Source organism: Oncorhynchus mykiss, chromosome 14 (genome assembly GCF_013265735.2).
Source record: "Oncorhynchus mykiss isolate Arlee chromosome 14, USDA_OmykA_1.1, whole genome shotgun sequence".
Lineage (NCBI taxonomy): Eukaryota > Metazoa > Chordata > Actinopteri > Salmoniformes > Salmonidae > Oncorhynchus > Oncorhynchus mykiss.
This window is the reverse complement of record NC_048578.1, coordinates 12,243,785-12,315,873: the sequence shown is the minus strand read 5'-3', so window position 1 is coordinate 12,315,873 and position 72,089 is coordinate 12,243,785. Positions and strand designations below refer to the sequence as shown.

Below are 72,089 nucleotides of genomic sequence, written 5' to 3'. Positions count from 1 at the left end.
GCAAGGGTGGACAGGAGGAAAGGAGGAGAGGGAGAGAGGACAGGAGAGGAGCGAGGGAGGACAGGAGGGAGGAAGGGAGGGAGGACAGGAGAGGAGGAAGGGAGGGAGGGAGGACAGGAGGAAGGGAGGGAGGGAGGACAGGAGGGAGGACAGGAGAGGAGGGATGGAGGGAGGACAGGAGAGGAGGGATGGAGGGAGGGAGGACAGGAGAGGAGCGAGGGAGGTAGGGAGGACAGTAGAGGAGCAAGGGAGGGAGGGAGGACAGGAGGGAGGGAGGACAGGAGGAAAGGGGGAGAGCAAGGGTGGACAGGAGGAAAGGAGGAGAGGGAGAGAGGACAGGAGAGGAGCGAGGGAGGACAGGAGGGAGGAAGGGAGGGAGGGAGGAGAGGAGGAAGGGAGGGAGGGAGGACAGGAGGGAGGACAGGAGAGGAGGGATGGAGGGAGGGAGGACAGGAGAGGAGGGATGGAGGGAGGGAGAACAGGAGAGGAGCGAGGGAGGACAGGAGGGAGGAAGGGAGGGAGGGAGGACAGGAGAGGAGCGAGGGAGGGAGGACAGGAGAGGAGCAGGAGAGGAGCAAGGGAGGGAGAGGAGCAAGGGAGGGAGGGAGGGAGGACAGGAGGGAGAAAGGGAGGGAGGGAGGACAGGAGAGGAGCAAGGGAGGGAGGAGGACAGGAGAGAGGGAGGACAGGAGGGAGGACAGGAGGGAGGGAGGGAGGTGGGACAGGAGGGAGGGAGGACAGTAGGGAGGACAGGAGGGAGGGAGGGAGGTGGGACAGGAGGGAGGGAGGACAGGAGGGAGGAAGGGGGGAGGGGGACAGGAGAGGAGCAAGGGAGAGAGGGAGGACAGGAGAGGAGCAAGGGAGGGAGGGAGGAGAGGAGCAAGGCAGGGAGGTAGGGAGGACAGGAGGGAGGAAGGGAGGGAGGGAGGACAGGAGGGAGGAAGGAAGGGAGGGAGGGGGACAGGAGAGGAGCAAGGGAGAGAGGGAGGACAGTAGAGGAGCAAGGGAGGGAGGACAGGAGAGGAGCGAGGGAGGGAGGGAGGGAGGGAGGGAGGGAGGACAGGAGGAAATGAGGAGAGCAAGGGTGGACAGGAGGAAAGGAGGAGAGGGAGAGAGGACAGGAGAGGAGCGAGGGAGGACAGGAGGGAGGGAGGAAGGGAGGGAGGACAGGAGAGGAGGAAGGGAGGGAGGGAGGACAGGAGGAAGGGAGGGAGGGAGGAAAGGAGGGAGGACAGAAGGGAGGGAGGGAGGACAGGAGGGAGGAATGGAGGAAGGGAGGGAGGGAGGACAGGAGAGGAGCAAGGGAGGGAGGGAGGACAGGAGAGGAGCAAGGAAGGGAGGGAGGGAGGACAGGAGGGAGGAAGGAAGGGAGGGAGGGGGACAGGAGAGGAGCAAGGGAGAGAGGGAGGACAGTAGAGGAGCAAGGGAGGGAGGACAGGAGAGGAGCCACGGAGGGAGGGAGGACAGGAGGGAGGGAGGACAGGAGGAAATGAGGAGAGCAAGGGTGGACAGGAGGAAAGGAGGAGAGGGAGAGAGGACAGGAGAGGAGCGAGGGAGGACAGGAGGGAGGAAGGGAGGGAGGACAGGAGAGGAGGAAGGGAGGGAGGGAGGACAGGAGGAAGGGAGGGAGGGAGGACAGGAGGGAGGACAGGAGAGGGGGGATGGAGGGAGGACAGGAGAGGAGGGATGGAGGGAGGGAGGACAGGAGAGGAGCGAGGGAGGTAGGGAGGACAGTAGAGGAGCAAGGGAGGGGGGACAGGAGCGAGGGAGGGAGGGAGGGAGGACAGGAGGGAGGGAGGACAGGAGGGAGGGAGGAAGGGAGGGAGGGAGGACAGGAGAGGAGGAAGGGAGGGAGGGAGGACAGAAGAGGAGGGATGGAGGGAGGGAGAACAGGAGAGGAGCGAGGGAGGACAGGAGGGAGGAAGGGAGGGAGGGAGGACAGGAGAGGAGCGAGGGAGGGAGGAGGACAGGAGGGAGGAAGGGAGGGAGGGAGGACAGGAGGGAGGGAGGGAGGGAGGACAGAAGGGAGGGAGGGAGGACAGGAGAGGAGCAATGGAGGGAGGGAGGACAGGAGGGAGGAAGGGAGGGAGGACAGAAGGGAGGGAGGGAGGACAGAAGGGAGGGAGGGAGGACAGGAGGGAGGAAGGGAGGGAGGGAGGAAGGGAGGGAGGGAGGACAGGAGAGGAGCAAGGGAGGGAGGGAGGACAGGAGAGGAGCAAGGAAGGGAGGGAGGGAGGACAGGAGGGAGGAAGGAAGGGAGGGAGGGGGACAGGAGAGGAGCAAGGGAGAGAGGGAGGACAGTAGAGGAGCAAGGGAGGACAGGAGGGAGGAAGGGAGGGAGGACAGGAGAGGAGGAAGGGAGGGAGGGAGGACAGGAGGAAGGGAGGGAGGGAGGACAGGAGGGAGGACAGGAGAGGAGGGATGGAGGGAGGACAGGAGAGGAGGGATGGAGGGAGGGAGGACAGGAGAGGAGCGAGGGAGGTAGGGAGGACAGTAGAGGAGCAAGGGAGGGAGGGAGGACAGGAGGGAGGGAGGACAGGAGGAAAGGGGGAGAGCAAGGGTGGACAGGAGGAAAGGAGGAGAGGGAGAGAGGACAGGAGAGGAGCGAGGGAGGACAGGAGGGAGGAAGGGAGGGAGGGAGGAGAGGAGGAAGGGAGGGAGGGAGGACAGGAGGGAGGACAGGAGAGGAGGGATGGAGGGAGGGAGGACAGGAGAGGAGGGATGGAGGGAGGGAGAACAGGAGAGGAGCGAGGGAGGACAGGAGGGAGGAAGGGAGGGAGGGAGGACAGGAGAGGAGCGAGGGAGGGAGGACAGGAGAGGAGCAGGAGAGGAGCAAGGGAGGGAGAGGAGCAAGGGAGGGAGGGAGGGAGGACAGGAGGGAGAAAGGGAGGGAGGGAGGACAGGAGAGGAGCAAGGGAGGGAGGAGGACAGGAGAGAGGGAGGACAGGAGGGAGGACAGGAGGGAGGGAGGGAGGTGGGACAGGAGGGAGGGAGGACAGTAGGGAGGACAGGAGGGAGGGAGGGAGGTGGGACAGGAGGGAGGGAGGACAGGAGGGAGGAAGGGGGGAGGGGGACAGGAGAGGAGCAAGGGAGAGAGGGAGGACAGGAGAGGAGCAAGGGAGGGAGGGAGGAGAGGAGCAAGGGAGGGAGGTAGGGAGGACAGGAGGGAGGAAGGGAGGGAGGGAGGACAGGAGGGAGGAAGGAAGGGAGGGAGGGGGACAGGAGAGGAGCAAGGGAGAGAGGGAGGACAGTAGAGGAGCAAGGGAGGGAGGACAGGAGAGGAGCGAGGGAGGGAGGGAGGGAGGGAGGGAGGACAGGAGGAAATGAGGAGAGCAAGGGTGGACAGGAGGAAAGGAGGAGAGGGAGAGAGGACAGGAGAGGAGCGAGGGAGGACAGGAGGGAGGGAGGAAGGGAGGGAGGACAGGAGAGGAGGAAGGGAGGGAGGGAGGACAGGAGGAAGGGAGGGAGGGAGGAAAGGAGGGAGGACAGAAGGGAGGGAGGGAGGACAGGAGGGAGGAAGGGAGGAAGGGAGGGAGGGAGGACAGGAGAGGAGCAAGGGAGGGAGGGAGGACAGGAGAGGAGCAAGGAAGGGAGGGAGGGAGGACAGGAGGGAGGAAGGAAGGGAGGGAGGGGGACAGGAGAGGAGCAAGGGAGAGAGGGAGGACAGTAGAGGAGCAAGGGAGGGAGGACAGGAGAGGAGCCACGGAGGGAGGGAGGACAGGAGGGAGGGAGGACAGGAGGAAATGAGGAGAGCAAGGGTGGACAGGAGGAAAGGAGGAGAGGGAGAGAGGACAGGAGAGGAGCGAGGGAGGACAGGAGGGAGGAAGGGAGGGAGGACAGGAGAGGAGGAAGGGAGGGAGGGAGGACAGGAGGAAGGGAGGGAGGGAGGACAGGAGGGAGGACAGGAGAGGGGGGATGGAGGGAGGACAGGAGAGGAGGGATGGAGGGAGGGAGGACAGGAGAGGAGCGAGGGAGGTAGGGAGGACAGTAGAGGAGCAAGGGAGGGGGGACAGGAGCGAGGGAGGGAGGGAGGGAGGACAGGAGGGAGGGAGGACAGGAGGAAAGGGGGAGAGCAAGGGTGGACAGGAGGAAAGGAGGAGAGGGAGAGAGGACAGGAGAGGAGCGAGGGAGGACAGGAGGGAGGAAGGGAGGGAGGGAGGACAGGAGAGGAGGAAGGGAGGGAGGGAGGACAGGAGAGGAGGGATGGAGGGAGGGAGAACAGGAGAGGAGCGAGGGAGGACAGGAGGGAGGAAGGGAGGGAGGGAGGACAGGAGAGGAGCGAGGGAGGGAGGACAGGAGAGGAGCAGGAGAGGAGCAAGGGAGGGAGAGGAGCAAGGGAGGGAGGACAGGAGGGAGAAAGGGAGGGAGGGAGGACAGGAGAGGAGCAAGGGAGGGAGGAGGACAGGAGGGAGGGAGGACAGGAGGGAGGACAGGAGGGAGGGAGGGAGGTGGGACAGGAGGGAGGGAGGACAGTAGGGAGGACAGGAGGGAGGGAGGGAGGTGGGACAGGAGGGAGGAAGGGAGGGAGGGAGGACAGGAGGGAGGAAGGGGGAGGGGGACAGGAGAGGAGCAAGGGAGAGAGGGAGGACAGGAGAGGAGCAAGGGAGGGAGGGAGAACAGGAGAGGAGCAAGGGAGGGAGGTAGGGAGGACAGGAGGGAGGAAGGGAGGGAGGGAGGACAGGAGGGAGGAAGGAAGGGAGGGAGGGGGACAGGAGAGGAGCAAGGGAGAGAGGGAGGACAGTAGAGGAGCAAGGGAGGGAGGACAGGAGAGGAGCGAGGGAGGGAGGGAGGGAGGGAGGACAGGAGGAAATGAGGAGAGCAAGGGTGGACAGGAGGAAAGGAGGAGAGGGAGAGAGGACAGGAGAGGAGCGAGGGAGGACAGGAGGGAGGGAGGAAGGGAGGGAGGACAGGAGAGGAGGAAGGGAGGGAGGGAGGACAGGAGGAAGGGAGGGAGGGAGGAAAGGAGGGAGGACAGGAGAGGAGGGATGGAGGGAGGGAGGACAGGAGAGGAGGGATGGAGGGAGGGAGGACAGGAGAGGAGCAAGGGAGGGATGGAGGACAGGAGGGAGGAAGGGAGGGAGGGAGGACAGGAGAGGAGCGAGGGAGGGAGGACAGTAGAGGAGCAAGGGAGGGAGGACAGGAGAGGAGCGAGGGAGGGAGGGAGGGAGGACAGGAGGAAAGGAGGAGAGCAAGGGTGGACAGGAGAAAAGGAGGAGAGGGAGAGAGGACAGGAGAGGAGCGAGGGAGGACAGGAGGGAGGGAGGAAGGGAGGGAGGACAGGAGAGGAGGAAGGGAGGGAGGGAGGACAGGAGGGAGGACAGGAGGGAGGACAGGAGAGGAGGGATGGAGGGAGGGAGGACAGGAGAGGAGGGATGGAGGGAGGGAGGACAGGAGAGGAGCAAGGGAGTGAGGGAGGACAGGAGGGAGGAAGGGAGGGAGGGAGGACAGGAGAGGAGCAAGGGAGGGAGGAGGACAGGAGGGAGGGAGGGAGGGAGGACAGGAGGGAGGGAGGGAGGTGGGACAGGAGGGAGGGAGGGAGGGAGGACAGGAGGGAGGACAGGAGGGAGGACAGGAGGGAGGGAGGGAGGTGGGACAGGAGGGAGGAAGGGAGGGAGGGAGGACAGGAGGGAGGAAGGGAGGGAGGGGGACAGGAGAGGAGCAAGGGAGAGAGGGAGGACAGGAGAGGAGCAAGGGAGGGAGGGATGGATGACAGGAGGGAGGACAGGAGGAAAAGAGGAGAGGGAGGGAGGAGAGGGAGGGTGGACAGGAGGAAAGGAGGAGAGGGAGAGAGGACAGGAGAGGAGCGATGGAGGAAGGAAGGGAGGGAGGACAGGAGGGAGGGAGGGAGGACAGGAGGGAGGAAGGGAGGGAGGACAGGAGAGGAGCGAGGGAGGGAGGACAGGAGAGGAGCAGGAGAGGAGCAAGGGGGGAGAGGAGCAAGGGAGGGAGGGAGGGAGGACAGGAGGGAGAAAGGGAGGGAGGGAGGACAGGAGAGGAGAGGAGCAAGGGAGGGAGGAGGACAGGAGGGAGGAAGGGAGGGAGGGAGGGAGGACAGGAGTGGAGCAAGGGAGGGAGGAGGACAGGAGGGAGGGAGGGAGGTGGGACAGGAGGGAGGGAGGGAGGGAGGGAGGACAGGAGGGAGGACAGGAGGGAGGGAGGGAGGTGGGACAGGAGGGAGGGAGGAAGGGAGGGAGGGAGGACAGGAGGGAGGAAGGGAGGGAGGGGGACAGGAGAGGAGCAAGGGAGAGAGGGAGGACAGGAGAGGAGCAAGGGAGGGAGGGATGGATGACAGGAGGGAGGACAGGAGGAAAAGAGGAGAGGGAGGGAGGAGAGGGAGGGTGGACAGGAGGAAAGGAGGAGAGGGAGAGAGGACAGGAGAGGAGCGAGGGAGGAAGGAAAGGAGGGAGGACAGGAGGGAGGGAGGGAGGACAGGAGGGAGGAAGGGAGGGAGGACAGGAGAGGAGCGAGGGAGGGAGGACAGGAGAGGAGCAGGAGAGGAGCAAGGGGGGAGAGGAGCAAGGGAGGGAGGGAGGGAGGACAGGAGGGAGAAAGGGAGGGAGGAAGGACAGGAGAGGAGAGGAGCAAGGGAGGGAGGAGGACAGGAGGGAGGAAGGGAGGGAGGACAGGAGAGGAGCAACGGAGCAAGGGAGGGAGGACAGAAGGGAGGGAGGGAGGACAGGAGGGAAAGAGGGAGGAAGGGAGGGAGGGAGGACAGGAGAGGAGCAAGGGAGGGAGGGAGGACAGGAGAGGAGCAAGGGAGGGAGGGAGGAAGGGAGGGAGGGAGGACAGAAGAGGAGCAAGGGAGGGAGGGAGGACAGGAGGAAGGAAGGGAGGGAGGGGGACAGGAGAGGAGCAAGGGAGAGAGGGAGAACAGGAGAGGAGCAAGTGAGGGAGGGATGGATGACAGGAGGGAGGAAGGGACGGAGGATAGGAGGAAAGGAGGAGAGGGAGAGAGGACAGGAGAGGTGCGAGGGAGGACAGGAGGTAGGAAGGGAGGGAGGACAGAAGGGAGGGAGGGAGGACAGGAGGGAGGGAGGACAGGAGGGAGGGAGGGAGGACAGGAGGGAGGGAGGGAGGGAGGGAGGACAGGAGAGGAGCAAGGGAGGGAGGGAGGACAGGAGGGAGGGAGGGAGGGAGGACAGGAGGGAGGACAGGAGGGAGGGAGGTGGGACAGGAGGGAGGAAGGGAGGACAGGAGAGGAGCAACGGAGCAAGGGAGGGAGGACAGAAGGGAGGGCGGGAGGACAGGAGGGAAGGAGGGAGGAAGGGAGGGAGGGAGGACAGGAGAGGAGCAAGGGAGGGAGGGAGGACAGGAGGGAGGAAGGGAGGGAGGGGGACAGGAGAGGAGCAAGGGAGAGAGGGAGAACAGGAGAGGAGCAAGTGAGGGAGGGATGGATGACAGGAGGGAGGAAGTGACGGAGGACAGGAGGAAAGGAGGAGAGGGAGAGAGGACAGGAGAGGAGCGAGGGAGGACAGGAGGGAGGAAGGGAGGGAGGACAGAAGGGAGGGAGGGAGGACAGGAGGGAGGAAGGGAGGGAGGGAGGGAGGACAGGAGAGGAGCAAGGGAGGGAGGGAGGACAGGAGAGGAGCAAGGGAGGGAGGGAGGACAGGAGAGGAGCAAGGGAGGGAGGGATGGATGACAGGAGGGAGGAAGGGAGGACAGGAGGAAAGGAGGAGAGGGAGGGAGGAGAGGGAGGGTGGACAGGAGGAAAGGAGGAGAGGGAGAGAGGACAGGAGAGGAGGGAGGGAGGACAGGAGAGGAGGAAGGGAGGGAGGGAGGGAGGACAGGAGGGAGGAAGGGAGGGAGGACAGGAGAGGAGCGAGGGAGGGAGGGAGGGAGGACAGGAGGGAGGGAGAACAGGAGGAAAGGAGGAGAGGGAGGTTGGACAGGAGGAAAGGAGGAGAGGGAGGGAGGACAGGAGAGGAGCGAGTGAGGACTGGAGGGAGGAAGGGAGGGATTACAGGAGAGGAATGAGGGAGGGAGGACAGGAGGACAGGAGAGGAGGGAGGGAGGACAGGAGAGGAGCAAGGGAGGGAGGGAGGGAGAGGAGCAGAGAGGAATGCTTTCACTTGCTCCTAGTTGGTTGATAGGGTGATAGGGACTGTGGTGTGTGTATGTGTGCGTGTGTGTGCTGATTAGTTAATATGACATGTATCACAGCTACTGTGGTGTGTGCCAACACCGTGTTCATTACCAGCATCAGATGAGACACCACACACACCCTGTCTGTATGTCTGTCTCCGAGCCTCATTTCTACCAGCTTTCGTCTACATGGCGTTGAAGGAGATAAAAGACTAGTGGGTGATCCAACACCGGAACATGTGAACACACAGACCGCACACAGAAAACTAACACCAGCAAATAGATTGGTGTTTTCCTTTCTGTCTGTCTGTCTCTCGCACATCCGTACACCCACCCCACACCCAACACTCATACACTGCCACCAGACTCACTCACACACACACCAGACACACACACTTGGTTGTTTGAAACTTCAGCAATATTGTAGGCTGTGGCCCATGGCCCCTCTGGTTGATGTTCTGATGGCAGTTTTGGCTCCTATGTGTGTTTACTGTGAGATCAGCGGAGGTGCCATTAGGGCCTCATTTCTTCATCAGGCCAGAGCAAAGAGCTGGCTGTGTAAAGGATGTCAGACTACTAATGCCTACCTGCTGTTCTGAGGGGCCGAGACATGCACGCACACACACACACACACACACACACACACATACACATGCACTGTCAGTGCTGTCTCTATGTATAAATGGCCATTACACTGTTACGCTGGTGCCTCCTACTAAAACATGTGGCTGAGTCACCCCCTCCTTCACTCCTCCTCTCCACCTCTTTCCACTCTCCCATACTGTTTCATTATTCCCCAGCTTGTTTTAGTTGGTCCCAAATTAATGCTGTGCTGTCAAAGCCCTCATCGGCCATGCAGCAACACGCTGGGCCTGCCATCCATTTAGAGAGCTCAAATTACTGACGCCTGATGGCTCTCTCTCCCTCTGATTCTCCGCTTAGCTCTCTCTTTCTCTCCACATTTCTCTCCCTTTTTCTCCCCTTTTCTACATTTTCTCTCTCTCTTTATTCGTAAGCGAGTCTCATTCTGTCTTCCACTCTTTTTCTACCTAGCTCTCCTTCCTTCTGCGTATGCCTCCCAGTATTTCCCTATCCTTCTCCCTCATCCTCCATCACACACACACAGTCCCTCTCAGTTGTGTCTCTCTCTCTCACTCATTATTTCATTTCTCATCCTTGTTTCCCAGCTCCTCGATCTGACATTTTTGGTGCTCGTCTGTTTTCCATTGATATACCCTTTTTCCTATCTATCCTCCTCGCCGTCCCAGCCTGTCTCGGTTTTGAATTCTTTCCTTTCCAACATGATTCAGCCTCTGAGAACACCAAACAGTATCCTCCTCTTTCTGCTAAGGACAGCCAACAACACAACTGCTGTACCATATGTTGGTCCGGTCTCTGTAGTGCAGGATGTGTGGATGTTCAATCTGCCCATCTCTCTTCACCATCTCCTAAGCCCCTGCGGCCATCTTTACACCTGGCACCCGCCCCAACCCCATCTCCATCCAGCACGGGGTAATAGTGTCCTCTCTTTAACTCCAACACCTCGAAAACACAGTCATCACCCTCTGTTACAGTGAACGGAGGACTAATACACTAAACATTTCAGAGTCGTACAGATGTATGAGGTCAGTGGTTTGCTGGCCTTTATAGCTGCTGTCTCCTGTCCGATGGCATACAGGTTGTTTCGAGGGCAGCCAATCGTTTCACACATGAGCGAGCAGCATTTACATGAGGTCACCGGCTGGTGGTAGCCGCCACAGGCTGTGAGCATGGGGTGAGCCAGAGCGGGCAGGCCGTTTAGAGAAACACACATTTGACTAAACTCATCTGGCTTTCAGCGAATAGGGTTGGAGGCATGGGAAGGACTATCCACTGCATTGCTTCCGATTATGAATAGCGTTTTGAGCCGACAGTGCTTGCTCAATGCCTCAAGGCCCTTTAATTAACCTTGGAGTCGCTGACCTTTCACAGTCTGCAATATGTTACTAGAAAAGTGACTTATATGTATGTCATTCTCATTGAAAGCATTTCTAAGAAGAGGTACATCTGTTCTATGTGTTCTATGTGTTTCTATTCTCACCTGTTTTAAGTTTAGCTTTTGCTTATTTTATTTTCGGTTTTGTGCACCTGCTTCAAACAGCTGAAAACACAATCATTTTGTTGAATAAAAACACAACTTGCAACAATTAATGATTTTACTGACTTACAGTTCATATAAGGGAATCCGTCAATTGAAAAAAAAAATATTAGGACCTAATCTATGGATTTCACATGACTGGGCATGGGCGATGCCATGGGTGGCAGCCAATCATAAATGAGCTTTTCCCCACAAAAGGCTTTATTACAGATAGAAATAATTCTCAGTTTCATAAGCTGTCCGGGTGGCTGATCTCAGACGATATCGCAGGTGAAGAAGCAGGATGTGGATGTCCTGGGCTGACGTGGTTACATGTGGTCTGTGGTTGTGAGGCCGGTTGGACGTACTGCCAAATTCTCTAAAACGACATTGGAGGTGGCTTATGGTAGAGAAATTAACATTCAATTCTCTTGCAACAGCTCTGGTGGACATTCCTGCAGTCAGCATGTCAATTGCAAACTGCCTCAGAACTTGAGACATTTGTGGCATTGTGTTTTGTTACAAAACTGCACATTTTAGACTGGTCTTTTATTGTCCCCAACCCAATGTGCACCTGTGTAATGATCATACTGTTTAATCAGCTTCTTGATATGCCACACCTGGCAAACGAGAGATGCTCACTTACAGGGATGTAAACATATTTGTGCACATAATTGAAGAGAAATTAGCTTTTTGTGCATGTGGAACATTCTGGGGATCTTGTATTTCACAGCAGTTTATATGATACAATGATGGTACAATCCCTACGCTATGCATTGCTTGTTTTGTCACATAAACTGAAATTAGGCAAACTATTAGAATTTTAGCAACCAGGAAATGACAGAGCAATTTCTGCATATTGCACCTTTAATATTTGTTTTAATATTTCTCATACAATACAAGACAGAAAGAGAGAGTGACAGAGATTAACACTAACACCACCTAAAAAGAATTTCAGCCACAGTAGACAGCATTGCCAAATTCCATCACTGTGTCTTTTATTTTTTAACTGGGTGAGGAATTTCTACCCAGAGGTGCTGGGGATGACGATAAGGCCTTTCAAAATGGCTGCCTCCAGGGCTGGCACCTCAGAGAAACAGATTATCTGTCAACAGGTTACCTTCCTCAGAAAATGTGAACAAAACAAACACAAATATCATGTGAGGCATGCCCCTGGGCGGCAGAGGACAATTTCTGCGAGACAGAGACAGAGAAGGGGGAAGGTGAAAATTACCCTCTGCTTTTCTCTCTCTCTCTCCGTCTGCCTCGTGGAACCCCCAGCCAATCCATGCTTAAACTGCTCCTATTCCTCAATCACAAAATGGGTCAAATATATCAAATAAATCATAAATACATTGAATGAATCGGACTCTACCCTTTGTGTTGGTTATTTGGTCTATGAAATCAAGATAAGAAACCCATCAGGCCCTTTCTATCCTCTGTGCGCTTTGCTTGGGGAAAAAGGAGGGCGAGAGAGACGTTGTAGTTATTTCTTCATTGCCAGGGTGGAAGTCTTTGTGAGATAAATACTCAGTGCTTTAAAGAGCACACCTCCTCTCTCTGTGTATTCAGCCGGTCAAACATAGATCAGAGTCCCGTCGATATCCACCTACGCTGGCACAGCTAACACAAACCCTGTTGTTAAGTGTGTGCGTTTGTGTAAGTGTGTCGTGTGTGTTTGTTTGTTTGAAAAAGAGATACAGATACAGAAACGAGAGAGCAATACAAAGAATGCTCACTGATCTTCCATTATCTGACAAGGAGGGGAGAGTGTCATAACGTACTACAGAATTACACATATGCATCATCATTCAGCCTTCCCATATCTCTGCAACCACTGTCATAGCTGGATGAAACTGCTCCACTCAGGACCAAAGGTAAATGAATAACAGGATTTGAAGAAACATTAGAGAGAGAACAGAACCCCCAATCTGCATCGAGGTGTTGACAGACGGAGCAGATATACAGTTGAAGTCAGAAGTTTACATACACTTAGGTTGGAGACATTAAAACTCGTTTTTCAACCACTCAAAAAATGTATTGTTAAACAACCTATAGTTTTGGAAAGTTGGTTAGGACATCTACTTTGTGCATGACACAAGTAATATTTTCAACAATTGTTTACAGACAGATTATTCACTTATAATTCACTGTATCACAATTCCAGTGGGTCAGAAGTTTACATATACTAAGTTGACCGTGCCTTTAAACAGCTTGGAAAATTCCAGAAAATGATGTCATGGCTTTAGAAGCTTCTGATAGGCTAATTGACATAATTTGAGAAAATTGGTGGTGTACCTGTGGATCAATGTCAAGGCCTACCTTCAAACTCAGTGCCTCTTTGCTTGACATCATGGGAAAATCAAAAGAAATCAGCCAAGACCTCAGAAAAAATATTGTTGACCTCCACAAGTCTGGATCATCCTTGGAAGCAATTTCCAAACGCCTGAAGGTACCACGTTCATCTGTACAAACAATAGTACGCAAATATAAACACCATGGGACCACGTAGTCGTCATACCGCTCAGGAAGAAGACGCGTTCTGTCTCCTAGAGATGAACACAATTTGGTGCGAAATGTGCAAATCAATCCCAGAACAACAGCAAAGGACCTTGTGAAGATGCTGGAGGAAATCAGGTAAAAAACTATCTATATCCACAGTAAAACAAGTTCTATATCGACATAACCTGAAAGGCTGCTCAGCAAGGAAGAAGCCCCTGCTCCAAAACCGCCATAAAAAAAGCCAGACTATAGTTTGCAACTGCACATGGGGACAAAGATCGTACTTTTTGGAGAAACGTCCTCTGGTCTGATGAAACAAAAATAGAACTGCTTGGTCATAATGACCATCGTTATTTTTGGAGGATAAAGGGGGAGGCTTGCAAGCTGAAGAACACAATATCAACCGTGAAGCACAGGGGTGGCAGCATCATGTTGTTGGGGTGCTTTGCTGCAGGAGGGACTTGTGCACTTCACAAAATAGATGGTATCATGAGGTAGGACAATTATGTGGATATATTGAAGCAACATCTCAAGACATCAGTCAGGAAGTTAAAGCTTGGTCGCAAATGGGTCTTCCAAATGGACAATGACCCCAAGCACACTTCCAAAGTTGTGGCAAAATGGCTTAAGGACAATTTAGTCAATGCATTGGAGTGGCCATCACAAACCCTGACCTCAATCCTATAGAACATTTGTGGGCAGGACTGAAAAAGCGTGTGCGAGCAAGGAGGCTTACAAACCTGACTGTTACACCAGCCTTGTCAGGAGGAATAGGCCGGAATTCCCCCAACTTATTGTGGGAAGCTTGTGAAAGCCTACCCGAAACATTTGACTCAAGTTAAACAATTTAAAGGCAATGCTACCAAATACTAATTGAGTGTATGTAAACTTCTGACCCACTGGGCATGTGATGAAAGAAATAAAACTGAAATAAATCATTCTCTCTACTATTATTCTGACATTTCACATTCTTCAAATAAAGTTGTGATCCTAACTGACCCAAGACAGGGAATTTTTACTAGGATTAAATGTCAGGAATTGTGAAAAACTAAATTTAAATGCATTTGGCTAAGGTGTATGTGATCATCCGACTTCAACTGTAGGTATTTTCTAGAGCAGTAGCATTAAACTGAAACCTTCTATCTGTCCTGTTGTAAGGTATTAGCCTGGTGGCCTAGTGGTTTGTCCTTTGGGGCTGCAAGGCTATGCACACACACACATATTTGCATGCACACACACACACACACGCACACACACACACATGCACGCACACACACATTTGTTTTACTATCCAATTGATTCGCATTCAAAATACTATTTTCCGTAAACCTTAACAGCATAACCCTAACCCTAAAACTAAACAAAAACCTAACCCTAACCCTGACCCTATCCCTAAACCTAACCCCAAAACCTAACCCTAAACCTAACCCCTAAACCTAACCCTATACCTAACCACTAACCCTTAACCTAACCCCTATCATGACGTTGGCCTGGCGATAGGTTTATGACAGTCATAAATACCTTTTTCCTCTCTCTCTACCCTGCTGATGTTACATTTGCAAAACCCTTGGTTAACATAGAGATTCTGGGAACATCAGAAGGTGGGGGAAATAAACAATATTCTGGTAATCCGACCAATTGAACATATGCAGTGGTACTTAATGAAAATGATGTCAGTTTGGTTGTCATCTGAGACATTCTCATCAATGATAAGATGACATAAACTCTACAGTGGAAAGTCTACACATCAGAGTTATTGGATTCACATGGAATTGTTGTTCAATTTAAATTTTTGAATGTGAAATTATTCGTGATGGGATGAAATGTGATTTTAGCTTCTAAAATGTGAGATTTGGGTTTTCATAAGTTAGGGCTATGCTCAATCAGTGGCCCGCCCCTGTGAAGGGACATGGCCTATAAAACTTTTGAAATACGCCCTCCTCTCCCTTCCTATATAAAGCCTTGACGAAAATATAACCTCCTGTTCCGAGGATGTGAGGACGACGGTCCGATGTCAGAATGGTTCAGATAATAACTACAGAAAGAAGCCAACATCAGCGTGAGCTTTGGTTGCGAATGGTATGAACTTTGAACTCTTATTCACTCCAGAAGTGATACCTCTTAGCAGTTGAGTTAGCAACAGCAGCTGCAAAGGAACAGACAGAGTATCCCGTCTATCACACAACGATGTTACTACAATGTATCCAATTGACCACCAGAGACATTCTTCAAAGGACAAAGGACTGGGTTTGGCAACACGGCCTTCCATCTACCACCAACCTACCGAAGCGCAGCTCAGAGTAAATATTTATTGCATTTTCCTTTTCCAAATGGGCAGTAATTTAGAATGAATAAGATACTGTATTTACGATAGCACAGCTTCTCCCTGTGTCCCTCAGTCTTCCCGCTCTTTCACTCAAACCCTGCCCCTTTTCTTTTGTGTAACCAGCTGTCATATCTGTTCCGCCCGCTAGGGACGCAATTTGTAATCAAGTTATGATTAATTATGTGTAGATGTAATTCCGTGTGATTAGTTAGGTATTTAGTAAATAAATAATTAAACCCAATTTTGTATTGCTGATTCAAGTTGTTAGCCAGGGTTCGTGCAGATAACCAAGAATTTACAACTTTCAGATGAGACTGAATTAAGGTGACGATTAATATTGACTGCTATTGATGTAAAATATTACTAGGTCTTTAAGAGTTTATTCAGAAGATAACAGCTCTATAAATATTATTTAGTGGTGCCCCGACTCTCTAGATAATTACATTTACATAATTAGCTCAGTCAGGTAATATTAATTATGGAGAAATTATTTTATAGAATAGCATGTCATATCACTTAATCCGGCATAGCCAAAGACACGACACCCCTAAACTTAACTCTAACCCTAACCCTATCCCTTTACCTAACCCCTGAACCTAACCCTAATCCTAAACCTAACCCCTAAACCTAACTCTAACCCCAAACCTAACCCCTAACCTTAAACCTAACCCCAAATGTTTCTTGTTTTACTATCCTTGTAAGAACTTCTGGTCCCCACAAGGATAGTAAAACTAATCCACACACACACACACACACACACACACACACACACACACACACACACACACACACACAAACACACACGCTAACACAGACAATTCTCTCAGAGCGGATCATATGAAGGGGTCCTTTGGAGATATCAGCACAACACACAACCCAGAGCATCAAAGTGAGGACACAAGCAATTTTCCCTGAACGACTTCCTTAATTTAAACCCTGGAAATCTCTCTCTCATCCACCCCCTTCTTTCTTTCTCTCCCCTGTCTCCTTTCCTTTCTCTCTCCCCTCCCTCCCTCTATTCCTCCCGTTCTTTCTCTAAACAGTAGAGCATCCCTTGGCAGGCAGCCTCAGCTTAATGCACAGATTACAATGGAAAGAGAATTACCCCCTAGACCACAACCTCTTATCATCTGAATGCCCTTTATCTTTCTCCATTTTCTTTCTGTTGGCAAGGACACACACCAAAAAAGGTGTTATCCAGAACCTAAAACGGTTCTTTGGCAGTCTTCATAGGATAAACCTTTGAAGAACCATTTTTGGTTCCAGGCACCTGGAACCAAAAAATGGTTATATCTGGATCCAAAAATGGTTATCCTATGGGGACAGCCAAATAACCCTTATTGGAACCCTTTTAGGGTGTGCAGGGGTAATGTTAACATTGGCAGATTGTGGCTATTTTCCTCTCTAAACTGAATAATAGGCCATTTGGTAAGAGGTGCTTTGGCTTTTCCAGGCCTGGGGTCTGTGATAGATGAACTGGTCTGTGGTCTTTGGTTGGAGACTCTTGTGAAGAGAGCATGGTTGTTATCCATTAGGGCCAATATGCTTTGTAGCTTTAGTCAAAGTCCTTGCAGATCTCTCTTTTTTTTTTTTACATAAATAGAAATAGCCCTACAGAGAATAGAGATACATGAGAGGGTGGACATTTACTTATTCTTTAGATCAATCATTGATATGTACTACAATCTTATGTTGGCATATAATAAGAAACCAACAGGGCTTGAATATTTTAGGGTCTGAATATTGTGTTAGTAATCATATTTCATTTATGTACAGCATGTATCATACATTCCACAAAATGTTGTCAGGACTGAGTGTGAAATGCTGCTGTCTTACTGCTGTCCCCCTTTCAATCTCAGAGCGTTGTTTCTCAGCTGCCACACCGGTCAGGAGTGCAGAACAGCAGGCACCCAGATTCTGGCCAAGGTTTCATATTCCACGCACATATTTCCCAAACTTTCTGAAGCAGGAAATTATATTTCGCACCAGCAGATTGATTTAAGTGGGGTTGATTCTATGCATGTCCTTCAAGGTTTAAGCTAAGTATGGAGCTTTTCTCCTCTCTATCTCTCTCTCTCTCTCTCTCTCTCTCTCTCTCTCTCTCTCTCTCTCTCTCTCCCTCGTTCTGTCTCTCTCTCTCTCTCTCTCCCTCGTTCTGTCTCTCTCGCTCTGTCTCTCTCACTCTGTCTCTCTCTCTCTCTCTCTCTCTCTCTCCTTCTCTCTCTCTCTCCTTCTTTTCTGCCAAGTGGAAAGTGATGGATTTAGTGAGCACAGGCTCTCTGGATTGGAATCTAAAAGCAGCGAGAGAGAGATAAGTATTCCTCCATCAAGGGGTAAATTTGCCCCCCCCCATCCCTGAACACACAAACACATGCGCACGCATGCATGCACGCACACACACACACACACACACACACACACACACACACACACACACACACACACACACACACACACACACACACACAGTAGATTTTCTGTTCTTTTAGCATCATATAATAATAATTGGTTGTCTCAGATACATTAAAGACAAGGAGAATTCATCTGTCTCGAAGTGTTCATCCAAGTCCCATTCGGAGAAGCAAACCTCAAGTTTCCGCCTTATACCGATTGCAGCAGTTCCTTCTAGTTTTTGACACCAGATTGGGGTTCTCCTTGCCATGCGCACTCAAGTCCAAGTCCCAAGGTCTGCACAGCAGTGCTACTGTTTGTCTTTTGGTAGTCTCCATGGTAGTTCGCTGATTCATTACTATAACTTATTGGCCACCTATGATTCAATTCATCTAAGTGAATCAGTCCCTAATTAGAGGGCAGGACAGAATGAAAACCAGTAGTGCTGCGGTTGGACCTTGAGGTCCGGGGAGTTTGAGTATATGGTCCCTCTGACTGAGTATGACTTTCCCCACTCCCAGCCCTATGACCCTGTTCCTGACCAGCCAAACCACAGAGCAGGCCTCGGCCCAGTTGTCAGGTGCTGCTACAGAGTTAACAGAGAGGGTGTTGCAGAGCAGGGCCAAGGTCACACATCCCCCTTAATACACGTCCAACTAAGAACCAATTCACAAACAATCATTGGGATGGCGAGGGACTGGGGGGGACGGACATGGGACAGGGTTTGGGAAAAAAGGGGGGCTAAACTCTTATGAATCTTGTCAGTTGGGTAATGGGAACAGTGACAGAGGGTTTTCTCCAGACGAGCTACTATGGGAAGAAAAAATAAAATGCTTCCTAAACACAAGCACACCTTTCACCGCTGCCCTTGAAGTGCTAAAAACACGGAGGAGCATGTCCAGCTAAAAACACTGAGGAGCATGTCCAGCTAAAAACACTGAGGAGCATGTCCAGCTAAAAACACTGAGGAGCATGTCCAGCTAAAAACACTGAGGAGCATGTCCAGCTAAAAACACTGAGGAGCATGTCCAGCTAAAAACACTGAGGAGCATGTCCAGCTAAAAACACTGAGGAGCATGTCCAGCTAAAAACACTGAGGAGCATGTCCAGCTAAAAACACTGAGGAGCATGTCCAGCTAAAAACACTGAGGAGCATGTCCAGCTAAAACACTGAGGAGCATGTCCAGCTAAAAACACTGAGGAGCATGTCCAGCTAAAAACACGGAGGAGCATGTCCAGCTAAAAACACTGAGGAGCATGTCAAGCTAAAAACACTGAGGAGCATGTCCAGCTAAAAACACTGAGGAGCATGTCCAGCTAAAAACACTGAGGAGCATGTCCAGCTAAAAACACGGAGGAGCATATCCAGCTAAAAACACTGAGGAGCATGTCCAGCTAAAACACTGAGGAGCATGTCCAGCTAAAAACACTGAGGAGCATGTCCAGCTAAAAACACTGAGGAGCATGTCCAGCTAAAAACACTGAGGAGCATGTCCAGCTAAAAACACTGAGGAGCATGTCCAGCTAAAAACACGGAGGAGCATGTCCAGCTAAAAACACGGAGGAGCATGTCCAGCTAAAAACACTGAGGAGCATGTCCAGCTAAATGTTCACTTTCGAAGAGATCACAAAGATCGTTTCAGAGTGAAATTTAGGGAAGTTTAAGCACTCATAGTTGATTAGTGTGGAGGCTGAGAGAAATGTGGGGTGGATGAACACTTTAATCAACACTAGTTCATACACTCTGAGATGTAATATGTCCTGGACTGGGCAGTACACAGCTTTGCTGAGCGGAACGTGAAGATGATGAATTATGATCTGATTCAAGTAACATATCCCTGAGCCAATCGATCCTTTCCTTAAACCTTGTTTTGATAAGCAATAATAAATGGTTTCTACCCTTTGGACGTGATTCTGTGGCTCTGTCTGTACTTTGAAGCTGGGCCCTGGTCAGTGTATATTTGATGCAATTAGAGATGTTGATGTTGTGGTGTTGTTTATTATTTCATTCACTCTCTTCGCAGCCCCGGGCTCTCCTGGTGAGCCCTACAGTAACGCTAATTGAATATGAAGCTGTAAATTCAGTCTCACATATGCCCATCGCAGAGCTGCCAGCCCTCATTATGGTTTATATTGTGTGTGTGTGTGTGTGTGTGTGTGTGTGTGTGTGTGTGTGTGTGTGTGTGTGTGTGTGTGTGTGTGTGTGTGTGTGTGTGTGTGTGTGTGTGTGTGTGTGTGTGTGTGTGTGTGTGTGTGTGTGTGTGTGTGTGTGATAGGGGAAGGAGATGTCTATGTCAGAGAGTTAGATTGTATATTATGGACGTCTCTGTGCTTAAGTCTGAAGAGAAGGCAGGAAAGTCAGTCCTGATAATGAGAAAAATAAGACATTCTCTACCACCCTCCAATAAATATGACAGGCTAAGCTAGATACTACTGACACAAAAATAAACTCCTGCACACTCTCTCTTTGAGCTCCCCATATTTTCACAGCACTAACATTTGGTCAATACCCTTACGGTAGAATGCAGCGGTGACAGGCCTCTACTGAAGTGTTAGCGGTATTATTACCACCTCATACTTCACAGCGAAAAATGTCTTAGCATTTTTACTCTGTCTCTTTTAGCACGGTTGGAAAAGAGCAAAGCTATAAGTAAACCTCTTACATTACCCTGACCCCCCCACCCCAAAAATAAAGATGGTTCCTCCTTGTCACGTTCTGACCTTTGTTCTTTTGCTATGTCTTTGTTTTAGTATGGTCAGGGCGTGAGATGGGTGGGTTGTCTATGTTAGTTTTTCTATGATTTGCTATTTCTGTGTTTGGCCTGGTATGGTTCTCAATCAGAGGCAGCTGTCAATCGTTGTCCCTGATTGAGAACCATATTTAGGTAGCCTGTTTTCTATTGTGTTTCGTGGGTGATTACTTCCTGTCTTTGTGTATGTGACCAGACAGGACTGTTTCGTTTCGTGTCATTCTCATTTATCGTTTTGTTGTTTTGTTCGAGTATTCGTTTTCATTAAAAGGCATAATGAATACTTACCACGCTGCACCTTGGTCCTCCTCTCTTTCCCCCACAGATGAACGTTACACTCCTAACCCTCCTCTCTCACTGAAGCATTGAGGTCATGTAGGGGCAGACTGCCATGTGTTCTTATAATTACTTTATTCCATTTCTCATTCACAGCACAGCACACCGACCTGCCCGAAGGTCGTAGACAAATGCCATTCAAATCTGCTGTGGTTATGAAGGCTCCAGTGGTGGAGGTTGTGGTCACATTAGGGAGGGAGATCCTGTGGCAAACAAGACCACATCCAAATAGACAGGAATTGTGGTTGGATGGTAGGGTTAGCTTTCCCATAGCTTTAGAAAACACATTCCAGTAACTCTGTGTATTAGTGAGTTTAGTGTAGCCTTTCTTACACGTCTTGCCTATAAGCAGATACTGTAAGTAGGCAAGGCCTACTAATCAAATCAAAATATGACTTGCATGTATTTGAGTACATTTTCAATCGTTCCATTTTGTACATTATCCCTAACCTGTAATTTCAGGTTAGTGCAAAGGGGAAATGTAGAAATAAGAGAAAGAGAGAGAATAGAGAGAAGAACTCCCCTGCCTTGCCCTTTTGTCATATCCTTCAGTCAAACCGGTGTTGAGCTGCTAATAATTCATGCATGAATGCCATGAATAGCATTCGCCCTGCTCCACTTCAGACACAAAAATGATTGGTGACCCTCAGAGTGGAAGGGGCTGTCCTCTACCCTGCATGCCATCTACATTCACACACAGCTTCTTACCACTCAAGCCTCACATTGTTCTCCTTCTTTGTGATACAGATGTAGGATCTTAATTTGAGCCAGTTTGCTACAGCAGGAAAATAATCCTGCAGCAACAGGATAATGTGAATTATTATATGGATTATAATAATTAATGGACATGTTTTTGGAGGGATTGATACATTTTTTGTTACAGCAAATTTTTACGTGGAAATCACAAGCTTCTTTAAACCCTGACTACATAACAAGTTTGCATTTTCTGCTGTGCAAGAAATTCTCAGCAACAAAAAAAGTTAGCAAATTAAGATCCTACATCTGTATAGGATGAGGTCGCAGCTTGCCAATTCACCATGCAATAGCAGCCTATAAAGTGCATAGACCTTTTCCACAACTAGTTGTGTTACCTTATTTACATAAGTATTCAGACCCTTTGAAATTGAGCTCAGGTGCATCCTGTTTCCATTGATCATCCTTGAGATATTTCTACAACTTGATTGGCGTCCACCTGTGGTAAATTCAATGGATTGGAAATTATTTGGAAAGGCACACACCTGTCTATATAAGATCCCACAGTTGACAGTGCATGTCAGAGCAAAAACCAAGCCATAATTTTGAAGAAATTGTCTGTAGAGATCCGCGACAGGATTTTGTTGAGGCACAGATCTGGGGGAAGGGTACTAGAAAAAGTTTGGAACCAGCAAGACTCTTCCTGGAGTTGGTCACCTGGCCACACTGAGCAATCTGGGGAGAAGGTCCTTGGTCATGGAGGTGACCAAGAATCCGATGGTCACTCTGACAGAGCTCCAGAGTTCCTCTGTGGGATAGGAGAACCTTCCAGATGGAAAGCCATCTCTGCAGCACTCCAACAATCAGGTCTTTATAATAGAGTGGTCAGACAGAAGCCACTCCTCAGTAAAAGGCACATGACAGCCCGCTTGGACTTTGCCAATGCACCAAAGGACTCTCAGACCATGAAAAACAAGATTTTCTGTTCTGATGAAACCAAGATTTAACTATTTGGCTGGAATGCCCAGCGTCACGTATGGAGGAAACCTGCCACCATCCCTACGGTGAAGCATGGTGGTGACAGCGTCATGCTGAGGGGATGTTTTTCACCGATAGGAACTGAGAGACTAGTCAGGATTGAGTGAAAGATGAATGGAGCAAAGTACAGAGTGATCCTTGACAAAAACCTGCTCCAGAGCGCTCAGGACCTCAGACTGCGGCCAAGTTTCACCTTCCAACGACCCTAAGCACACAGCCAAGACAATGCAGAGGTATCTTCAGGACAAGTCTCTGAATGTCCTTGAGTGGCCCAGCCAGAGCACGGACTTGAACCCGATTGAACATCTCTGGAGATACCTAAAAATAGCTGTGCAGCGACGCTCCCTATCCAACCTTACAGAGCTTGAGCGGATCTGCAGAGAATAATAGGAAAAACTCCCCAAATACAGGTGTGCCAAACTTGTAGCGTCATACCTAAGAAGACTCAAGGCTGTAATCACCGCCAAAGGTTCTTCAACAAAGTACTGAGTAAAGGGTCTGAATACTTATGTAAATGTAACATTTGCGTATTTTTTTATATACATTTGCAAAACAATTATTTGTTTTTGCTTCGTCATTACGTGGTGTTGTGTGTAAATTGATGGGGGGGGGGGGGGGGGGACTACTTAATCACTGTTAGAATAAGGCTGTAATTTACCAAAATGTGGAAAAGTTAAAGGGTCTCAATACTTTCTGAATGCGCTGTAGATGCTGTACTGCTCAAGTTGTCATGGTAACATCTCTACGGTATCAGGCATCTGATTAGGAAACGTTAACCAGTTAGAGTTACTTCAGCATAGTTTGTCTACATTTGTTGGTGATGTACCTGACATTCATCTCCTGGGGATAGAGTTATGGTACATTTTTCCTGAGCACTCTCTTTCTCTCTCCCAAACACATTGAGGTAAACAACGTGTATCTGATGGAAATAACGAACAGCCTATAATAGTCCAGCCCCCGGTAGTCGTTCATTCCTGTTTCAACCAACCTCACATGTCCTCATGCGTCTGCATATAAACTGAGTGTACGAAACATTAAGGACACCTTCCTATTAATGAGTGTCTCAATTGTCTCAAGACTTAACACTCCTTCTTTAACCCGTCTCCTCCCCTTCATCTACACTGATTGAAGTGGATTTAACAAGTGACATCAATAAGGGATTGTAGATTTCACCTGTATTCACCTGATCAGTCTATGTCATGGAAAGAGCAGTTGTCCTTAATGTTTTGTACACTCAGTGTAAGTCCATTGGCTGAACCCATTTTGGAATGTTTATCTGTGAGCGGACGGGAGGAGAGAATTTGATTGTCCTCTCATTGTATTGACAGAACACTTCCTGTTTGTGATGGCAGGCCGTAGCCAGTGAAGATTCAGGAGGAATAGCGCTATCGGCTTTCATTTGACCATTTGTTTCTTCCTTCCACTCCCTAGCAGGCCCTCTGACAGCTGTTTTATAAGGGTCTCTGTGCATTCCCGTGTCAATATTGACATCCTGTTGTGTTTGATATCTGGCCTGCAACATGGAGAAGACTGTGAATGTGAAGTTAGAGAGGAGGAGGAAAATGTAGAGATTGAACACTCATCCCGTGCATGCCACACTCTAACTTTCAGGTACAATTAGGCCGATCTCTAATGGTAAATGGAACACATTAACTAACACTTGCTCCCACAGTAATCTGGTGAAATGTGAAGGTAAACTTTCTAGCGCTTTTCAAGCAGATGCGGGTGCATAACCTTACATGATTTTCCTGTACATGGAACATATTAAATCTTCAATTTCAATCAGAATCATGGTGTTAAAGTCTAACCTCTATCTAATGTTTCCTCACAGCCTGCATGCGTCAAACATACCTGGGAGAGAACCAACGGACGAAAGAAAATAGAAAATATTTTTAAAATTCCTTTGAATTTTAAAAAGTCTGGGATCCATAAAGGCAGGGGCTGTTCCTGGTATAAAAGGGCTGCTACGGTGGTGGTAATAACTCCTGACCCTATTAAATTAATTAAGTCACAGTTTATCGTAATGGTAGGATGGAGTGTGGAGTCTGTCGGAGGCCCGCCGAGACTCTCCCACTGATGAGGCTGGAAGGCAGACACATGCAGAACTTATTAAATTTGTGTCTGTCTCCACGGGCCGCACAATAATTGTCATACATGTCATTAAATTCAGCCTGGTTTTTCGCTCCGCTTCACAGGCCATCCAGAGCCACTGAGACAGCTCTGCAGGCAGGACCCATCCAGCAGCATAGGACTGTGGAGAACAGGCGGTATGTGTGTGTGTTTTTAGTATTGTGCCACATATTACATTTTAATACAGCAGTGGCAGTGTCCAGGGGCAACCCTCTCACACACAGCCCACCGTACAGTTAGTTCTACCCCACCAGGAGTCCAACCGGCAGCTCACAGACTAGAGACATGATTAACCAGTCGAGCTGAAGTCCGGGCCTTTAAACTAAGCTGCTAATAGAGGTCTAATCATAGCGGACAAGTCAGACGATCTAGTCAGAGTACAATGCACACGTACTCATAACACATGTAACATATCCCCCCCCCCCCCCCCGGGCCTTGCTAGGGGTCCTATAGGAGGCCTTACCACCAGCTACCCCCTGACTCAGAGTACTGCTCACACTGCTCATCTAAAGGCGTGGGACCACCATGTGTGCATCACATCAGCTAAATGCTAAGCTACTGCTCCTCTTCTGTTCCTGCTCTACCTCCAGGTGTCTGCTGTGAAGCCCGCTCCATTGTTATTCTCCCCTGATGTGCAGTGGAAAGGTGACACTATTGATCTCTCCTCTTTTTAAACCTCTCATTCTCAGTGTTTCGGGAGACAGCTGGGAAACCATTATTAATATAACTCCTTGACTTAATGTCAAGAGACGAACCACGGAGCGAGAGGAGACATGCGGGGAGAGAATGAGGTGTCTCAGAAGAGGAGAGGACTGGGATGAGTAAATGAGTGAATGAGGCAGGAAGGGAGGGAGTTGGGAGAGTCGTTCACTAACAAAATCAATGTTTTGTCATGTCAATAAAACCTATAAATCATACCGGTCCGCAACAGAAAAGGGAAATGTCATGCTTGAAAACAATTCAAATGGTAATAGAGTGTGTATCATAAGTATTCAGACCCCTTGGATTTCTTCACATTTTATTGTGTTACAAAGTGGGATTAAAATGCATTTAATTGACCTTTTCGGCCAATTATCTGCTCAAATATTCTGTAATGTCAAAGCAGAAGAAAAATTCTAATAGGTTTTCAAGATTGTTGAAAAATGAAACACTAATATACCTTGACTAGATAAGTATTCACCCCCCTGAGTCAATACGTGTTAGAAACACCTTTGGCAGAGATTACAGCTGTGAGTCTTCCTGGGTAAGTCTCTAAGAGCTTTGCACATCTGGATTGTGCAATATTTGCCCATTGTTCTTTTCAAAATTCTTCAATCTCTGTCAAGGTCTTGGGGATCATGTCTCAACAGCAATTTTCAAGTCTTTTCATACACCCGTAGAAAAAATGGTTCAAAAATGGTTCTTTGGCTGTCCCCATAGGAGATCCCTTTTTGGTTTCAGGTAGAACCCTTTTGGGTTCAATGTAGAACTTTCTGTTCAAATGGTTCTACATGGAACCCAAAAGGGTTTCACCTGGAACCAAATGGGTTCTACCTGAAACCAAAAAGTGTTCTTCAAAGGGTTCTCCTATGAGGACACACAAATACCCCCCCCAAAAAATGTGTACATTTCCAAGCTGTAACTTGGCCACTTAGGTACATTTACTGTCTTCTTGGTAAGCAACTCTAATGTAGATTTCAGTATTTTTAGGTTATTGTCCTGGTGAAAGGTGAATTCCTCTCCCTTTGTCTTGTGTAAAGCAGACTGAAGCAGGTTTTCATCTAGGATTTTGCCTGTGCCTACCTCCATCCCATTTACTTTTATCCTGAAAAACTCCCCAGTCTTTGCAGATGTCAAGCATACCCATAACATGACGCAGCCACCACTATGCTTAAAAATAAGGACACAGTTACTCAGTGATATGTTATGTTGGATTTGTCACAAGCATAAGGCTTTGCATTTAGCCCAAAAAGTGGAATTTTTTTTGTCTTATTTTTGCTCATTTAGGTCATTATTGTGGAGTCACTACAATGTTGCTGATCCATCCTCAGTTTTAACCCATCACTCTGTAGATGTTTTAAAATCACCAATGGCCTCATGGTGACATCCCTGAGCAGTTTGCTTCCTGTCCTGCAGCCCAGTTCAGACTGACGACCGTGTCTTTGATATGTCTGGGTGGTTTTATACATCATCCACAGCATCATTATTAACTTGACCATGCTTAAAGAGATAATCAATGTCTGATTTGTTAGTTACTCTTCTACAAATCAATGTCGTTCTTTATGAGGCTTTTGAAAAGCTCTCTTTTACTTGACTGCGGGACCTTACAGATGTTGTATGGGTTAGTCATTCAAACATCTGGGCAGCCCCTATTATTTCACACATAGTGAGTCCACGTGACTTGTTATGTGATTTGTTAAGCCACATTTGACTCCTGAACTAATTTAGGCTTGCCTAAACAAAGGGGCTGAATACTTACTTATGTAACGACTATATTTTAGTATAAGTTTTAATTTGTAGAATTTTCTTTCCATTTTGTCATTATGGAGTATTTTGTGTAGATCAATGACAACAAACAAAGAAAATCACAATTAAATCTATCTCACTCCCACTTTGTAACGCACCAAAATGTGAAGAAAAAAAAATCCAACTGGGGTTATTGTGACTGTAGACAATTATTTAAAAAACTATGGGCAGATAGGCCATAACTCCTACCCGGTTTAAAAACAAATAGGCTAACATCTGAAAAGTGCCATAAAGAGTTAGCAAGATGAACTAACGAGGGTTTTGTGATAAACAAGAGTTCAAGCGTTCTGTAAAATCTGATCCTGGAACACCAGAGGAATACAGAACCCATCCAGTTAATTAACAATGCTAATTATCACCAATGCAACAATAATTAATTCTAAACTATATTTAAATTAATCATCGATTAAATTAATTAAGTCGGGGGGGTAATTAAGATAAATGTTAAATGTGTGGGTAATTAGCTGGGGTTGGTGCTCAGGGTTGATGTTGGGTAGCGCCGGGCAGCATCTGGTGGTAGTGATGATAATGGTGTAAAGTAAACACAGTGTTGTTATGTTGTTGTGTTTCAGGGGGAGGCAGAGGGGAGGACCTAGCTGCCGGACAGACAGACCACAGTACCATTAAGTCTGTTCCATTCGTCAGAGGCCAGCTTCTCAGACACAGGTTACAGCCCACTGGGCACTGACGTTGATTCAACGTCTATTCCATGTTGGTTGAACATTCATTTCATTGAAATGACATGGAAACAACGTTGATTCAACCAGTGTGTGCCCAGTGGGAGCATTCTGAAACACACACACGCAGAGACGCAAGCAGATGTGCACACATACACACAAAAACACACACATCCATTATTCACAGCTCTGTGGATCTTCCCTCAGGTCAGCTTCTGATGCTTATACTGGTGTTTTCCTCCTTTCTTACTAATCACACTATCGACCCCTCTTCTCCTACCACAGGATCAGTTATTAATGTCTCAGTAGACCCCAGTATGGATACAGACAGGCTGTGTACTAATGATCGCAAAGACAGGAAAGGAACATTCCTTTTGTCTTTGGCCTTTCCTCTATCAGAGAGCGAGACAGAGAGAGAGATTCCCAGCTAGCACACATGGTTCCTTGGAAGTTGTGGGAACGTATGTTTCTGGTTTCCGATTGGTTCTGGGAACGAAGCCACACGTTTCCTGGCCAGTAAAGCAGAATATATTTTTTAAACATTCGGAGAACGGAGGTGAAAAATTTGCTGTTTAGGTTTGTGTTAAAGTTCAGAATGTTTTACAACTATTTCCCTAGGATTAATTAACATTCTGAGTATGGTTATTTTAACGTAAATAAGTCATGTTCTGAGAACATGCAGTGGTGTAAAGTACTTAAGTACTTACAAATAATTCAAAGTACTACTTCAGTTGTTTTTTGGGGTCATTTTACTATTTACATTTTTGAAAAGTTTTATTTTAACTTCACTACATTCCTACATAATGTACTTTTTACTCCATACATTTTCCCTGACACTCAAAAGTACATTTTGAATGCTTAGTACGATAGGAAATGGTCCAATTCACTCAGAACATCCCTGGTCATCCCTACTCTATCTGGTCTGGTGGACTCACTAAACACACAGACTTCATTTGTAAATTATCTCTGAGTGTTGTACAGTAGTGTGCCCCTGGCTATCCGTTAATAAATAAAAAAAAACAAGAAATATATAAGGAATTTGAAATAATTCATACTTTTACTTTTACTTTGGTACTTAAGTATATTTTAAACAAAGATTTTTAGACTTTTACTCAAGTAGATTTTACTGGGTGACTTTCACTTTCTATGAAGGTATCTTTACTTCTACTCAAGTATAAAAATTGGGTACTTTTTCCACTTCAAGCGAAGATAGAAATGAATTTGCTTAGGCATTCATCATGCAAACACATTTATTTTTTAATTTTGCATGGCATCAGTAAAATTCAAAATTATGATCTCCTTGTTCTTTATCCATGGAATTAGTCCACTGCGCTACCAGGATGTAGCAAGCATGACATGTTTTTTTTAAACACATACAAAGCTATTCATTTTAGTCTATTCAAACAGAAAACAAGCACTCATAAAGATCGGGTGTAGCCAATTAGTGGGTGTGGCCAACACACCTGAAAACATTATTTTAGAACATTCCCAATGCCAACCCATTTGGAGAATCCACCGAGGCCAAGAAACCATCCTGCACCATTCCCAGAACGTTGTGGGAAGGTTGTATGCTAAATAACCATAAGACAACCACACTCTCACCAAGCTCTGAGAAACATATGGGGATGAGAACGTTATGTGCTAGCCTGGTTGTGTGTAAGTGCATGTGAGCGTGCATGTGAGGTTGTGTGCTTGTGTTTGGATTTTTGTATTGTCTTGAAAATGCATCTATGAGTTTGGGTCCTGTTGAGACAAGGATGCAATTTTAGCACATTGTCTCCTTGGGCCTGGAGGTCAAGGTTATTCTCTCTCTCTCTCTCTCTCTCTCTCTCTCTCTCTCTCTCTCTCTCTCTCTCTCTCGCTCTGCCTCTCTCTCGCTCTGCCTCTCTCTCGCTCTGCCTCTGAATGGAATTGGAAGTGTTTGTGCTGCTAGAATGGCTTGACATGAAAATGAGGACATCAACAGTTGACAAACCAAATTGCCAAGCCCGGGCGAGGTGAGGGATGAGAGGGGGAGGAAAGGAGGCAATGGTAAAATGGTGGGATAGATAGGACACGTCTGCAATGTATGAGGTAACTCAATTAAGGAAGGCAATTTGGACTCCTCCCTTGCCCCTGGGACAGCCACAATACCTGACAACAGCCTCAAATGACAAATGATGCCTAAGAATAAATGAAAACAACAAAGCCTCACAATAATTATAGCAGAAAACATACTCTTGTATATGGAACAGAACAGGACATGTTCTCAACATGGCCTTATTAAGACTGGTAGAAACAGAAATGTAAATATCGAACAACAGCAGCCATTCCTTTCCCTGCACAGTTCAATGTAATTGTAAGTAATGATTTCAGTGTATCTTCCGCATCTAGTTTCCACAGAATGGTAGATACAAAAAAAAATACTCTACACATTGTTTGGTTACTAAGCAACCTATCAATAGTCCCCACTTTTGTGGATGCTATTGTGGTGAACGTCACTGTGCTTCCTTAGCTTCCTCCTACACCACTACCTCCCAATCCAGATCCAAAGAATAGAACCTGGGACTTCTGCCTCTCAAACACACGTGACCTCCCTTCTGAAGCGTTCTGGCCAGTTGCGCCACCGAAAAGCTACCTAGTCAGCGACTCAAGCGGAGAAATGTCAGGATGAGGAGTACACTACCTCTTGTAGCCAGAACGTGTAAAAGTAGGAGTCCCAGTCTGGCTGGGGTACAGTCATTTATAACTGAGGACCAAGCTGACCCCGTGTCAGATACAGAGACCTCCCATCAGGGTTTTACACCAGCTTTTAGCTCACATTTGAGAAATGGTGATTTTATGTTTTCTTGTTATCTGATTTATCGGAACTGTCAGCCCTGTGGGCGTTTGACTGATACTCTTTCACTTCGCTCATCATCTGTCTCGCTCTCGCTCTCACACACCTCTTCCACCATCTATCTTTCTTTTTCTCTTCTCATTTTGTCCTCTAGTTTATGAGGGCTACATTCTAAACCCTCGCCAAGAGAATGAGACCCTATTCATGATCTACACTCTAAATATTCTATTTACCTTCTGATCAAATATCCTCCATGCCATCCAGAGCCACGACTCAGTGAGAAGAGAACTTTAATTCAACCTTATTGAAATGTGCCCATTTAATAAATCCCATTCAATACAGAAAATGAAAAACATAATTTCAAATATGAAGAGAGCTATTTAAACTAATCGTATGATTACGTTGTGCTCTGAATAGATGCACAAGGACAAACTACAAACAGTATATTAGATAATCTAGAGCACACTAAACATGTGAGTCAGTCACACAGCTAGAATACAGAAGACTATGTAAAGAACTCCATTGGCTACAGTTATTCATTGTCTACAGTTATTCATTGTCTACAGTTATTCATTGGCTACAGTTATTCATTGTCTACAGTTATTCATTGTCTACAGTTATTCATTAGACACAGTTATTCATTGGCTACAGTTATTCATTGTCTACAGTTATTCATTGTCTACAGTTATTCATTGTCTACAGTTATTCATTAGACACAGTTATTCATTGTCTACGGTTATTCATTGGCTACAGTTATTCATAGGCTACAGTCATTAATTGGGTACAGTTATTCATTGGCTACAGTTATTCATTAGACACAGTTATTCATTGTCTACAGTTATTCATTGTCTACAGTTATTCATTGGCTACAGTTATTCATTGGCTACAGTCATTAATTGGGTACAGTTATTCATTGGCTACAGTTATTCATTAGACACAGTTATTCATTGTCTAGAGTTATTCATTGGCTACAGTTATTCATTGTCTACTGTCATTAATTGGTTGCAGTCATTAATTGTCTTCAGTCATTAATTGGCTACAGTTATTCATTGTCTACTGTCATTAATTGGTTGCAGTCATTAATTGTCTACAGTCATTAATTGGCTACAGTCATTAATTGGTTGCAGTCATTAATTGGCCACCGTTATTCATTGTCTACAGTCATTAATTGGTTGCAGTCATTAATTGGCTACAGTTATTCATTGTCTACAGTCATTAATTGGTTGCAGTCATTAATTGTCTACAGTCATTAATTGGCTACAGTCATTAATTGGTTGCAGTCATTAATTGGCCACAGTTATTCATTGTCTACAGTCATTAATTGGTTGCAGTCATTAATTGTTTACAGTTATTCATTGTCTACAGTCATTAATTGGGTGCAGTCATTAATTGTCTACAGTTATTCATTGTCTACAGTCATTAATTGGTTACAGTCATTAATTGTCTACAGTTATTCATTGTCTACAGTCATTAATTGTCTACAGTCATTAATTGGTTGCAGTCATTAATTGGTTGCAGTCATTAATTGGGTGCAGTCATTAATTGTCTACAGTCATTAATTGGTTGCAGTCATTAATTGTCTACAGTTCTTCATTGTCTACAGTCATTAATTGGGTGCAGTCATTAATTGTCTACAGTTATTCATTGTTTACAGTCATTAATTTGGTGCAGTCATTAATTGTCTACAGTCATTAATTGGTTGCAGTCATTAATTGGCTACAGTCATTAATTGGCTCTATAATGGCCTCTATGATGTCCTCTATGATGGACTCTATAATGGGCTCTATGGTGGCCTCTATAATGGCCTCTATAATGGACTCTATGATGGCCTCTATGATATCCTCTATAATGGGCTCTATGGTGGCCTCTATAATGGCCTCTATAATGGACTCTATGGTGGCCTCTATAATGGCCTCTATAATGGACTCTATGATGGCCTCTATGATATCCTCTATAATGGGCTCTATGGTGGCCTCTATAATGGACTCTATGATGGCCTCTTTGATATCCTCTATAATGGGCTCTATGGTGGCCTCTATAATGGACTCTATGATGGCCTCTATGATGTCCTCTATAATTGGCTCTATGGTGGCCTCTATGATGTCCTCTATAGTGTCCTCTATAATGGGCTTTATAATGGCCTCTATAATTGGCTCTATGATGGCCTCTTTGATGGATGCAATGATGACCTCAATAATGGGCTCTAGAATGTCCCATATAATGGCCTCTATAATGGACTCTAGAATCTCTAAAACAGTGTTTACATGTATTTGACCTCGTACTCTACAGGGCTGTGTGACGTACAGTTCTAAGGTTGTTTGTTCTGTTTCTGTAGCTGATTGTCTGTGTGTTCCTGACTACATGTCCATATTAGGTCTCCCTCTGTTCTGTTCTGTTGCGTTGTAAGAACAGCCCACAGAATGAATGTGCGTCCCAAATTGCATTGCATTCCCTATATAGAGCACTACTTTTGCCCAAGGCCCATAAGGGGAATGTGGGGAATAGGTTGTCATTTGGGACACAGTTGAGTGTAGAGGTTGGCCACAGTGTTCCTTAGCTCTTTTTGTCCTCTGTGAGTCTGGTGATTAGGACGAGACCTGAGTGGGGAGAGAATATTGTATTCACTCTCTTTGAGTCTAATATTGATGAATAGCAGAGAGAATAGGGACAGAAATGACTACTTGACCTACAAGAAGGCCCTCCTCCCTTAGACAAGCCCTGATGTTCATTTGAATCTATTCCTTTGATGCAGCTCTTTCCCTTTTCACCATTATAGTTAAATAATGACTGGATTCATTTGTTTGTGAGGGAGTAAGTGTGTGTGTGTGTGTGTGTGTGTGTGTGTGTGTGTGTGTGTGTGTGTGTGTGTGTGCGTGTGTGTGCGTGTGTGTGTGTCTATTTTATGACCCAAGCCAACACTAGTCCATTTTTAAGAATGTCTCATCTTCATGTTACACTAGTGTATGCAGTGGACCAGTGGAAAAGGCTCTTAGCACTACCAATATGAAGTGAGAGGACTTGACCACCCCGTTACACTATCCTCATGGAGATTAAACACGACTGTCACTCCAGTATATTGGCCTAGGAACCAACTGCATTGTCTGGGAACTCTAAAAGCCTTGTCTGAGTTTCCTTCAGACGCCTGTCACCTTCGCTCATACAGCCACATTCACAAACCCATCTCACAGACAGGATATGACATTCCGGTTCCAGAAGAGCCGTTTAAATTTTTTAAAAGGGGTCCTTTTGAATTAAAACAATCACTACCGTCAAAAAAATATCAAAATTTTTCATTGTGTCGCCTCCCCTCTCTCATTCTATCCCTCCCTCACCATTCACACACACACACACACACACACACACACACACACACACACACACACACACACACACACACACACACACACACACACACACACACACACACACACACACACACACACACGTCCAGAATGGTGCCTGTCACTGTGGCATCATTCAAACACCAGAAGAAGAAGACTAAAAGCCTCCTCCACCAGACAGACAAACAGTGTGAAACCAATATGGGCCTGGAGCCTCTGGGGAGAGAGACAGAGGCTTCAGCTTGAAGAGAGGAGAGCAGGAGAGGCAGGCAGACAGACAGGCAGGGAGTGAGTGACACTGACACATATGGCCATCAAACATTGAAACCACATACAGCTCTCCTGTGTCCTGGTTCTCTGGTTGTACTGTATGTTGTGGCCAGTAGGTAGTGGTGGATTTTGTTGTATGTTGTGGTCAGTAGGGATTTGTGGATTGTGTTGTATGTTGTGGTCAGTAGGTAGTGGTGGATTGTGTTGTATGTTGTGGTCAGTAGGGATTTGTGGATTGTGTTGTATGTTGTGGTCAGTAGGTAGTGGTGGATTGTGTTGTATGTTGTGGTCAGTAGGGAGTGGTGGATTGTGTTGTATGTTGTGGTCAGTAGGGAGTGGTGGATTGTGTTGTATGTTGTGGTCAGTAAGGAGTGGTGGATTGTGTTGTATGTTGTGGTCAGTAGGGAGTGGTGGATTGTGTTGTATGTTGTGGTCAGTAGGTAGTGGTGGATTGTGTTGTATGTTGTGGTCAGTAGGGATTTGTGGATTGTGTTGTATGTTGTGGTCAGTAGGGATTTGTGGATTGTGTTGTATGTTGTGGTCAGTAGGTAGTGGTGGATTGTGTTGTATGTTGTGGTCAGTAGGGAGTGGTGGATTGTGTTGTATGTTGTGGTCAGTAGGTAGTGGTGGATTGTGTTGTATGTTGTGGTCAGTAGGGAGTGGTGGATTGTGTTGTATGTTGTGGTCAGTAAGGAGTGGTGGATTGTGTTGTATGTTGTGGTCAGTAAGGAGTGGTGGATTGTGTTGTATGTTGTGGTCAGTAGGGAGTGGTGAATTGTGTTGTATGTTGTGGTCAGTAGGGAGTGGTGGATTGTGTTGTATGTTGTGGTCAGTAGGGAGTGGTGGATTGTGTTGTATGTTGTGGTCAGTAAGGAGTGGTGGATTGTGTTGTATGTTGTGGTCAGTAGGGATTTGTGGATTGTGTTGTATGTTGTGGTCAGTAGGGAGTGGTGGATTGTGTTGTATGTTGTGGTCAGTAAGGAGTGGTGGATTGTGTTGTATGTTGTGGTCAGTAAGGAGTGGTGGATTGTGTTGTATGTTGTGGTCAGTAAGGAGTGGTGGATTGTGTTGTATGTTGTGGTCAGTAGGGAGTGGTGGATTGTGTTGTATGTTGTGGTCAGTAGGGAGTGGTGGATTGTGTTGTATGTTGTGGTCAGTAAGGAGTGGTGGATTGTGTTGTATGTTGTGGTCAGTAGGGATTTGTGGATGGTGTTGTATGTTGTGGTCAGTAAGGAGTGGTGGATTGTGTTGTATGTTGTGGTCAGTAAGGAGTGGTGGATTGTGTTGTATGTTGTGGTCAGTAGGGAGTGGTGGATTGTGTTGTATGTTGTGGTCAGTAGGGAGTGGTGGATTGTGTTGTATGTTGTGGTCAGTAGGGAGTGGTGGATTGTGTTGTATGTTGTGGTCAGTAAGGAGTGGTGGATTGTGTTGTATGTTGTGGTCAGTAGGTAGTGGTGGATTGTGTTGTATGTTGTGGTCAGTAGGTAGTGGTGGATTGTGTTGTATGTTGTGGTCAGTAGGGAGTGGTGGATTGTGTTGTATGTTGTGGTCAGCAGGTAGTGGTGGATTGTGTTGTATGTTGTGGTCAGTAGGGAGTGGTGGATTGTGTTGTATGTTGTGGTCAGTAAGGAGTGGTGGATTGTGTTGTATGTTGAGGTCAGTAAGGAGTGGTGGATTGTGTTGTATGTTGTGGTCAGTAGGGAGTGGTGGATTGTGTTGTATGTTGTGGTCAGTAAGGAGTGGTGGATTGTGTTGCATGTTGTGGTCAGTAGGGAGTGGTGGATTGTGTTGTATGTTGTGGTCAGTAGGTAGTGGTGGATTGTGTTGTATGTTGTGGTCAGTAGGGAGTGGTGGATTGTGTTGTATGTTGTGGTCAGTAAGGAGTGGTGGATTGTGTTGTATGTTGTGGTCAGTAAGGAGTGGTGGATTGTGTTGCATGTTGTGGTCAGTAGGGAGTGGTGGATTGTGTTGTATGTTGTGGTCAGTAGGGAGTGGTGGATTGTGTTGTATGTTGTGGTCAGTAAGGAGTGGTGGATTGTGTTGCATGTTGTGGTCAGTAGGGAGTGGTGGATTGTGTTGTATGTTGTGGTCAGTAAGGAGTGGTGGCTTGAACACTACTCAGCTACAGTACTGCACATGTACTGACTCCATAGAAACTGTCTCCCAGTAAAAAAAAGCCATGTTTCTGTACTGTGTCTTCCACGGTGGGTGACGCAAAACAGGTCAGCAAATGGCAGTGGAGTGGATATCCATTGAGCTAACATTCACCTCACTCTCCGCAAGCTTCTTCTTCAAGGGTCATAAACCACACGCTGCTGCAGTAGTGTATCCTCAGGTTTGAGCAGAAGTCATTGACAATACAGATGCGTTTATTTTGGGAAATATAAAACACTGTTTTCAGGAGAGGTGCTTTGCCTTTCATTCCTATGAACAGAGAGAGAGGGAGAGATAATGTCACGCCCTGATCTGTTTCACCTGTCTTTTTGCTTGTCTCCACCCCCCTCCAGGTGTCACCTATTTTTTCCCCATTATCCCCTGTGTACTTATAGCTGCATTTTCTGTTAGTCTGTTGCCAGTACGTCTTGTTTGCCAGGCTTACCAGCGTCCGTCCTGTCAGCTCCTGTCTTTTCCCAGCCTCTCTTTTTCTCGTCCTCCTGGTTTTTTTAACCCTTGCATATCCTGTACCTGCCCGCCTGTACCACTCTGCCTGACCCTGATCTTGAGCCTGCCTGCCATCCTGTACCTTTGCTCCTACTCTGGATTATCGACCCCTGCCTGCCTTGACCTGTTGTTTGCCTGCACCTGTTGCTGTAATAAACATTGCTACTTCAACACAGTCTGCACTTGGGTCTTACCTTGTTTCCTGATAGATAATCAGAATTATAATATTCAATCAGTAATTGCCCATAATCCTAAAATAATAATGGACCCTTGATTCTATTCCCCGTGTAGCACTCACCATTGGCTATCAAAGTGAACAGTATAGCAGCGCGATAGATTGACTCTTCTGATTTTATCTGACTTGATTTTAGAAGGAAATCTCCTCTTGGAGGCATCTGATGCTTACCCTCCTGTGGCATATTATGATTTGCCTTGGCAGTTGGCTGCTGAAGCCAATCTCATTCTCCCAATGTACGTTCCTTTACTGGAGCCTACGCAGGACATCTTTAACGTCTCCTCTTTCGATCAAAGACGATAAAGGAAGAAGTGCTAAATGGGAAGAAAGGGTATAGTGCTGTTGTTGATCACTAGGGGGAGCTGTTGTTCTCTGGCAGCCTGAACAGGTTCCCCTCATCACCTGTGTTCATCAGTCCATTCCCACTGAACACTTGGCTCTGGGTGGAATCAGCCCACATGCACAGATCTAGGATCAGCTTACCCTGTCTCATTCCTAAACTTAAACCATTGGAGGGAGACACTGACCAACTCATTGGCTGTTTCCCAGTAAAAAATGTATAAAACCATCCTTCTCTTGTTTCCTTTCCTATTTAAACACAGACCTCTGAGGTCCAGGTTAGGAATAGTTTTTACAGGACACATTTGTGAGGCATTTATATGAGGAACAGACTCTGCAAGCAATCTATCAAGTCCCCTCTGATCAGTGCTAGGAAAAGGCTGTTGTGTAAGAGTATAGGGATGAATCCATTTTGTTCCATTAGAAGTAAAAGTACATCCAGAATAGTAGCCTATCTATGCTTCACAATACGTGATGTGTCACCAATGTACTACTTACCACAATGGGCAGTCTAAAGCTGGATGTCAGACATAGCATTTTTACATTCTGATGAGTACAATTACAACAACATGAGGAGGGGATTCACTTCATCCAGACTAGGGTACATACTGCACTCTATAGCATCTATATGGCCTTATTCATATTTTCATTAGATTGAATAATTCCTACAGTAATCATCTGAGAATGCACACTTAAAAATAAAAAATAAAGATTATTTAACCTTTATTTAACTAGTCAACCTTACCAAAAGCTATTCAAGGTTGAAGGTCGGAATCCAATGAAATTACAATCAATTGTACCTTTGTGTGAATCATTCTGTGCAGAGCCGATTCTGTCTCTTTCCTGTGAATGTGCATTATGTTACTGTCTGACGTCATGGACAGCTCCCGGTGATGTGGGATCTTCGTTTCATAAAAAAAAAAAAAATCTAGCCTAGTTATATTCACATCATCAACAACAAAAACAACATCACACGAGTTGTATAACCTATGACTTTTTATATAGAGAGTGTCAATGGGGAGCGTGAATTAGAGTAGGACACTATTTATAGGTCCGGTTTGTTTCGTTCTGGGCGAACCGGTGGATTTGGTTTTATGTTTCTCTCCTGGCCGCTAGGGGGCGCGTAAGGTCTGTGGTTTACGCCTTGCTTAGACAGAGGCTCAGAAAGATTCCACACAAATCTCCAGATTCAGCGTGAGAGCAGTTACAGAGAGAAGTTGCTGGATGAGGAATACTCACATTGTGGTGGTTAAAACTATTATATGAGCATATAAATGATTGACGCATATCCGGCATGTTTCCTATATATCACATGTCAATACATTATCCTCACACACAAACAGTCTGCACACGTCGCCTAGCAGGAATCATACACAGCTATAAACTATCAATCAATGATAATAATCAAATTAATTATTGCGTTCTGTTTTCTTAATAGGCTAGTAAAAGGCATGAGCATTGCCCACACCCCAAAATAAGTTAGGCCTAGAGGTGCTGACTAACGGAGAGTAAACTGAAAGCTATTCAACTAGAGTCGCTACACTATGGAAAGTATAGGCTCCTTGAAATGTGCTGGGAAGTTTGCCTAATACATTTCTGGGAATGTATACATAGTGTGCCACTCTTTATTGTTTTCCTAATAGCCAATGCTATTGTGCATTGTGCTTTTGTTGAAAACAATTTAAGACCCTTTCAGTGTGCTGCGCGTAAACAACTATAAAGCCCCAACTTCCTCCCCTCTTCCAAATGTCTCTTCCTCGTCAGGCAGGTATTCAGCTCGAACCAGCAACTGGGCTAGAAGCGTCACATCCCAGTGAGCGATATCCAGCATAGACAAACGTCTCAACCGTCCAATCAGGAGTGAGCTCAGCGGGTGTCCGAGGATCCCGTTGGCTGGTAGGGGAGGTGCGCTGCGGAAAAAGCGAATAGTTGAGTGAAGAGCATTCAATAGTGGGAGAGGAGACCGCTGCAGTGTGTGCGCTAAACGGAGCAGATATCACTGGAGAGAAGAGAGAGAAAAAATCAGATAACAGTGGCTGTTTGAGAATTGGTATAGTTGGACAAAGCTTGTAAAAAAAGTATCGATTACGTGGATTTTTTACATTTTTTTTATTGATTTTGGGCCTATGCTTTTAGAGTCATCTCCTCACTATTATTATTAAGGAACACTCCGCATCATTGGAATGTGCACTGCTGCCGTAACGAGGCGCATCTGAAGCAGCCGAGAGCTTATTGATCTCGGCAGTGAAGACAGGATTTGGGGGTAATCAAGCCTGCATTGAATATCACAAACAAGAAGGTCCATGTTTGACGGGACTGCTAAAAGGAAAATAAATCTCCAAAAGCCTTCTACATTTTTGGGGACTTTCCTTGGACTAAGGGTAATGGGAATTGACGCTTTAAATAAAAAAGGATAAGATTTATTTTCTCCAAGTGCACTTGTTCTTTGGCGATGATTGTGCTATTCCTTTTGATGTGTATCGCGGATGGAGTGGTCTCGCAGATACGCTACTCTGTGCCGGAGGAGGCTGGACACGGCACGTTCGTAGGGAATATCGCCGAGGACCTGGGACTGGACATGACCAAAATCGCTTCACGCCGCTTCCAGGTTGTGCCCAGCTCGCGGACGCCGTACCTGGAAGTGAACATGGAGAACGGGATTCTGTTCATCAACGAGAAAATTGACCGGGAGCAGATCTGCAAGCAGAGTGCCAGCTGTCTTTTACACCTTGAAGTGTTTTTGGAGAACCCTCTCGAGCTGTTCCGCGTGGAGATAGAGGTCGTGGATATCAATGACAATCCGCCCAGCTTCCCCGAAACCGACATCACCGTAGAGATCTCGGAGAGCGCAGTCCCCGGTACCCGGTTTCCCCTAGAGAGCGCATTCGATCCGGACGTGGGTTCCAATGCGCTGCGCACATACGACATCACCACCAATAACTACTTCTACTTGGATGTGCAGACGCAGACCGACGGGAACAAATTCGCAGAACTGGTGCTAGAGAAGTCACTGGACAGGGAGCAGCAGGCGTCCCACAGGTATGTGCTGACTGCAGTGGACGGGGGCCAGCCGCCACGGACAGGCACTGCTCTGCTGGTGGTCAAAGTGCTGGATTCTAACGACAACGTGCCCGTGTTTGACCAGCCAGTGTACTCAGTGAGTCTTCAGGAGAACACACCGGCGGGGACCCTCGTTATCCAGCTGAACGCCACGGACTTAGACGAGGGGCAGAATGGGGAGATAGTGTATTCATTCAGTAACCACATCTCCAGCCGCGTCAAGGACCTGTTCGCCATAGACGCGCGCACTGGACGCATCGAGGTGCGCAGTGAGGTGGATTTTGAGGAGAGCAGTTTATATCAAATATTCGTTCAGGCGAAAGATCTCGGACCCAATGCCGTGGCCGCGCACTGTAAAGTTCTGGTGAAAATAATGGACGTAAATGATAATGCTCCTGATATCACATTCAGCACAGTGACCGAGTCGGTGAGTGAAAGGGCAGCCCCGGGCACCGTTATAGCCCTGCTGAGCGTGACTGACAAAGATGCTGAGGAAAACGGAAAGATTCACGTTGAAATCCTCGGTGACGTCCCGTTCAAACTCAAACCCTCCTTTAGGAACTATTTCACCATTGTAACGGATGGACCCCTAAATAGAGAGAATGCTGACTCTTATTCAGTGACTGTAGTTGCCAGGGATACAGGGACCCCTTCCCTTGCCACCAGTAAATCAATCAAAGTGCAAGTGTCGGATGAAAATGACAATGCGCCAACGTTTACGCAGCCCATATATGATGTGTATGTGACTGAAAACAATGTGCCAGGTGCTTATATCCACGCTGTGACCGCTCTGGACCCAGACGTTGGACAGAACGCTCTCATTAGTTACTCCATAATGGAGTGCGATATTCAGGGTATGTCTGTGAAAACATATGTGTCAATCAACGAAGAGACGGGCTACCTTTACGCACTCAGATCATTCGATTACGAGCAGTTAAAAGACTTCACTTTCATGGTTCAGGCGAAAGATGCAGGTAGCCCTGAGCTCTTCTCGAACGCCACGGTCAAGGTAATCATTGTGGACCAGAATGACAACCCTCCCTCCGTTATTGCTCCCCTTGGTAAAAATGGCACTGCTAGAGAGCCTCTGCCCCGCTCCGCCGAGCCTGGCTACCTGGTAACCCGTATCATCGCCATGGATGCAGACGACGGAGAGAACGCACGGCTCTCCTACAGCATCCAGCGGGGGAACGAGAACGGCATGTTCCGCATGGACTGGAGGACAGGAGAATTGCGCACTGCCCGGCGCGTCTCCACCAAGCGGGACCCAAACCAGATGTATGACCTGTTGATAGAGGTGAGGGACCACGGCCAGCCACCCCTCTCCTCCACCGCCAGTGTGTTCGTGGTGCTGGTGGACAGTGTGGTGGAGGACCATCGGGAGAGGGGCACCGCCAAGTCCAAGGAGACATCGCTGGACCTCACCCTCATCCTCATCATCGCCCTGGGCTCAGTCTCCTTCATCTTCCTCCTGGCTATGATCGTGCTGGCCGTGCGCTGCCAGAAGGACAAAAAGCTCAACATCTACACGTGCCTCACAAGTGATTGCTGCCTCGGGTGCGCCACATGCTGCAGCAGGCATGCGCGAGCCCGCAAGAAAAAGCTCAGCAAGTCCGATATAATGCTGGTGCAGAGCGCCAACGTCACCGGGGCCGGTACAGCTCAGGTGCCAGTGGAAGAGTCCGGGAGCTTCGGCTCTCACCACCAAAACCAGAACTATTGCTACCAGGTATGTCTGACTCCGGAATCGGCCAAAACCGACCTCATGTTCCTAAAGCCGTGTAGCCCATCTAGGAGCACAGACACGGAACACAACCCGTGTGGGGCCATAGTGACAGGGTACACTGACCAGCAGCCTGACATCATATCAAACGGCAGCATTTTATCAAGCGAGGTAAGAGCCCCCATACCTTTAAACTCCAATACCCCCAGCATGTACTTGCTATCCGTATATTCGATATAGAGTGTGATAACTGCAACATGTGCTTGTCTGAAAAAAAAAGACTCACTACTGCTATTAGTATCTGGATAAAACATGAAATATAATCTGCATTCCTCATTATTAGGACATTTCGTTTCAGTGTCCCTGACATTGATGTTAACTTTCTATATGTTGCATCACCCATTGTTTTAGTAGAGTCCCTCACAAATACATGTATTATTTCCCCGAACACATAAGTCTGTATATCTTGCTATTTATTTACGTAACGACAATTCAACCCAAAATGATGAATACTAGTTGCTGACATGTTGCCGTTGGCAGTCCCGAGGGAGATTATCATTGGAATAGTAATGATTGCATGTTTATGTTCTGCTCAAAAGTGGTTTTGTCGTGCTTTTAAAATAAAATGGATTTGGAGTAATATAATAATACATCAGGATAATGCATGGGTGCCTTGAAGGCTGGAGTTGTGTGTGTGTGTGTGTGTGTGTGTGTGTGTCTTCATGCATGTGTGTGTGTGTGTGTGTGTCTTCATGCATGTGTGTGTGTGTGTGTGCATGTGTGTGCGTGTGTCTGCATGTGTGTGTGTGTGTGTGTGTGTGTGTGCGCGCGCGTGTTTGCGCGCGTGTGTGTGTGTTGTCATGCGCAATGACCGTGTCCCTTGTGAGAATACACACATTTCGCACACCAGTCACGATCGTGCTGAGTCGCACAAGAACAAAGATCCGTCTATAGTTCAGCAAGCCTGAATAGGTGCACCACTTAATTTTTCTCTTTGGTAGTATATATATATGCTTTCGGCTAGTAGGCTTAAACGACTCTTCTCAAAATATAGATATGAGACGTTTCGTTGTCGAACATCAGCAATCACGTCAAATCTAACGTCAATATCAAAACTAGCAATGTCATGTACCAGATTTCTTGTTATTATTTTGTATTTTAAATCTCAGGAAAATAGTTTGATAATAAAATGCCACCGCGCCCCAAACTCAAAATGTCTCGTGCTTCTCTTTCAGACCAAACACCAGCGAGCCGAGCTCAGTTACCTGGTGGACAGACCTCGGCGTGTGAACAGGTAACGAGCATGCGCACCCGGTGCCCTGCCAGCAGACGTGATTGAGAGTGTTTTTTAAAGTAGCCATTCAATGCCATAGGGGAGAGACTACAAACCACAACCATGCCAACATGGCTCAATACCTAATACTGGTTAATTAATTCACTCTCTCTGCTGCTGCCCACCTGTGTATGCACTCTCAGTCTATGTTGATGATAATGAAGTGCAGGATAATGAATGAATGATGATTATGATGAAGACGGTGAAAATAAAAGTTATTCATGTTTTATTCTAACATAATTATTGTTTTAATGTACGTTTGAAAATAAAAATAGGCCTTCCACTATCTTCAATACATTAAAGAATGTTCTCTATCCTTCTCTTATCTGCCAGTTCGGCTTTCCAAGAAGCGGATCTCGTAAGCTCTAAAGACAGTGGTCATGGTGACAGCGAGCAAGGCGACAGTGACCATGACGCCACCAATCGAGGTCACTCTGCCGGTAAGTCGAGTTTGTTCGTTCTTGGCTGGTTGCACGGCATTTGCTCTCTTATTTTCTCATTTAAAGCCCCACAGAGGGCGATGCCAGTGTTGTAAGGCGTGATATCTGTCCACGGTGCTGATCGATCGATCATGGTGTGTTTCGAGGCCTATAGTCATGTATAGCCTTAAGAATGTTATCCGCGCCCATGGCTGCTGCGTGTCTATAGTATCACTGCGCTGTTATCTTCCGATTGTGGTGCTGAACGGAAAGCGACTCACTGCACACTGCGCTCTGCCAAATCTCGACTACTTTCAGAGTTCACGACTGGCTAGTCGTGTCATAGCCTACTCATTCTCACCATCTCAAATATTGGAAATGTGCTTAGGATTTATGAAATGGAGGCTTGAGTGTTTTTCTACCAGCATGTGATATACAAACGTCTCTTGCTTAGGCTACTGTAAGAATGGGCTGTTTTTTGGTAGGCCTATATTCTAGTCGTCGTGTGTTTGTAAACTCGCTCTTTCCTGACTGTAGCTCAATCTCTTTATTGTTTTGAACATGGGAAATGTTCTGAGGGACAATGACGCGCTGCTGAACTTAATCCTGTTGTTAGTAAATATGCAGGGTCCTTAATGAGGGAGGGCCCGCTGCTAAATCCATGCTAGAGACCACTTGATGGGTACGTGACGGAATTTATAACGAGGACCGGTTGGCTTGTCATTGGTCGGTGCGGTGTGGGAACGGGACCAAACTGGTTGCACGGCGCAAACAAACAAACGATTCATTCATTGACTGTGCTCTGCCTTCCCGCCCCGAGCCCCCACCGCCCCGAGCCCCCACCATCCCGATCGCATTCCTCCGTCCACGTCGTCGTTTTATCTGTTCCACCTAAAGGTTCACATACGTTTTTTTTATTTTTTAATTGGGCTTCTGAGCTTTGAATGTAGTTATCTCTGCATTCATCCTTGCGATTGCTTTGGTCCAGCCCCGTCTGTGTGTGTCTATGCCCATGTTTTTTGGAAAGCAACAAGGTCTGCCCTTGGGGATGAACCCACAGCATGCGAAATGAGCCACGTCTAGAAATAATAATGGCACTATTTTAAGCCTGTGGATATACACTGACGTTTAAAGGGAAGCATCCTATTTTATGTAGCCCACTTTAAATGTATGATGTATGTAGTTAGCTTGGACTCATTTTTACAAGTCACTTGTCAGATATTCAATGTTCAACCAAAAGGCAAGTCATTTAGCAAGGTGGTTTATATCACGCTACATATTAAATTTTAGCCATATGATAGGTAGTACAAGCTACTTCTATATAGACACTACAGGAGCTATACTTTCTTTTTAGTTGAACCCTTCTTTCCTTCATACAGGGCTTGATCAGACTCCTAATGCTAAGTGGTGACTCTCTGGCATGGTGTTTTAGTGAACTTGCTGTCTTTGCTTTTGACTTTGAGTACCGTCGTATACCGTCGTATGGCAATAGGCTACTGTTGCTTTGTTTTTCGAAATTATCGGACAACTTACTGTCTTCAAACAGATTAATTGCTGTGCATTAAGTCTTGGTTTGATTAGGATCGTTTATACGGGGGCTTTAGTGTTCTCTGCTTGCACGAGACTTAGACATAACTGGCTGCTGTGCTATTTGCTAAAGTGATAATTGAGTTTGTGACAAGCAGAGATGCTAGAACCTCCAGATTTTTCTGTGTCAGTTGATCTTTTTATTCAACATTTTCATGAACAATTCCTTAGTTTAATGAGGTGAGGGTGAACTTAATTATAAACCGGGTGGTTCAAGCCCTGAATGCTGATTGGCTGAATGACATGGTATATCAGACCGCATACCATGGGCATGACAAAAAAAATACTTTTTACTGTTCCAATTATGTTGGTAACCAGTTTATAATAGCAATAAGGGTGTTTGTGGTATATGGCCAATTCAAAGGACAGTCCTTAGCCATGGTACATTGGCCAAATACCTCACCCCTCATGCTTTATTGCTTAATTATAGCACTATGATTGTGATTAGAGACTAAAACAATGATGATAATTTAGGTGAATAAATGTTTGTTGATATTAGATGGATTTAAGCAGTGGAATTACTGTGATGGTATCAGAGATGATATAGCCTGTCTTATATAGACTGTTATCATGGTTACTATGGATCAACTGTCCCCCTACTGTTTGGGAGCATTGGAGATAGCACTCCCTCCACCTCCCTATTTCCCCCTCCATCCTCCCATTCTCCATCCCTTCTTAGGCCCATGGTTCACTTTTTATCGCCATAGTAATATATGCTATTTGTATATTCTTGCTTAACCGTCATCCATTTTCAGAACTCTGCATACCAATGACCAAATTAAGGACGCAATAAAGTAGGGGTTCAGGGCATTTACACAGTCTCTCTCGTTCGAACAATTTTAATTTCTCTCTCTCTCTTCCCCCCCAATTCAAAGGGTTTTATTGGCATGGAAAACATATGTTTACATTGCCAATGCAAATGAAATAGATGTAAACATTACACTCACAAAAGTTCCAAAATAATACATACATTTCAAACGTCATATTATGTCTATATACAGTGTTGTAACGATGTGCAAATAGTGCAAAAGGGAAAATAAATAAACAGAAATATGGGTTGTATTTACGATGGTGTTTGTTCTTCACTGGTTGCCCTTTTCTTGTGGCAACAGGTCAGAAATATTGCTGCTGTGATGGCACACTGTGGTTTTACACACAGTGGAAATGGGTGTTTATCAAAATTGGGTTCATTTTCGAATTCTTTGTGGATCTGTGTAATCTGAGGGAAATATATCTCTCTCTCTCTCTCCCTCTCTCCCTCTCTCCCATCCCTCTCTCCCTCTCTTTATCTTTGTTTGGATATGGGGGATCTTTTGACAGTGCTTTCAGTAGATATTGAAGTCAGACTGATATACTGTAGACTCATGTTTGTTCCTTAAAATCATGAAACTACTAAGGCCAATAAATATTGTTGGTTTCGGTTCACAACTTTTGTTAAACTTTCAGTTTTACAGAGGGCAGGTTAATTCTTTACTGAGGGCAGGTCTATTCTTTACTGAAGGCAGGTCAATTCTTTACTGAAGGCAGGTCAATTCTTTACCGAGGTCAGGTCAATTCTTTCCCAAGGTCAGGTCAATTCTTTACTGAGGGCGGGTCAATTCTTTCCCGAGGTCATGTCAATTCTTTACTGAGGGCAGGTCAATTCTTTACCGAGGGCAGGTCAATTCTTTACTGAGGGCAGGTCAATTCTTTACGGTCAATTCTTTACTGAGGGCAGGTCAATTCTTTACGGTCAATTCTTTACTGAGGGCAGGTCAATTCTTTCCCGAGGTCATGTCAATTCTTTACTGAGGGCAGGTCAATTCTTTACCGAGGGCAGGTCAATTCTTTACCGAGGGCAGGTCAATTCTTTACCGAGGTCAGGTCAATTCTTTACCGAGGGCAGGTCAATTCTTTACTGAGGGCAGGTCAATTCTTTACGGTCAATTCTTTACTGAGGGCAGGTCAATTCTTTACGGTCAATTCTTTACTGAGGGCAGGTCAATTCTTTCCCGAGGTCATGTCAATTCTTTACTGAGGGCAGGTCAATTCTTTACCGAGGGCAGGTCAATTCTTTACCGAGGGCAGGTCAATTCTTTACCGAGGTCAGGTCAATTCTTTACTGAGGGCAGGTCAATTCTTTACGGTCAATTCTTTACTGAGGGCAGGTCAATTCTTTACGGTCAATTCTTTACTGAGGTCAGGTCAATTCTTTACTGAGGGCAGGTCAATTCTTTACTGAGGTCAGGTCAATTCTTTACTGAGGGCAGGTCAATTCTTTAACTGAGGGCAGGTCAATTCTTTACGGTCAATTCTTTACTGAGGTCAGGTCAATTCTTTACGGTCAATTCTTTACTGAGGTCACGTCAATTCTTTACTGAGGTCAGGTCAATTCTTTACTGAGGTCAGGTCAATTCTTTACTGAGGGCAGGTCAATTCTTTACCGGGAGCAGGTCAATTCTTTACCGAGGGCAGGTCAATTCTTTACGCTCAATTCTTTACTGAGGTCAGGTCAATTCTTTACCGAGGGCAGGTCAATTCTTTACTCAGGACAGGTCTATTCTTTACTGAGGGCAGGTCAATTCTTTACAGAGAGCAGGTCAATTCTTTACCGAGAGCAGGTCAATTCTTTACTGAGGGCAGGTCAATTCTTTACAGAGGTCAGGTCAATTCTTTACTGAGGTCAGGTCATTTCTTTACTGAGGTCAGGTCAATTCTTTACTGAGGGAAGGTCAATGCTTTACAGAGGGCAGGTCAATTCTTTACAGAGGTCAGGTCAATTCTTTACTGAGGGAAGGTCAATGCTTTACCGAGGGCAGGTCAATTCTTTACGGTCAATTCTTTACTGAGGGCAGGTCAATTCTTTACCGAGAGCAGGTCAATTCTTTACTGAGGTCAAGTCAATTCTTTACAGAGAGCAGGTCAATTCTTTACCGAGGTCAGGTCAATTCTTTACAGAGGACAGGTCTATTCTTTACTGAGGGCAGGTCAATTCTTTACTGAGGGCAGGTCAATTCTTTACTGAGGGCAGGTCAATTCTTTACTGAGGACAGGTCTATTCTTTACTGAGGACAGGTCTATTCTTTACTGAGGGCAGGTCAATTCTTTACAGAGGACAGGTCAATTCTTTACTGAGAACAGGTCTATTCTTTACTGAGGGCAGGTCTATTCTTTACTGAGGACAGGTCTATTCTTTACTGAGGACAGGTCAATTCTTTACAGAGGACAGGTCAATTCTTATATTTTTTTCAATTTTTTACTTCCCTATTTTTTTCTGAAAAGACACCTCAGGGAATATCTCATTTCCTAAAATGTCAAGAAATATCAAGATGTCTTGATCTGGCTTTTTAGCAGAGACGTTTTTTCTCGGAGTGAGTCTGTGTCTTATCACTTCTCCAGATTCTAAATGCCAAATCTGAAACAGATTGATATTCACAAGCCTCCTCCTGTGATTATTGGATATGGAAATATGTTCATTATCCAGGGTCAGAGGTCACTGTCCCATTGCTTTGGTGAATATCTAAAGAAGTGCAGGTACCACTTGTTGAAATGAGGAGTAAATGTATGATCTATGGAGTCTGTATTAGTAGATACATAATTCAATAATACAAACTTTCTTTCATTGTTGTGTATGTGCTGACACTCAATGTGATGGTGTATTTGTGGATGTTCATTAATATTTAATAAGGAACTCACTCGTTAGGAAGCTCAGCATTTTTCCAAGCTGTTAGCGAGCCAAATTAATCCTCTTTGTAACAAAGCAAATTCCCCCTATGCTGACCTGTGGAAACACACACACACACACACACACACACACACACACACACACACACACCGCAGTCTGAAGCCTAATCAGTCTGTGTACCACAGGATTATCTGAGGATACTCTTGGGGAGCAGTTTGGGTTTTACTCAGACATGCACATCAAATGACTTAAAACGTGGACCACGCCAAATTGACTTTTAAAGATTAAGTTAGGCAATACCCTGGTTTTACTTAGGGCAAAAATATTAGTATCTATATGAATTGAATCAGACACTGATTATTTTCGATTTTGTGTTCCACGATGGGCTATTCATGGATTCACTTGCACTATCATGAAGAATGAACTCAGAATGAACTTCCTCTTTGACAGAACATTGAAGGACTCGGGTTGACTTTTTTTTTGGTGTTATTGCATGGACAGATTGAAAGGACATGAGCAGCCAAAGTAATCCAATACTTTTGAGCCTGTGGTTTAAATGATCTAATACCTTGGTCACAGGAAGCTCAGAGAGTGTAGTAGTGTGGTGTTAATGGTTTTAAACACGTCTCTCACTCTGCATGACCAGTCGTACCTGCTGAGATATCACAGAGAGAAACTACCACAGAGGGTCACAGCAATGATTCAATGATTCTAGCTTGTTTCTCTATTTCCCAATGGCAAAAATATTATAAAAACTACACACACATTACATAATGCATGAATACACCAGGCATAATTTATAGTCCAATATTTACATGTAATTTGGGGAAGGGGGATTAGGGGGCAAGTGTTTAAATTGTGCAGTATTTAGCAATTCTAACAGGAGTCTGATAGCAGCAGTTGTGATGTGTGTGTAGCATGAATGTATATATATGTGTGTGCATGTGTGTGTGTGTGTGTGTCTGTGTGTGTGTGTGTGTGTGTGTGTCTGTCTATGTGTGTGTCTGTGTGCGTGTGCGTGAGTGAGTGAGTGAGTGAGTGAGTGAGTGAGGGCATGTGTGTTAATAAGGTGTGGAGAATCAGGGTAGGTGGTCAGTCCAGTTCATGTGTTCCTCAGTCTGATGGCTTGTAGATAGAAACGGTCTCTTAGCCTGTTGGTATCAGACCTCATGCTCCGATTTCATCTGCCCGACAGGGTGTGTGGGGGTCCTTGATGATGCTGCGTGCCCTCCTCAGACACCATTTTGAGTAAATCCTGGATGGGTGGGAGCATGGTCCCAATGATGCACTGGGCCGTCTTCATCACCCACTGGAGGGCATTGCGGTCGTGGACAGGCTAATTCCCGTACCAGGACGTGATGCAATCGGTCAGGACGCTCTCGATGGTGCAGTGGAAGTATTTGGAGAGGACACGGGTTGGCATCCCAAATGTATTCTGCCGCCTTAGGAAGTAGAGATGCTGTCGGCACCTCTTCACAAGAGTGGTGATGTTGTTGGTCCAAGTCCACAGTGAGGAAATGATAACTACTGACTCTCTCTACTACCATTGATGTGGAGCGGGGCATGTTCCCTCCTCTGTAACAATCAACTCTTTTGTTTTACTGACTTTCACTTACCTCTTCCCTATAGGCTGACTTGCTGTTGTTGGTTTTCAGGCCTACAACTCTGGTGTCGTGAGCAAACTTGATTATTGACTTGGTGTCGTGCAAATGTATTTTAGCAGTTTTGGTTGGTTTCACAAAGGTCTGTTTTTATTTGAATCTCTCCTTAGTGTATCGGTAGAAAGATGAGGTAGAACGAGGAAGACGATAACCTCGTGACCTTTCCCTGTGCATGCTGGGCTTTCTAGTAGTTTTTGCTGTTCTGCGAGGCTGAGAGTTTATCTCTCCACGTATGCTGCTGTTTCTTTTGATCTTGTTCAGTGAAAGAGAGAACCCTGCAATGAGGAATTAGAGATCTGAGTCTACACGCGCACGCGCACGTACACACACAGCAGCAGCTTTGTGTGTATTTGTGTTCGTGAGTGAGTGTATGTGTGAGAGTGCGCACGTTTCCCCTGCTTCCTTTTTTGTCTTGTTTCAAGATTAATTGATTATTACCTTTATGACCACTAACTGTCTTTCCTCCCTCTCCATCTCTCCTCCCTCGTTCCCCTCCCCAGGCACGGATCTCTTCTCTAACTGTCTTTTTTCTCTCTCCATCTCTCCTCCCTCGATCCCCTCCCCAGGCACGGATCTCTTCTCTAACTGTCTTTTCTCTCTCTCCATCTCTCCTCCCTCGTTCCCATCCCCAGGCACGGATCTCTTCTCTAACTGTCTTTTCTCTCTCTCCATCTCTCCTCCCTCGATCCCCTCCCCAGGCACAGATCTCTTCTCTAACTGTCTTTTCTCTCTCTCCATCTCTCCTCCCTCGTTCCCCTCCCCAGGCACTGATCTCTTTTCTAACTGTCTTTTCTCTCTCTCCATCTCTCCTCCCTCGTTCCCCTCCCCAGGCACTGATCTCTTCTCTAACTGTCTTTTCTCTCTCTCCATCTCTCCTCCCTCGTTCCCCTCCCCAGGCACTGATCTCTTCTCTAACTGCACGGAGGAGTGCAAGGCACTGGGACACTCCGACCGCTGTTGGATGCCCTCCTTTGTGCCCTCCGATGGGCGCCAGGCAGCAGACTACCGCAGCAACCTGCATGTGCCAGGCATGGACTCCGTGCCCGACACTGAGGTATTTGAAAGCCAAGAGCAAACGGGCGATAAGTCATTCTCCACCTTTGGCAAAGAGACCCCCCTCAGCCACCACCACCAAAACCACCTCCACCTCAGCCACCACCATGCCACCCACGCCAACCAAGCCAAGTTAGAGAGGAAAGCGTTTGAGGCACTTCTGTCTAGCACGCGAGCGCCTTACAAACCTGCCTATTTGAGTGAGTATCCGCTTTGCACGGCAGCTCTGTAGCTAACCCACTCTATTCTCTCAACCAACCAACCCTGATCTGATGATTGACTTGAACAATACAAAAAAAATCAAATTATATTTCTTCCCCCATTGGCTGGAAGTGCCATGAAATTCTTTCACGTGCGCTGACCCATCTAATTTACCCTCTTGACAGTCGTTAACTAACTCTCTCTCTTCCTTTCACACATATTCATTATCGCTCTCTCTATCTGTGATGATCTAATCCTCCGTCACAGTCTTCCATATCACTCCCTCCTTCCACCAACAGCAGCAGCCCCATCTATGTGCCTTTTGAATTTAATGTGCCATGATCAATTGGAGTAGAGGTTGGAATCCATAGGAGAGTTTTGACATCGGCGAGACGTTGAAATGATGGATGATTTGTCCCATTATAGGGAGATGGGTGTGTTAATATACACGATGCTTCCTTCACCCCGAAAGGGAATGAAAAAAGGAGTGTTTTTAATCTGCTGAAAAGAATAGAGGCTAAGAGATTACCCTCTCGCTCCTTTTCTTCTGACGGTATTACTCTAGCTCCTAGGATCAAAACCGTTTAAGATAATCAGGGAAAGCAGAGGAAGGAGGAGGCAAATTTCCATGGGGAATTTCTGTTTCCAAACTCCCTTTTCAAAGGGCACAAAGAGAGACATCCTCATCACTGCAATTTGGTGATAATGCTTAATTATAATTTTGTCAGCACTGCCTTAAGAGTTGCACGTTCTTTCACCGCTCATCAGAACTTCCTAGAAGAATTCTCAAACTGCTGGAGTCTCCCCTACCACTGTAATTCCCAGCCGCAGCATGGGGCACTACCTCTGATGAATACAGATGAGGTAGAGACTCCATAAAGATAAAGATGTCGACTTCCTCTCTCAGAGGCTATTCTCATTGACAAACATTTAAGGAGAGGCAGCGTGATGAGATTTACAAGTTACATAATATGTACATAAACGTTTCAATTGACATGCCATCCTTGCCTTACCTTTTGTTCTGGCTGGCAATGTGACATTGTTGCTCTGCAGCTCCACATCTACTGTAATGATCAGTTTCATAGTAGCTACTGACTAGCCAGGAAACTTGCAAGCTATTCAACAATGCAAGCATCTTTTCCTCTATAACATACTATCTACACTCTTGAATAATGCAATCGAACCGTATCACTTAATTGAATAATGCAACCATTTGCTCGTTGGTACACACAAGAGCTAAATGTAGCTTGCAAGACAATAACACAGCTAGCTAGCTATGCTCGCTAGTAACATTAGCTAACATATCAAACATGAATGTTTACCTCTCTCATATATATATACACACACACACACACACACACACACACACAAGTACAGTTTCAGCATATTACAAGTTACATCAGAACAAACCAGGCTTCATTTGATCAATATCGTGGAAGTCATTATACGAGGTAAACCCAAAATTGCAACTGAAAATGTTGATAATTCCCCTGGTGAGTTGATCAGTTTCTTGCTGCATTCTTCTTGCCTGGATGATGGCTCAGAGCAACCTAGGGGAAAACTCCCTTTCTTAAAGATACAGCAACATTTTCAGAATGTATTTATTTTAATTTTATTTAAACTTTATTTAACTAGGCAAGTCAGTTAAGAACAAATAATTATTTACAATGACGGCCTACCCCAGCCAAACCCTAACCCGGATGACGCTGGGCCAATTGTGCACCGCCCTATGGGACTCCCAATCACGGCCAGTTGTGATACAGCCTCAAATCGAACCAGGGTCTGTAGTGATGCCTCGAGCACTGAGATGCAGTGCCTTAGACCGCTGCACCACTTGGGAGCCTCAAGTTCCAGACTCCATTTCCTTAGAATGTAATAGGCTACTGCCATTTCAGGAAAAATTATCTATAAAACAAGTCTCAAATATAAGGACAATGTTTATACATTTCAACTGTTTCAAAAACCTTGCTCTGCTATTAAGATTTTGACCATATGAATGTTGGGCTCAATGAAACAATTCTGTTGACATTGTCCTGCATAGAGGGGCAACTGTTGGGCGAGTGTTGTGCGTGACCTCTGGAGGTATCTTTCGAGACGTGAGAAATGCGCTCTTTTAGATTACATTAATGGCTCTCGAAAATCGATACCTCTCAAGAATCTCTTGAAATTCTCCTTAATTCTCGTCAATTACAATAGACCCTCAGTCTCAACCCCTATTCTTCTCCTCTCTGTCTCAGCGACTACACATGGGCGTAGACCTAATCACCACAATACATTCCTTATTTAGGGGATGTCTGGCAAGGGGTCTGGAAGGGGGAAGAAGAGGGGGGATGGGGCGGTATCCTCATGATACTAAGAGTCTGTGTCTTATTTCGGAGGGGAGTCTGGAAGGGTGGGTGGGGATAAGATGGTGTGTCCCCATGATACTAAGAGGCTGTGTCTTATTTTGGATTGGAGTCTGGAAGCGGGAGTGGGGGGGGGGGGGGGGGGGGGGGGTGTAATCCTCATGATACTAAGAGACTGTGCCTTTCCCCTAATCTGATAAAGTCATCTGGAGACACAGAGCCCCTTGTAGCCAGAGACAGCGGTCGGTCATTACCCTAATCAAACAGTGATGACATAGAGCTGCTGCTAGCTGGGGGATTGTTGAGCTGTCATGGGGAAGGGGGAGAGGGGGGTGTTGGGGGTAAGGGGTGTGGGCGGAGGGGGAGCTCCATTTGTTTCCATGTTGGCCGTGGCCCATTTGAGTTAAGGCCCATTGTTGCTGTCCTAAATAAATTGAGCAAGAAACATTCTCAGAGACACAGACCCATATTCACACGCATTATCAATGAGAGATTTCACAGTGGGGATATAAATGGTTCCAGAAGAGAACGGATGAAGGGCTTCCTAACCTTCCTAACCTTGTTTTCTTGACTGTCTTACAACACTGTGTAAATAAATGAAGGTTCCTCTAGATGCATTGTCTGTTTTTCTTTTCTCTCTCAGACAAACTTGATCCCTAACCAGCATGTGTTCTCTTCTTGCAGCGAGGAAAGGGGTTTGCTAGCTCCTTTCGCGTGGACATACCAGAGACCGTATGACTTTGCACAATCAGTCAAAACAACAAAAACTAAAAAGAGCATCAAGTTCCAGACTCCATCTCCTTAACTGTTCCACGTCTGACTGACATTCCCCCTAAGTAACATGGAACTCTGTGGACAACATTCCCTCCGGAATTCTCTTGGAACACTGCCGGCCTTGGAAACTACTACCTTTTGGACTCTGGAGGGGTTGGAAGTGGTGGGGACAGACAGAGAGACAGGGTCAGGAGACGGACAGACAGACGGCTCTGCACGTGGACCCCACCGCTCTCAGCAGGACTGAGACAGAGTTGAAAACACAACTAATAGAGGGAGGAGAAGGAAGAGGAGGAGGACGAGGATCCCTCCTCTCCAATCTATGTGTGCCTGTTTACAGCACTAATGTACATCTTTAACAAATAAAATAAAACAAAATAAAAAAAGAACAACAAAAAAAAAAGACAAAAATGAGAAACCAATTGGAAAAGGAACGTCAACGTCACTGAGCCCTTTAGATGTTTATACTCACAGCAGAAGCCAGTTGTACAGGAGATCTTTGTGCATTTTAAATGCAATACCACTGTTTTAGACTTGACTGTTTTTCTATTCAGTTTGTGTGGTCAGGTGTCTTCTCCTCAGATCTAAAGTACTTCAACTTTATAAGGAAAGATTGTGGGCTGGATTATGAATTTTCAAGTTCCGTTTCTTCTTTTTTTTCCATGACATAGTGAATCTGAACAGTGATGGGCTTCACCTTTGAATTCTGAGCTGTTTAGTAGTTTATATCATGTGAGAAGTGTTTAATGTACTCTTTTGAAAAGCTTCAAAATGCATATAAATCTATATATAAATCTATCAATATATACTTTTTCTGAAGGTGTGCTATCCATTTGGTGGGTTTCCTATTCTGTGTAGACAGAGGTCCATAAGCTGCTTAAAGTGCTGTAGAAGGGACGATCTAACAGGTTGGGGGTGTTCTTTACCATGAAAACACAACAGCCTTGTCTGCCACGTGATCGTTTTCATCCGGTTTGATTTCATTTGTCTTTTTTTTTGGATATTGAAAGTTGAAACTCATGTCTATAAATAAAATACAAGGCGGTAATAATTTAGATTGAACTCCATGGTAATTCTGTGTTATTGTAACCAAAAAAAAAAGGGTCAATTAAAAAGAACAAAACAAAAAGTGGCCATATAATGAAAGGTGTTGTGCACTTGCAGTGCAAAATCAAATATGTGCACATACACACACTCACATACACATGCACACACATACACACACTCACATACACAGACTCTCACACACACCATTATGCCAACAATAAATCAAAAAATGAGAAATGTACGGTTTGTCTCATGTTGTTTGATTTTCGATAACTTGGGCGGGTTTACATCCAATCACAGCGAAGGGAATGTCTGATATCCTGACCTCTAGTCCCAATGTATATCTATTGTATGTCAGCGCCCTTACATCATTTCAATTCATATTTGACTCTGTAAAGTGTCACCTGTTTTATAGGATATGGTGAGGTTGTTTTCACATTCTCTATTACTCTTGATTTTACATACACCCCTTGTGATTCTTTCCATCTGGTGACAGATACAGGGTAAGGACATGTTCTTTTTTCGGGGGAGGCTTTTTGACAGCGTCTGAATGGAGGAAGGATGCACAGAAAGACTCCAGGCACAGTTGGGTTATGGAATACATGGCGCAGCTCTGGAAGATTACAGGTCTCAATTGGACACCCACGTTCTTCAGCTTTCAATGGAGTTCCCCATTCTGACAACCGCTAAAGAGATCTCATAGAAAATCTATGTTTATGTGTGAGTGGTGAGAAATGCCTATGTAGGCCACACAATGATGGCATATGTTAACTAACACACTGTGGCCACATGCTTCTTTCAGTCGTTTGTCAGTCTGGTGCGTTTCCTCGCTAAAAACTTCCTCGCTAAAAAAAAAAATGACATGTTTTTTTTTTAATCTATTCTTTTCACACAGAACAAGTGTTTCAGATTAAACTTCTGCCTTCAATTATACAGTACATGTGTAATCTTCCTGACGTGGCAGTAACGACACATAAACAAGGCAGAATAAGATATTAGCCACAGATGGTGACTAACCAATAGCAGAGTCTAAATGAGAGACATAATGACATGTAATCCTTTATAATCTCACATGTTTGAATATTCATTGATGTTTTTCCACCAGAGATGTGTTCAAATCTGATAAACAGGAGGTATTAAAATCTATATTAATCTTTGGCTCACAGTCTACATCAAAAACATAACATGTACAACATCTTTACTGAGTTTATATTTATTCAAGTCTTTAAGTAACAATTGCAAATCTACATGTAGAATAAATATAAATAAAATGAGTTGAAATCTGCCTCTTGACTATCCTTTATTCCAGCATAATGAGGGCAGAACTATCAGCTCTGTTCTGCTCAGATTTAGAAGGAAACTTTGACGAACATATGAGGTATAATCAGGTCTCCTTTCTTCCTAAATGGAACCCATTATACTTGACCTCAGTCACTCAGGTTAATCTCTTTCGTATTCCAAAAGTTTTAATTTCCGCATGTGTTTATGAACACAAGGCTAAAAATGAAAAAAAAAGCATTAGAGCATAATGAAATCTAATTTAAGAACAAAAAATAAATGACTTACAATTTCCAAAACAGGACGGAAGATTTAGAAAGGGAGAGAGGAACACAGAGAGAGGTAGAAACAGAGTGAGAGAGAGAGGGCAAAGTGAGAGAGAGAGGCTGAGAGACAGAGAGAGAGAAGGAGACTAACATGCTTTTTATATTCCTGGGTGCATTCGTTATTAACCGAAAGTGAGTTTCAAAGTCACTCATTGCACAAAGGCAGAGAGGATTAGGGAGTGCCAACTTCTATGTTGGAGTGCTCCACTTTTCACACGCAGACACCAAAAGACTTAACACAATGGCTAGCTCTCAAACCCCCCATTCATCAACGCTGGAGACATAAAATAAACGTATTAGCAAATTATGTGACTGTGAACAGATGCTTAACATGCTAACTGAAGGTTGATTAGGGATGTTCTGGGGGGTTTCAAGTGTTTTTATTTTCATCAGAGTTACCATGATGTAGTGTAGTCTACCAAGAGCAAATACCACCAACTGTGGTTGAGTTGTATTCAAGGGACTTGAATGGAAGTTTATTCCGTCATATTGATTGAGGACATTAGTAGAAACACACCAAGACAAAACTTTTCCCCCTCAGGAGACTAAAAGATTTGACAATGGTCCCCAGATCCTCAAAATGTTCCACAGCTAGCACCATCGAGAGCATCCTGACTGGTTGTATCACCGCCTGGTATGGCAACTGCTCTGCATCTGACCGTAAAGCGCTACAGAGGGTAGTGCAAATGGCCCAGTACATCACTGGGACCAAGCTTCCTGCCATCCAGGACCTATATAATAGGTGGTGTCGGAGGAAAGTCCATAAAATTGTCAAAGACTCCATCGGTACACCCTGTATATAGCCTCGTTATTGTTATTTTATTGTGTTACCTTTTTAATTTTTTACTTTAGTTTATTTGATAAATATTTTCTAAACTCTTCATGAACTGCACTGGTGATTAAGGGCTTGTAACTAAGCATTTCACGGTAAGGTCTACACTTGTTGTATTCGGCGCATGTGACAAATAAAGTTTTATTTGATTTGAGTACAGAAAACATTGCTTTTAAAGGGTTCTTCCGCTGTCCCCATGGGATAACCTATTTTGGTTCCAGGTGTAATCCTTGTAGGTTCCAGGTAGACCCCTCTGTGGAAAGGGTTCTACATGGAACTAAACAGAGTTCTACCTGCAACCAAAAAGGGTTTTTCAAAGGGTTATTCTATTGGGACAGCCCTTTATAGGGTCTAGAGAGCACCTTCTTTTCCAAGAGTGTAGTTACGGAAACAACTTTTATTGAGATGCAATACTTTTACCTTGCAAGAACAGTTATGCTAATATACATTTACCTTCAACTGTGATAGGGAGTTCTTCTCTCTATGATCACAAGCTATTGAAGGTAGTAACAGCTTGATCCCAACAGATATCCCCACAGAACAGAACACATGTTCAGTGTCTTTCGTCTTTCTCCCCCCTCTGTCAACCTCTCCCCTCCTTCCTCTTCCTCCTCTAACACCTCCTAGTCTGTTATCACTCCATTTGTCTCTTCTTAGAAGTGGCGTATTTTGCGGCGGGCGTTTTTTTCTCCCCTCTCCTGCCCCTCTGGAATCCAGAGACAGAGGTTGAGCATAGCAGGAGACGACAGACAAGAAGAAAGGAGGAGGAACAGAAGGGGAGGTTGTTGGTCTTTCTCTCTCTCTCTCTCTCTCTCTCTCTCTCTCTCGTTCTCTGGAAAGGTGTTGTACGTCTGCTCACAATCTCGATGTGCTTCCCTCCACTGGGAGATGTTTTTGAAGGCCCCGGCTCTTCTGAAGCGACGGCGAGATAGCACCCTGTCTTTTGTCGGGAGAGCCGGGGTGAGAGGAGGAGGCAGAGTGTGAGGAGGTGGAGTGGGTGTGTGGGGGTTGGGGGACGTTAGGGGCCTGTCGGGGCATTGGGCAGGGTCATGGGGGACTGATGAGGTGCTGAGACAGGATTGAAAGGAGTAGGATTGGAATGTAACGGCAGGGAGTAGTGTGGAGGCCATAATTCCCAGGTGTGGTGGGGCTGTCTGAAAATCCTGCAGGGGATAAAAAATATAAAATAACACACTGTTGAACAAAGAGGCCTAGTGTTACCGTTCAAATTTGTTCACATTCTACAATTGAATTCATTTGAAATTAACCCTATTTTCTTTCTATTTTTTCATATACCCCCTGATATAAACTAAACTTACACAGCCTACTACATTCTGCTTTCTCACTCACAACAAACAGCAGGACAATGAAATGCTCATCCCACAGGTACATCCATGCAGTTGACACACACACACACACACACACACACACACACACACACACACACACACACACACACACACACACACACACACACACAGAGACAGCTATTAGCCTAGGTTCTATCCTGACCAGGGAACAGCTTCCTGCTGTGTGGATCAACAGACCATTACCCCCATCACTAACCCCTCTCCAGGCCTCCCTTATCCCCCCTGACCCCTCTCTGCCTCAGCTACACCTTCCCTGGCTCCATCTGGGGTGTCCTGGTGCTGGGGAGTGAGACCAGGGATAGGGACTGGTTAAAGTCAATCCCCCTAGAGAGAGTGAGAGAGAGAGAGAGAGAGAGAGAAATAGACTGTTAAGGACATGGTTCATCAACATGACAGGGAGAGAGTGGATGAGACGAGGAGAGAGAGCGAAAAAAGGAAAAGAAAACAAACAGGCTGATTCCTTGGTGAAATATTGAATACTAGCCTGAGGGAGCTATTGTGGTTTTGCAAGTCTAATTTCCAGTTTCCACTCCTACTTATTTTATGTCCTCTGGACAATGATTCCAATTTCAAGTGCAAAAGGAAGGAAATAAATGATAATGCATTTATATAAGTTGGATATGGTTTAAGTAAATTGATAAAAGTTATGGACTGTAGTACTTACTTTCACTCTCGGGGTAGTTATTTTACGATGTTTTTCTCTGAATGTACTTTAACTGGTATGTTAGGGATCCCGAGTGACACAGCGGTCTGAGGCACTGCATCTCAGTGCTAGAGGTGTCACTACAGAGCCTGGTTTGATTCCAGGCTGTATCACAACCGTCCATGATTGGGAGTCCCATAGGGCGGCGCACAATTGGCCCAGCGTCATTAGGGTTTGGCCGGGGTAGGCCGTCATTGTAAATAAGAATGTTTTCTTAACTGACTTGCCTAGTTAAATAAAGGTTAAATAAAAATGACAGAAATAAATGAAGTTAAACAACACATCCTACAAGCTATTTTTGTTGCCTGCAACTGAATTGCTTCTTGACTGCTCCGTGACCCCCCAACTAACAAGAAAGTCATCTGCAACTTGGTTGCATCCAATTGAAACGTTTCAACGTTGTGCAACTAGTTGCAAGCAGCAACCAATCAAAACAAAATGCTTTTGTGTCAGGATCCATTGGAAGGTTCAGAACTCCAGCCCAGTTGTCATGTCAAAAACACAGCTGTCAGTGCTGCAGAACCATGATGAAGGTGGACAGAAGAAACATGACCAATCCTGGCACCAGGGCTATTAAAGGTTTGTGTACATGGTTTGGAAGTCAATGAAGACCATTTTTTAAGTAAACCTAGACCTCCCTCTGACCAGTTTCAACTAAAAATGTTCAACATGAGCTGCACTCTCTAGCAAGCTTGTTGCTAGCTTGGTTAGCTCGTCGCTAGCTATCTAGCTAACTTGATCAAACAGTGCTGGCAATTTTGTTTAGTCTTGCTAGTTAAATTGTACAGTCAGCATTTTGTCTAAATCAATTCTCATACAATAACGATACGGTTGGATAAACAAATAATGTGTGAAATAACGATGGAATGCAGCAGATGACTTCTCAAACAACATGACAGAGGCAGCTTCAATTTGATTGGCTGTTGCATGCAATTTTAATTGTGATTGAATTGCTTCAAATAACAGCAACGTTGCTTGAGATGATGTCACTTGCAACCTTCAGCTGCAACTAAAATTGTATGAAAGTGGCTTCGTGTAACTCCAGCCTTAGACTCTAAGTGAAATGATCTAAGTCAATCTCCAGCTACTGTATAGCCATACTCTATAGTCATAAACAGTATGACACATATCCTACAGGGTTCAACTGCAATACTGTTAACAGATCTGAAGTATAAAGTGTATGTTATAAAGTATCTCTGTGTAGAGTGTGGTAAGTTTTTTGTAAAGTATGATAAGTTCACTTGATACTTTCCATACGTGACAGAGCGCTCCTAGCATGCTTCACCTATCCACAAGGTTCCACACCTCTCTGTTTCCCTCTCTTCAATGGGGTCGACATGACCTTCCTAATGCTCTCTGTTTCTCTCAACTCAGTTCGCTCTTTTCTTCTCTCTCATCTCTCTTCTTTGACAAAACTGAATAGTGCACTTACTGTAGATCCGTAGCCTGATTTCCGAGATATTGGAACCAGTCCAATTCTTGCTGTAGGATGTTCAGACAAGCTCTGGATCCCCTGGCGAGCCCACTTTAACTAGCTGAAGTAGACTTGAAGTAGACAGACTGTTGGTCTTTATCAAAGGTCTGAATGGAGTATAATATTTCACCGCTTTAAAATCTCCAAACCAGTCATTTACATACCTACCTCCCCTCTTGTGTGTGTGTGTGTGTGTGTGTGTGTGTGTGCAGAAATTGCATCTCACTGCTAATGAGTGGGTAATTAGACACACAGATACACACACTTCACTCCTCAGGACTGACCGCCATATGTTCCAACAGTTGGCAGTTGCCAGGAACAGATTTTAAGGAGGAAGGATGGGAAATTATGAAGTTCAGACCGCAAACAAACCAGGAAGAAAAGCAACCTTCACCAGCACAGTGATGCCACTCACTCTGCTAACTCTAGATTGTATATTAAGAAGATCATGTTGACTCTCAATGTTGTGTGTATTATAATCTCTCAAATTCATAACAGCTTACTTACAGTGCATTTACTTCATCCTCTTTGTCCCCATTGGGAATTGGGACGTACGGCCCAATTTATAACAGCTACCCATTTAAACTTGCTACCACTATTTTGCCCCATGTAACATGATCTATCCCTTCAACACCTGGACAATGACAGGTGAGAACGAAGAACACAAAGAATGCAAGGTCTGGGGACGATGATTAGCTTGGTCTAGTTCACGCCCAGCAGATAGGGAATCAACACCTAGACAACAGATTATAACAGATTATATAGATGTTCTCAACACAACTAGGTTAGAAAAATGAATCGTTCATCAACAATCCTTTGCCACGGGACGAAGCTGGTCTTTGACAAGATCTCAATGGTTCACCAGGAGATTTGGTCCTGGAGATTTGGTCCATGAGATTTGGTTCTGGAGATTTGGTTCTGGAGATTTGGTCCAGGAGATTTGGTCCAAGAGATTTGGTCCAAGAGATTTGGTCCAAGAGATTTGGTCCAGGAGATTTGGTACAAGAGATTTGGTCCTGGAGATTTGGTACAAGATATTTGGTCTAAGAGATTTGGTCCTGGAGATTTGGTGCATGAGATTTGGTCCAGGAGATTTTGGTCCTGGAGATTTGGTGCACGAGATTTGGTCCAGGAGATTTGGTTCTGGAGATTTGGTCCAAGAGATTTGGTCCTGGAGATTTGGTCCTGGACATTTGTTCCAGGAAATTTGATCCAGGAGATTTGGTCCTGGAGATTTGGTCCTGGAGATTTGGTATTTAAATGGTAAAAAAAATATTTCTTGACTTGAACTGATAACCAGGCAGGACCATTTGTAGGGTTGTCCGACACACTACCCACACACACACAAGCACACATGCGCGCACACACACACACGCACACACACACACACACACACAAACAAACAAACATACGCTATCAGAGCCATCTGTTCCTAAACAGGATCTAAAGACGGTGGAGCTCAACAAACAACCAACACACCAGGGGGCCTGTTAAGGGGCCGTGAGGGGGGCTGGGTTCAGTCAGGGAGCCTGTTAGAGGGGCTGTTAAGGTGCCGTGAGGGGGGCTGGGTTCAGTCAGGGAGCCTGTTAGAGGACCTGTTAAGGGGCCGTGAGGGGGGCTGGATTCAGTCACTGAGCCTGTTAGAGGGCCTGTTAAGGGTGCTGTGAGGAGGGCTGGGTTCAGTCAGGGAGCCTGTTAGAGGGCCTGTTAAGGGTGCTGTGAGGGGGGCTTGGTTCAGTCAGGGAGCTTGTTAGAGGGCCTGTTAAGGGTGCTGTGGGGGGGGCTTGGTTCAGTCAGGGAGCCTGTAGAGGACCTGTTAAGGGTGCTGTGAGGGGGGCTTGGACAATCAGGGAGCCTGTTATAGGGCCTGTTAAGGGTGCTATGAGGGGGGCTGGGTTCAGTCAGGGAGCCTGTAGAGGGCCTGTTAAGGGTGCTATGAGGGGGGCTGGGTTCAGTCAGGGAGCCTGTAGAGGGCCTGTTAAGGGTGCTATGAGGGGGGCTGGGTTCAGTCAGGGAGCCTGTAGAGGGCCTGTTAAGGGTGCTATGAGGGGGGCTGGGTTCAGTCAGGGAGCCTGTTAGAGGGGCTGTTAAGGTGCCGTGAGGGGGGCTGGGTTCAGTCAGGGAGCCTGTTAGAGGACCTGTTAAGGGGCCGTGAGGGGGGCTGGATTCAGTCACTGAGCCTGTTAGAGGGCCTGTTAAGGGTGCTGTGAGGAGGGCTGGGTTCAGTCAGAGAGCCTGTTAGAGGGCCTGTTAAGGGTGCTGTGAGGGGGGCTTGGTTCAGTCAGGGAGCTTGTTAGAGGGCCTGTTAAGGGTGCTGTGGGGGGGGCTTGGTTCAGTCAGGGAGCCTGTAGAGGACCTGTTAAGGGTGCTGTGAGGGGGGCTTGGACAATCAGGGAGCCTGTTATAAGGCCTGTTAAGGGTGCTATGAGGGGGGCTGGGTTCAGTCAGGGAGCCTGTAGAGGGCCTGTTAAGGGTGCTATGAGGGGGGCTGGGTTCAGTCAGGGAGCCTGTAGAGGGCCTGTTAAGGGTACTATGAGGGGGGCTGGGTTCAGTCAGGGAGCCTGTAGAGGGCCTGTTAAGGGTGCTATCAGGGGGGCTGGGTTCAGTCAAGGAGCCTGTTAGCGGGTGTAACGGCTCTCGTTGGTGGTAGAAAGAGTAGACCAAGGCGCAGCATGGAAAGTGTTCATGATTTTAATAAAAAAAAAACACTCAAACAAAAGAACAAAATTGAAAACAAAAACACACAGTTCTGTCAGGCAACAGTAACTAAACAGAAAACAAGATCCCACAACCTAATGGTGGGAAAAAGGGCTGCCTAAGTATGATCCCCAATCAGAGTCAACGATAGACAGCTGCCTCTGATTGGGAACCACACTCGGCCAAAAACAAAGAACCAGAAAAATAGAATTTCCCACCCAAGTCACACCCTGACCTAACCAAACATAGAGAATCATAAGGAGAATCATAAGGATCTCTAAGGTCAGGGCGTGCCTGTTAAGGGCACTGTGAGTGGGGCTTGGTTCAGATAGGGGGACTGGGGGGGACAAACCTCCATTTGCTGCAAATTGCTGAATAGGCTGCAATCAATATGTAATTTATTGTGTGAACACACACACACACGATTTTACAACAAAAACAATGTTCATTAAGAGATATTAACATTTTATGATACTACCTCTTGTTAGTTATTTAATAGATCTGATACAGCATTTTTAATTCCCAGATGACAATGTGGTGAATGTAAGGTCAAAGTCACAATAACACACAACAGTGATTGAGATAGATTCCCCTAGAGATAATCGGGTCCATCAACAGCTGTGTGGTGACACTTAACATAGTGTACGTGTTGTACCCACTGTTCCGGCCAACTCTGTGGAAAGCATGGCTCTCTATGGCCCTCAAGAACGATCAATTGTATCGTCCGCCCCGTCTCCTGCTCCTCGCCATGTGCACCCTGATCATTAGCCAAAGAGATTTGTAGAACACTTTCAGTTGCTTCGGGGGAATTCATATCGACATCTTCCTCTGTCCGCCACACGGTGAACTCTCAATAGATAATAACATTCATCACCAGCCACCATCCCCTCTCTGTACTGGGTGATATATAATGTATCCTATAATGTTACCATATTTACTAAACCACAGCCAGGCTTGTCTGCTTCTGAATATTGATATTAATAGGAAGTCGGTGATGTGAAGTTTTTTTCATTTTTTTCACAATTTTTCCTACGTGATCAATTGTTGCGAACAAATCATTTTCCATAAACCTGTTCAATAACAATATAATTTAACATGAACCCAAACTTCAGCCAACTCATGTGTACTTAGGCCTAACTCTTTTGCCGGGAAGACACAATTTGCACTAGGGTCTAATACAGACAGTGTGTGATAATCCCAGCCAGAAATAACAGATCAAGACACAGCAGCAACAGCTACGCTAGCAGAGTCGAGTCCTGATGAAGATACATCCGCGATATGGGACTGACTCTGGCGAGATGGCGAGATGGGACTGGCGAGATGGGACTGACTCTGCCCTGTCCCTTTGACCTAGCAGTGGACACACAGGCCTTCTCTTTTATACAGCCCTTCCAATCAGGTACTGGTGACATATTTAATCTGGCAGCACCAACCAATCAGATTCAGGAGATACAGATTCAGTAGAGGAAATGGGGTTGACAGGCTAATCATATTATACACGATATTTCATCAGAATCTCGTAGGTTTCTAAGGTGCGTTTGGACTGATAACACACAGCTGGTGATGTCTCTAGGCCTATTCATTAATAGGACACTTTTAGTCATTTTATCAGACATTCTTATCAATTTACAGTAGTGAGTGCATACATTTTCTTACTTTTTTGGGGGGTTCTGGTCCCCCGTGGGAATCAAACCCACAACCCTGGCATTGGCAAGCACCGTGCTCTATCAACTGAGCCCCATGGGACTAAGACCTTCAAAACTTCATATCAAAGTTGTGATTCCCACGCACGACTGGGAACGACATCTATTGACATGGAGTTATGTGTTCGCGAGCAAAGCAAAGTACACACAGGTGTGCCCATACCTGAGCCCATGTTAAGCAGGTTATGGTGAACTCAAGACAGACGCCACGACTCAGAAACATGAAAGGGCTCCATTTAAACCAAACAAGACTAAGTCGACGACAGGTATTCTAGTAGCGTCTGAACACAGATGAAATAGAGATCCTGGTAGGGAGCCCGAGAAGAGAGACCCTCTGAGACAAATTGCTACAACTTTGATCTTAATTTGGTTGATGGTTACTAAGCAACTCCACTTGAGGAAATCAAAGCCCTCTTCATTATTATTGATTCAGATCTCTCTATTGATATTAATCTACAAAATATGGCTGCTGTCAGACTCCACTAAAAGATAATAATTTGCCAAAATAGTTGCTTTCTCACCATAACATAATTCATTAAATTGTCTTTCTCAAAAATGTTTTGTCATTCATGTAAACTCTAATTATATTTTAATACAATGATGAATACACTTATATCTGACAGATGACATCTAGATAACTACATAATAGATTATGTATGTACTCCTTTGATCAGAAGAGGACCTTCCATAAAAGTAGAGCAAGAATGCTTTCAACTCTTACATTTATTTTCATCTGCAGCCATACTGTAAAAGTCCAATACTACCAAAACCACCAGCAGCAACAAAAACAACCACACACACACGCACACACACACACACACACACACACACACACACACACACACACACACACACACACACACACACACACACACCCTGAAAAATGTTAGATTAATTCACTGGAGAGGAAACCATTATGGAAAGAACAATTGGAGTGTCTATCCCCCTGGAGTACACCATCCGTCACTGTCTGATAGCCTTATTACGACTCAACTATATAGTAGACCCTAATTCCACACCAGAATAGAAAACCAGTACTACTTCCTTTTTACATTATACAACACACACACACACACACACACACACACACACACACACACACACAAACACCACCAGGCAGGCAGATAGGGTAGTATGCACATGCACAAACACATACAACCAACTAGCCCACCACAAACATGTATGCAGTCACGGCCACAACGATGCTCAAACATTTGTCCAAGTTCTCATTGGTTTCCCATGAGGCCATGAAGTTGAACAGTAAGTTTATAAGAAACACATGGCGCTGTGCTGCTCCTACACTTCAGAGAAACCTGGGTTCTTTGTAATACGGATGAACATGCACAGATAGACAGCCATTACAGCTTACTCCCCTCGCTAAAGAAGCATAAACAACCTGTTCACACCGCATACCGTGCCAAACTGGCAACTGGCACATACACACTTGGCACAGGCAAACGGGCTGCTCTCAAATAAAAGGGAAAAACCTTGATTGGTTGTTCCTGAAAACTGTAGGAGTAGTGGTTAGCGAGAACACAGGATGTAGGTAGCTGAAACTGTTGGGATATCTGAGGTTATTCTCTTTTCCGAGAAGCAGAATGCCCAAAGCAGTTATCATGAATTGATGATGATCTGTGCCCACTTGCAGCTGGTGAGTGCAGTCTGTGGCTTTTCAGACTGACCCTAAACCCTCTGATTTATAATACATTGCATCTTCATTCCTGAAGACCTTACATTACCTTGTCTGATCTAAATTCACAGTGTTATATTCAAATTCACTTCCTCTCAGGTAGTGGACAGGGTGCAAGAAATATTATTGATCTGCTTCCCTTGTTATACTCTCTCTCTTGCTCTCTTGATCTCTCTCCTCTTTCTCTCTCCCGCTTTCCCTCTCTCTCAGAAAAACAGAAGAATCATAAAACACGGGACGAGATGTTAAAAACTGTCAATTGTGCCAATAGATGGTATGCACTCACATGAGATTTGCCGTGATGTTGACAGAGTGGCATAGTAGGTTTATTTCTTAGACTGGGATGTCAATTTTGGGACACATCCTCAGTAGTGTGCCTTTGAATCAGTGGGTGTTTCGGCCTTTAATCACTAAACACCCTCATCAAAGGTGTCCAGCTAAAGGGTGATCAAACCTTAGCTTGTGTCCCATGCCCAATTAAGATTTCCCACGGGACTATGCAAGGCAGGAGCGTCCTCTTCTCTGAGTCAGCCCTACAGCTGACCGCATACCTCATATGCCCTCCTCAAGTTGGAGGGATCTGAATTGGGTTCTCAGGTGGGGGTGGGGGGGTCATGAAGTTATAGCCCAGCAAGGGTCCTTCCGTTTGATCTGATCCAGATCCACTGGCTGCCTCTTTCAGCTGCTTGAGAAACTGCTCTGATGGTCTGCCGCAGAGCCTGTCCATGGATTCCAAGTTTGTTCAGCAACCTGATGGTAGAAGAAGCCACGAATCCTCTGCATTCCACTTCAACTGGCCAGACTTTTGCATTCCAGCCATGCTGAGTTGCGTCTGCTGCCAACTCTGTGTAACGCAGTTTCTTACGCTCGTAGGCCTCTTCAACAGAGTTTTCCCACGGGACTGTGAGCTCTATGATGTACACAGCCTTTCGTGAAGGGGACCAGAGTACCATGTCTGGCCTAAGGTTGGTAGAAGCAGTCTCAGGTGGAAAAATTAGTTGCTGGCCGTTATCGACAAGCATCTTCCAGTCCCGGGCCATGGCTAGGTGTCCAGTTTCTGGCTTCGTAGGAGGATGCTTGGGCCTTTTCTGTCCCTCCCGGATGAATGTTGTTGTTTTGACGGGATTGCTTGTTTTTGGAGGTAATGAATTGGTTGCACTCCTCTTGGTCTCAAGTGCTGCAGCCAGGCTCTTGAGGACCTGATTATGCCTCCAGGTGTAGCGGCCTTGTGAGAGGCTGGTCTTGCAACCTGTCATTATATGCCTGAGAGTCGCTGGAGCTGGGCAGAGGGGGCACGTCGGGTCCTCGCCATACCATTGATGTAGGTTTTTTGGTGATGGAAGCACATCATAAACAGCTCCTATGATGAAGCTGATGTTGCTTGCCTCCATTTGCCAAAGCTCACTCCAGTTGATCTTTCTCCTCTCCAGGCCTTCCCACCGCATCCATTGCCCTTGTTTAGCAAGAGAGACAGCCTTTGCACTTCTTGCAGTCTCCTCCTGTCTGCGTTACCTCCTCGACCACCAGCTTCCTGCGTTCAGATGTTTTTGCCTTCTGGAACGTTGGTTTGCTTACTGCCAGGCCAAAGCCTCCTCTTCCATGCTGGATATTCCCCAGAATTTCTTGGTGTCTCAGGGCTGATGTTGCTTGCTGCACAGCCTTGGATGATGTCAATCTCCGTCCAGTTTGTAGGGGAGGTGCAGCCTTGCTAATGGTCTGGTCTTTGGTGTCCTTCAATGTCATCTGAAGTCTTACTTTAGAGCACTTGTACTCCTCCGTTAGACTTGTAAGAGGTAGTTCAAGAACCCCTTTGCCATAGAGGCCGACGTTACTCAGGCATCGTGGGACACCCAGCCATTTCTTCACGTATGAAGTAATGGTTCGCTCCATCTTCTCCACTGTTGTTATTGGGACCTCATAGACGGTGAGTGGCCACATTACCCGGGGGAGAAGTCCAAACTGTAGGCACCAAAGCTTGAGCTTCCCAGGCAGTAGGGTCTTGTTGATGTTCTCAAGACCGTCGGCGATGTCCTGCCTTACTTGCTGCACTTGATCTTTATCCCGGAGGCTTTTGTTGTACCATCTACCCAGGCTCTTGACGGGTTGCTCAGACACCGTTGGTATCGGGTCATCTCCAATGCAAAACCTCACATCTTTAAGCTGTCCTTTGACTATGGAGATGCTTTGAAGAATCTAAGTGAAATATTAACCTCTTGCGCTGAGCCATGCCGGATCCGGTAGCGTAATGATAGCCTCAAGCTCAATACCATAACGCAACGTTAACTATTCATGAAAATCGCAAATGAAATGAAATTAATATACTAACTCTCAAGCTTAGCCTTTTGTTAACAACACTGTCATCTCAGATTTTCAAAAATATGCTTCTCAAGCATAGCAAACTTGCATTTGTGTAACAGTACTGATAACTAGCGTATCATTTAGCATTAGCATCAGCAGGAAACATTTTCACAAAAACCAGCAAAAACATTCAAATAAATCTTTCACATTTGAAGAACGGATGTTTTCCAGCCTTTTCCCATGGTTCCTCAACTGTAGTGCATGATATACCATTTTCTAGTTCCGAGTCTCTACTTTTATCCATGTCAAATACACCATTTCAAATTTTGCTACATAACACCGAATCGAGCCAGTCGGTCACATTTCTGTCAAACTTCTTCATATGTTGGTAGTGTCCTAATGTTGAGATGTGTCCATTTCCCACGGCATTTATCCCATATCCATAAAAATGTATGCAGTCTTGATTCCCAGTATCACGACACAGGATATGACCCAGATGAAGACATGGTTCGGTTCTCAGAATATTTAATATAACAAAGGGACAGGAAAAAGGTCAGATCAAGGGCAGGCAGAGGTTTATAATCCAAGGCAGAGTCAAAAAAGGACAGAACGGCAGGTAGACTCAGGGTCAGGGCAGGCAGAAAGGTCGGAACCGGGAAGACTAGAAAACAAGAACTTGAGAACTGGTAACACATGGAAAACATGCTAGAACGATTTGACGTGACAAGACCTTGTTACTTAATTATAGGTAACAAAGTGAAGCTGGTCTTGTTCTCCATCCTGGAATTTGTGAATCCATCCAACTTTTTAGCATTTTCTCCCTGTTTTGACTGTTCCCGCACATTCAAAATTGCTTCTTGTTTTGACTCAATTCCTGAGATCTGACGGGAATAGACGGGTTAGCTGACAACGTCACGAAAACGACATTCATGCTTCCATGGGGCAGAAGTCAGCATGGTGTTGTGATTCTGAATGGCCAGATTGCTTGCAAGAATGTCAAGAAACTTCCATGTGGGGAATCGTAAGTGGCTCATTTCAGCTAGTTTAATATTGTTTTTGATACTATGTCTTGTTTTGAGGTGTTTTAACTGATTACATGGCATTGCTAATATGGCAAAAAGTTTCTAGCTAGCTAACCAAAAACTGTTACGATGTGTTTGAGAGACTACGTGTGCTCATTGTGCAAATGTATTTACATTTTCAATGAACATTGGAGATTAAATATAGTTACGCACGCCTCAGTTTTGTTGCTAAACATTCATCTATACAGTCAGGCCTGGCGGTAACAGGAAGCACATTTGAAAGTGACATATTTGTCCCCCAAAAAAGTTCAGCAACATAGCAAATTAGCACCGCTAAATATATTCAAAGAAATAGAGTCCAGGATAGAGAAGAAGAGATATAGAGCTGGCTTAGGAGGAATAAATGTAGCTACTTGAGGACACGTCTGACAAAGTTTGTTTCAAGGGTGAAATACACCTATCCATTTCCCTAGTAAAGTCAAGCCATGCATCTCCACTCCCTGCTGTGGTCAGAACACATCATGTTCCAAGTTGTTCCAAATATCCTACCAAGGTAACTATTACTCCCTATAAAACATTCATAGGCTGATCATTAATTCAACCTCCAGGCTAGAGCAGT

General features: G+C 45.8%; 1 protein-coding gene across 4 annotated transcripts; it reads left to right on the top strand.

Annotated features, from left to right (window-relative positions):
• Positions 1-39,133: 39,133 nt before the first annotated feature.
• On the top strand, positions 39,134-57,362 carry LOC110488809 (protocadherin-10). Of its 4 annotated transcripts, none has more exons than XM_036942959.1 (5): positions 39,134-41,999; positions 43,229-43,287; positions 43,660-43,766; positions 51,554-51,910; positions 54,941-57,362. In XM_036942959.1, exons 1-5 carry the CDS (start codon positions 39,663-39,665, stop codon positions 54,958-54,960), a joined length of 2,880 nt encoding a protein of 959 aa, XP_036798854.1. In that variant the 5' UTR covers positions 39,134-39,662; the 3' UTR covers positions 54,961-57,362. The 4 variants fall into 4 exon arrangements, with proteins under 4 accessions (XP_036798854.1, XP_036798855.1, XP_036798853.1 ...); XM_036942958.1 differs by having other exon boundaries at positions 39,136-42,164; positions 51,554-51,711; XM_036942957.1 differs by having other exon boundaries at positions 39,137-42,164.
• Positions 57,363-72,089: the final 14,727 nt, after the last annotated feature.

What these genes read in the sequence shown, in the direction of transcription:
- LOC110488809 (XM_036942957.1), top strand. Translation starts at nt 39,663, where the DNA reads ATGATTGTGCTATTCCTTTTGATGTGTATCGCGGATGGAGTGGTCTCG. An exon ending in GCAGCATTTTATCAAGCGAG is followed by an intron (nt 42,165 to 43,228) that starts GTAAGAGCCCCC and finishes CTTCTCTTTCAG; the next exon opens with ACCAAACACCAGCGAGCCGA. An exon ending in AGACCTCGGCGTGTGAACAG is followed by an intron (nt 43,288 to 43,659) that starts GTAACGAGCATG and finishes CTTATCTGCCAG; the next exon opens with TTCGGCTTTCCAAGAAGCGG.